The sequence below is a fragment of the Podarcis raffonei genome, chromosome 3 (assembly GCF_027172205.1).
Source record: "Podarcis raffonei isolate rPodRaf1 chromosome 3, rPodRaf1.pri, whole genome shotgun sequence".
NCBI lineage: Eukaryota > Metazoa > Chordata > Lepidosauria > Squamata > Lacertidae > Podarcis > Podarcis raffonei.
In genome coordinates this window covers 43,656,914-43,710,349 of record NC_070604.1, presented here as the reverse complement: position 1 = coordinate 43,710,349, position 53,436 = coordinate 43,656,914, and the positions used below count along the sequence as shown (strand labels likewise).

The 53,436-nt window shown below is 42.1% G+C and overlaps 2 protein-coding genes across 8 annotated transcripts; both read right to left on the bottom strand.

Annotated features, from left to right (window-relative positions):
• Positions 1-7,843: 7,843 nt before the first annotated feature.
• On the bottom strand, positions 7,844-42,703 carry LOC128410302 (cytochrome b5 reductase 4). Of its 7 annotated transcripts, none has more exons than XM_053381384.1 (17): positions 42,489-42,703; positions 39,902-40,055; positions 32,440-32,540; positions 31,747-31,831; positions 28,465-28,506; positions 21,535-21,589; positions 20,964-21,021; positions 19,939-20,032; positions 18,551-18,583; positions 15,581-15,703; positions 14,802-14,870; positions 14,175-14,252; positions 13,550-13,702; positions 12,749-12,899; positions 11,108-11,194; positions 9,712-9,876; positions 7,844-8,449 (listed from the first exon to the last, which is right to left on the bottom strand). In XM_053381384.1, exons 1-17 carry the CDS (start codon positions 42,561-42,563, stop codon positions 8,395-8,397), a joined length of 1,578 nt encoding a protein of 525 aa, XP_053237359.1. In that variant the 5' UTR covers positions 42,564-42,703; the 3' UTR covers positions 7,844-8,394. The 7 variants fall into 7 exon arrangements, with proteins under 7 accessions (XP_053237359.1, XP_053237356.1, XP_053237361.1 ...); XM_053381381.1 differs by having other exon boundaries at positions 14,802-14,942; positions 42,489-42,702; XM_053381386.1 differs by lacking the exon at positions 14,175-14,252 and having other exon boundaries at positions 42,489-42,702.
• Positions 42,704-44,953: 2,250 nt separating this feature from the next.
• On the bottom strand, positions 44,954-48,967 carry RIPPLY2 (ripply transcriptional repressor 2). The gene is made up of 4 exons (XM_053381392.1): positions 48,495-48,967; positions 48,253-48,328; positions 46,839-46,897; positions 44,954-45,482 (listed from the first exon to the last, which is right to left on the bottom strand). The coding sequence occupies exons 1-4, from the start codon at positions 48,572-48,574 to the stop codon at positions 45,317-45,319; spliced, it is 381 nt and encodes a 126-aa protein (XP_053237367.1). The 5' UTR covers positions 48,575-48,967; the 3' UTR covers positions 44,954-45,316.
• Positions 48,968-53,436: the final 4,469 nt, after the last annotated feature.

Below are 53,436 nucleotides of genomic sequence, written 5' to 3'. Positions count from 1 at the left end.
GCGTGTTGTTTGCAAAAGAGGCAGATTAAAGATCATTGGATAAAAGTTCAGTTATCCTTTGAGATCAACTAAACCATGATGTCCTTATTTCTTTTCGAAACTCGATGCCAAAGTTCCCTTTCAATTCCCAGCAGCAGTTTTTGGAGGGCTCTTAAGTACAGTGGGGCTATTGGGTTTCCTCACTACCATTACCTGATTGCTTGCTAGGAATGGAGGCTACTGGTGGGTGAGTGATCTAGCTGAGAGTGTTTGCCATACTTTGCTTTCTCTTGGCCAGAGGAAAAAGGCAGGCAAGCAAGCTGTTGGCAAGGAGGAGGAGGAGGAGGAGAAGGAACAATGGAGAAAAAGGAAGCCATCAAACCGTAGATCAATCAACCTCAGTAGAATACAAAACATTCCAAAGGGACATTTTAAAACTAACGTGTGGCAGCAAAAGTTATGAGGTTGTTGTTTTTCATATTATTAAAACTATTCGCATTGCTAAAGATACCAAACTAAAAAAGAATACAGAAAAAGTTTTAAGACATTACAAAAGTGTTCTAAAGAGATGATAAAAGGTATGTTGAAAAACACACAAGCATACGCTTATGCACACATTAAACAAACACAAATTATGTTCTGTTATAGAGGGATTCATAGATAGGCCCATCAATGACGGTTTGCGTTTGGATTTATTTGTTAGCAGCCATAAGATTCTCCACAGAGCTCCGTCCTGAATGTAGCTGCTCAAAATCCAACTAGTTGTCGTCGTCGTAGTTTTTCTAAATGTAAGTGTATAATGAATATATAATAATAATTACAAAGCAACACATTTCTTAGCTGGCAAGCAGTATTACAACACAAGACTCAAACAGCAAGAGAACAGGCTATGGGGGCATAGCTGTCAACTTTTCCCTTTTCTTGTGAGGAATCCTATTTGGAATAAGGGAATTTCCCTTAAAAAAAGGGAAATGTTGATAGCTATGTATGGGGGTCTCTTCCGCCCATTTCCCCTAAATCTAAGCTTTATACCAAGCCACATGAAGTGATTAGACATGGCTTGCCGAGATTTCAAAGCCTTTCCATGTATGTGGATAGGCCCTCTTTGTGAGGAGAACAAAAGCTTTGGAAGAGCTGTCTTGTTTAACACAATTACCCTGTGTAATCACGTAAGACTTAATTTCTCCATTGTTGGAACTCTCTTTTGTCAATTACCGTCAGATCACTAGACCAGCAGTATTAAAGTGAGATTGACACTCAAAAGCTCCCAAGTGTCTCAGATCCAGTTATAAGAAAAACCATTAGAAATAACCTAAAATGGAACACATCTAGCTATCATTTCTCATTTGCTGCAATCAATCCTCAAGCCAGACGTCAAACCAATTTGTTCTCTTTCTTTTTTGTCTCTCTGGAACCAAAAACTCAAGAAACAAATCATACAAGATAACATCATCAGAAAAAAGTCCCTGTTTGTGCTGGATGTTACCTGTGTTAAAGAACACTTAATGGCTTATTATTACATGCTGCTTCAGTGAAGCGTTCGGTCAAAAGTGCAAAATGGAGTGGGTGGATGTAGACAGCCCTGAGGGAGATCTTTGCCACCAGGCCCTATAAAGTCTTGGTGTTGGCTGGTGAGAAAGTGCTGGCTGCTTAAGTGACTATGTCCTGGCCTGAAGTGCTTCCCTGGCTGTTTTGGACTATGTAGCACCTGCTTCTGACACCCGAACCTAGCTACTTGGAGCCCATTCGTTGCTGAGGCCTAAAGATGTACAAAGGCAGAAAACCCAGCTTCTTGGAAGCTGTGTGTACATTTTGGATTAGTGCATTGTTCACTAAGGGATTTCTTTGAAGACTTCACATGCATTTTAGCTAGTATAAAATGCTGCCGCTGCTGCCGCTAGACTGGGCTCGACATTTTAAATCAAATTCTTGTCAGTTTTGAAGTAAGTCTATTGGCAACCAGTCCACTTCTAAACACAGTTTGAAGTGCTGTCCCCACTGCCTCCCAGCCCTGAGTAGGTCAAGACCAAATACCTTAAAGCGCCGTTGACTCCGCTTCAGCCTCTTGGATTGCCTGTGGGCAGCCTTCAGCTACTCTGTTGTTGAGATGAGAAAAGCCAAGGCAGAGATTTCTTAGTAGTGGGACCGTGTTTCTAGAATGCACTCCATAGAGATATTTGCTTTGATGTTGACTTCATATTTTCAGCACTCAGTAAAGATATCTGCATTTTTCCAGCGATGGGATGGAGAACCTGTGGCCCTTGAGATATTGCTAAACTACAGCTCCCATAGTCCTTTAGCATAATAGGCCATTCTGGCTAGGGCTGACTTGAGTTGCAGTTCAATATTTGGAGAGACACATGTTCCTTCTCTCTGGCTCTGGGTCTTTTCCTTTTAATGTCTGATGCATTGTGTGTTCTTTATATTCTGCTGGAAGCCACCCAGTGTGTCTGGAACAACCCAATCAGATGAGTGGGGTACTAGAAATTTATTTATTTATTTATTTTTATTATTCCTGCTGTTTGTTTCTAGTCTTACACAATTCTAAATCTACCCGTTATCTTCTGCTGTTTTTAATATTTTATTATGGGTTGACTGTTTTTAGGCTATTACTTTCAGTTGTTAGATGCTCTGATAACCCTTTGTGACTGAAGAAGGGAAATAAAAACAGGGTAGGGCTGTAGAATACATTTTGCATGTAGAACATCCCCCAACTTCGAACCCTGGCATCTCCAGGTAGGACGGGCGTGAACTCCAACCTGGAACCCTGATAGCCATTACAAACCAATTGAAAAACAGGAATGGGTTGCCGGAAGCTACAGGAATAGCCTCCTGGCAGCTGCCTCAGTGCTGCTTGAGATGAGAGTGAAGGGAGTGGGAAAGGTGATGGCAAGGTCTGAACTCTTTTACCTCACTGGTAAAGAAACTCTGGCATTATCACCAGTGGGCCCACCCAGTCCTGACCTCCCCACCCCTCATCCTCCCAGTAATGCTGCTGCTGGGATCCTGTTAAATATATGCATTAAATAAAGTAAGGTATTGGAGGCTGCCTCTCTGGATTTCTGTTCAGGTACAGCACATTAAAGCTTGCTAGGCACATTCATCCTCCCAAGTGATTTTGAGGTAGCCACCCCCATCCCCACATGAATGACAATAGTTCAAAGCTGATTCTTCTGAAAAGCCAGTCAGCGCCTTCCTATGCACCTAGAATTTTATTATTGGGCCTATGAAGCAAATAAATTCTACTCCGGCTCTCTGAAGTCTTTGTCCATGCCTAGGCATCTGCACCATTTCACACTGTGCAGGAATTATTCACAAGCAGAACTCAGCTGCTTGCGCAAGCAGAAAAATTCCCGAATATTAAAACACACCAGTAACCATTTCAAAAGGGAAATTGTCTTAGTCTATCAAAACCAAATCCAAAAACTGCTATATTTTCCCCAAAAGAGGAACTCTTTGCACCAGACACAATCCAATTTAATTCTACACAACTCCTGCTCCACTCCATCCCAAGACTCTTATCACCTGCTGCAAAAGGGCTTTTTTCATGATCCCTCACCTGTTTGTTTTGCGTAATATCCAGTATGATCACGAGTTCTGATTTTCTTAAAAGCTTGCACATTGCGTTCTGATGCTTTATTAGATGATTCTAATAAAGGCAGAACGCTCCTGTTCCCAGCTGAAAGAGGAGCACTTCTTGTAGAGGGTAACTGTATATGAGTGGAAAACAACAATGGCCTTTCCTTCATACATGCTTTAAGGTTTTTTACATTTGTAGAGAAGAGACACATTTGGAAACTGAGTAGATTATGCTCTAAGGCTGAACTCTCTTGGTAAAAAGAACTTGCGCTCCCAGCCAATAATAAACAAATCAGTGCACTGAACACAGAGGGGCTTTCTGACTTGTAGGATTGGACTTCGCTTTAGCTAGCTAAGCAGGCATACGGCTATTAAAAGACAACAGAAAATGATATTATGCCCTAACCTACCTCTACATGTCCTTCCATTTTTTAATTATTTTGCAAGCATTCATCCTCAGCCTTTTAAAGCATAAAGAAAAAAAATCATAGGGGGGAGAGAATGAAGACCGACTCCAGTGAACTGCGGAGGAAGGTTTACAGCTTGTGTACATCATCACAAATTACAAATGCCATTTCGCTAACCTTCCCACTGCATTTATTATGCTGTTGAGATCACTTGCTTCCAGACTGCAACAGAAATAGGAGCTGCCTTTGTTCAGGTTTTATTAAAGCTAGCGCAGCCCTCCAAAATTGCATGTGGTTTGGTCCCTGCAATTAATAATCATTTGCTTGAAGCATGTTGTCCTGGGCACTAGAGCTTGGGGGGGGGGCTGGGGAAAGGACCTGTTCTGTCCTGGATGCCAAGACCAAGCATATTTCTTCCTACAGGAGCAGAGTAGGATCTGTGCAGGTTGCTTAACTTAGAGCTGGCGTTTGGAGGGAGCTCAGATGGTCCACTAGGACAACATTTGTAGAGCTGCACTGGGGAGTGGGCTGATCTCTCCCCTTCTTCATTCCTCCACCCTCCCATGGCTTCTCAGGGACTCATCAACTTTCCCCATGTCATGGCACATGGGCTTTTCTGAGAGATCATCATTTGTGGGTGCTTTTTAAATGGTGTTGTAGCACTAGTGCGCAGAGTAAGGCTGTGTCAACATTACCATTTGCTCTCACCACTGATGTTCAAAGCTGTGTACACATGACGTCAACCACAATCCACAGGGATCCTGCAGTTCCTTGAGAAATATTCCTTTCCCTCAAACCAGCTTCCATCTAATTTGAAAACTCAACCTAGAGTTATGCTGAGGTGCATGAGCAGATGACAGTTTCCGTGAACTGGAGTTTAGGGTGATGCAACTTGAAATGCTAAGGTTGCCTAAGATTTGGGGTGGGTTTTTTAAAAGTCAGGTGAAACAAGTAAGGCTTTATCCTAAGTTTCACTGGTTGGCCAACAGACAGGAGGATAAAAGTCTGGAACAGGAAGGAGGCAAGAGAAACCAGGTGAGACAATAGCAATGCCCTTGTACCTTCTGCTCATAACTAATGAAAGACAGGCTGGTTTTTTGTGTTTTTAAACAGTTGCTCTTGAAAAAAATAATTTTCCATTTGTTGCCTTCTGTAATTGGGCAATCTCTTTACCAGAGTACTCTCTGCCAATTTTCTCCAACCTTTCTCTCCCAATTTTATTTTAAAAATAAAGAAATGTTTCTTGTGTTCACACTTCTAATACTTTAGGAAGGTTTCACCAGGGGAAACTTCTAAACCAGTCAATAAATTATGAACTTTCTACTAACATTTTCCGGTCTGTTGATTCTGTATCATGCAATTTTAAAAGGCCCTCAAATTCCCTCTTGCAGGAACAGAAAACCCCTTTAAAATGCTCTCTCAATTATTCAAGGGTGGGGAGGAAACAAATATCATCTTGGAAGCTGCTGGCATCTGAAAAATAAATGTTTTAGCATATTGCCTGTTTCTGACACGGCCCTGTGAACAAGTCTATTCTGATTCTGTTCTAAGCGATGCTCTCACATGAAGATCAACCTGGTGTTGCTTCATTCAGTGCCGTTATCTGGTTTTGCCTGTTCCCATGAAGAGGAAGTTCTGATCAACCTTGCTTTCCAAGTGCAGAACGAAAAAACAGAACAGAACATGATTATTTTCCAGCGGTTTGCTTTCCCTTGGTTTAAGTGTGCCCATGTTACTATGGCAACACTCTTAACAGGGGACGCCACAGCTAGATGTTTTGCTTGTAGTAATTACACACATACACACAAAGAGAGCATGATTCAGGATTTGGGACTGTCAGACATCGAGGATGGTAAGAAGAGATCTACTGGATCAGACAAAAGACCCATTCAGTGGCCAGGGAGATGCCTTCAGCAATCCCACAAGGAAAGCAAGCAGGCCCTTCTTAATCCTCTGCCTGTTTGCTCCTCAGCACTTGCTATTCAATGGTAGACTGCCTCTCACCCTGAAGGTTTCCCTTAGCTGTTCATTGCTGACCGCCCTTGCCAATAACCTATTCCCCATTAATTTACCTAATGCCCTGTTAAAGACATTTAAACCAGTGTTCTCCCCCTACTGTACAGCAGCAAACTTCACAGGTTCATTACAGAGGCAAAGATAAACCCATCTTCAGCATTGAGCTCAGAAAGGAAAAGCTGAAAGATGATCACGTACTTTCTACAATTCCTAAAAATATACAGAAATTGATATTAGGCATAGCAAGGCTGAGAATCCAAGCTTTCACTTTAAAAACAAACAAAACCAAGTTTATTACCTTTATGACAAGATGGAAAGCATGTAGGTAATGTCTCATGAAGTGTCACAGATGAGTGGAAAAAGTTTAGCAAGATTTCTAATGATTAGGAAGCTGTGCCCTAAATAGCTCCTTTTGCCTGCACCATGATTGTTAGCATAATTAAGCAAAATCCCTGGTGGGGAAAGTAATGGTATGTACTCCTCCTTGGGGCCGATAGGGCTGCCACTTCTGAACATCATACAATCCCAGCAAGAGATATTTTTTCCTCTGCATTTACTCCCATCCAGGTATTATTATCAGAATTGAATAAATATCTGTGATGATCCCTGGACTATCTGCTTTTTGTATCACTACAGCTAATCCGCTTATGTAGTTTACCAAGAGAAAGCAGTGATCATTTATTCTCTTTACATGAGCAGAGCTTTGTTCCAAGTGATCCGAGATTATATGTGCACGCTTAATCAAGCAAGTCTCTTATGGGCTAACACATCTTCCACCAGAGGTAAATCATCACTACATATACAAACACACACCCCTTTAAAAGACAAAAGTGAGCTAACCTTCCTTTTGATTTTCTATTATATGTGGTATGCTGTGTCTCCATATTTAGGGTGCAATTTCTTCAGCTCTAAAGCCAGATGCCATCACTTAAAATTCCCATGAAGGCATTTACCTTGGTGATTTTCAAGGTAGTGACTTTAAGTGATTGTTGCTTGTCTGAAAAGCAGAAAGAAGTTCATCTTGCAGACCTATGTTGAAAATTGCATATTGTATTAATACAGGTTGAGGCAGCAGTGTGACGCAGCAGCAAAAAAAGCTAATGCTATTATAGGCTGCATCAACAGAAGTATAATGGCCAGATCAAGGGAAATCATAGTGCTGCTCAATTCTGCCTTGGTCAGACCACACATGGAGTACTGTGTCCAATTGTGGGCACCACAGTTTATGGAGGATATTGACAAGCTGAGATGTGTGCAGAGGGGAGTGACCAAAATGAACAAGGTCGGGAACAGTTAAGGGAGTTGGATGTTTACCCTGGATAAGAGGATGTTGCGAGGAGATACAATAGCCATCTTCAAATATCTAAAGAGCTGTCACATGAAAGATGGAGCAAGCTTGGTTTCCCCTGCTCCGGAGGGTAGGATCTGAACCAATGGCTTCAAGTGACAAGAAAGGAGATTCCAACTAAACAGCAGGAAGAACTTTCTGGTGCTAAGAGTTCTTTGACAGTGGAAAGGACTTCTTCAAGAGGTGGTGGGCTCTCCCTCACTGGAGGCTTTTAAGCAGAGGTTGGATGGCCATCTGTCATGGATGCTTCAGCTGAGATTCCTGCACTGCAGGGGGTCGGAACTACAGGGCCGCTTCCAACTCCACAATTCTATGCTTCTAGGTTAATAGTAGTTATGAGCATGGATAGCCACTTGAACTATGTGCTGATGACATTAAACTACCTAGGGAACGAGTGGGTGGAGGGTCAGTGGAGGCTGGTGGGGAGGAGGCTGGTGTTTTTGAGTTCTGTACATTTTTGTGGTTGTTCTGAAATGCAATAAAATTATATTAAAAATAATAATAAACAAACTGATGTATTTAAACGCAACCATCTTGCTTTTATTATCATGATACAAAAAGTGATTTAGTATACAAAACCAATATTTTGCGTATAAATTATAAGAACACTCGTTATTTACAATACTACAGCGTTATGACACCTGTAAGATTGTTTTCCTGAGTTAACTGTATAACATATAACTTCATACTATATTGCCGAGACTTTGGAAAGTGGTGAAGTTATAATTTAAAATAAGGTCTCTAGTGCCTATATAGACATAGTAACCAGTGCAAAGGGATGCTACTAAATCGGACTTGATGGAGGACTAAGTTCATATCTGTGCAATACATACACGTGCTAGTTTACTTACCCCGTAAAATATTCTGGTTAAGTTTGATATAGTAACAAAAATAAATACAATTTCAAAACAGCAGAATATAAAAGAACCCACTCTCACCTAAATATGATAAGAGTTCAAGTAATCACATTAAAAAGAACAAGATATTCATGCATAATATTTTCTTGGGTTTTTAAAAAAACCAATGTTTTTGAAGTGCACAACCTAGGGTCTTAATGATGCATATTTAAGCTGTAAAACAGTGTATTTCTTTAGAGGAATACCCAAGATCTTGCAGAAACCTGGAATGAAACAAACACATATACACAAAATAATGTACAGAGGGAAAGCAAGAATATTAAAGTAGCATTACATATATATATTTTTGAAGTAGAGTATTCCTATTATAAAACTGGGATTTGTTTGTTGATGCTACAAAACCTATGACCAACCTTTCCCCCTAGCGCTGTTGGGCCCGCCCTCACTTAAATATAGTGCACCCACCTCACAGAACACCAGTTCCACGAATTCCTACAAACTACCCCAAATTATCTTGTAGGGTACTTGTGTGAGGGAAAACTTAATAATTTGGAGTCTCAGGCAGGATTTGATCCAATAAACAAGAAATATTTTATTAAACAAATGAAGTTTATGGCACAAAGTGGGTAAAACATAGGATACTTCAGATTATAATGCTATTTCACTTCAGTTCTTTCTCAGTTGTTGCACAGCTGTTGCCGCTCAATACTTTGGTTCTTAAATAAGGTGGTGCTTCCTGTCAGTTACACCCTCCTTAGACAACCCTACTCCTGAGGTACTCCAGGTAACAGACCCAAGGGATCACCACACCCCTCTTAACTGGTTTGGGAGACTTCTCTTTTGGTTGAAGAATCTCTCCCCTCCTGACTGGAATGAAACCTAAGTAGACTGTATCCTCACAGCTTCTACTTCTCCTGGCTCAGCCTCAGCCTCCCAGTTAATTCCTGGCCTCTTACTCTTACAGGACACCACACACTGTCCTTCACACTAAGCTCAGAGTCTCCTTTCTCTAGCTTGTGATATATTCCTTAAAGTGGATGTTTCTACCCAGAACCAACTCTCTCTATCCTCTCACTCCCTACCTCCCACCCTATTCTCCCAACCTACAAACTGTCTCTCAAAATCCTCTCCTTTTCAACTCCCTCTCCTGGAACCCTGGCCAATCAGAGGCTGCCATCCGTTTACCGTTTGCTGGCAGGGGAAAAGAAAAAGAGAACACTTGGGGACCCAACCTGCCCAGCAAAACAAACTTTTCAGTCACACCAACCCACCCTTAAAATTAGCCCACATAAAAAAGCAGTATTAAAACTAACAAGTGGTATCCAATTTTAGTCCGGGCAGATCCACTGAAAACAATGGATTATTCTACCCTAGGTGGCTCTCACCAAGTTTCCCACATATGTAAATTATTTACTGCTTTATATTTGGAAATTTTTAAATAAAATATCAATTATAAAAATTAAGGGCGAGGAGAGCATATGATGTATACAACATGTAACAGATCAATATTTCCTCTTTTACTTACTGTATTCCTTGCTCCATGAAAGGTGGTGGACCACAGATACATATGAGCACCTTAGAATCACATTTACTTCTCTTCACAAATTGGGAAAGAAGAGAGGAAGAAATTTTTCCTTCTTTGCCTTTCCAGCCTTTCTTTGGCTCCGAGAGGACAAACTGAACCTCAAATCTGAAAGACAGAATGATTAAGTCACAGAACATGCACAATTTATTCAGCCATAGAACAAACTGGAACGAGCAAAAAAATAAATAAAATTGGATATTATTTGTATGTCAGCATATCAGGTCTAGTATGGTTCTGCAACACGGAGTTTGATCTAGAGTGAAGGCTAAAATCTGTTCCCTTCTGGTCTTCATTGCATTTGGGAAGTATGAAAATTACAGTGACTTCAGGATTTCTCCTACTCTTATTTTAACAGTTCTCCTTTCTAACTGGCCTCTTTTATTGCATATTCATTAATAATGCTTTAATGTTCTGATTAAATTGTTATTGTGTATTTTAATTGTGCATGTATTTTATCATTGATTTCATAGCCATTTGGAAACCATTTTGGCATAAGTGGCATGCAATAATGATAACAGTGATGATATTGTTCTGGAATTTAGGGGACGAAAATATTATGAACTACAGCAGCAGCTCTGAACAATGAAAGGCATATTGAGATGATGGGAAATCACCACTATAGGCAGAAACAAGATTTCTATATTTTCCGTCAAAATCAATGTGAAAAACAATTTCCTTGTGATTTTCCCCCCATTAAAATAATAAAGGAAGCCGCTTCCCCCTACAGTGTGTAACTAACGTGGCAGATAAACAACTGAATAAAAGCTTTTTACATAGCCCCTTCTGTAACAAAAATAGTGAATGGTTTGGATTTCAAGCAGTGATCTGATGTTGGTCCCGCAGAGATGAGGAACTTTGCTTTAAGCAAGATGAATAATTATTCAACACAACCGCACCCACAGCCCAAAGCACTTCATTAATATTTCAAAGAGTAATTTGGATGACTAACAAATGAATGCCTTGTACGCTACACTACTGCAAATTCAAACCAAGCTTAAATGCAAGACAAGGGGTGCAAGCAATGAATGATGTAAACAGGGGAGATGAGTAACAGGAGGTTTGTGAACTTTAGATAATATGATCATCACCGCATTAAATTCCTTTCTGTGTACCTATCCCTACATAGGATATATATTGTTGAAAGCTAACCTGTACTGCCCAATAAAGGTGCATTTCTATCTATTTTGTGCTTGCAGGAATAACATACTTCTCTGCATTGCTAGAACTGAGCAGGCACCTACTGCAAGGGAGGTGGGGGGGAAGTCTCCATCCTCCTCAAGAACAATCAAGTTACCATCTTTCCCCCAATATCCAGTTCCAGGGTCTCCCCAGTTACCTTGCATCATTCAGGGCTAGTTGCTCCAGCTGATTTCTCCAAAGTATGTCATCTTCCGTCTTGTTGAAGAACATAAATTTTACTGCCCTTAAAAAGAAATTAGGGCTTCAATATTTAAAATCACAGCTGTTAGAAATATTGTACCCATGCAGGAGACACTGAATAATGCAACAAGTATTCCTCAGTAAGAACTCCCAACAGCTTTTAACAATGCCACTTTGTGTAATTTAATAGCAGTGAAAGACTCATGTAAGTTTACTTATGTATAGTGGGGTTGGAAGAGATGATTCTGGCCCCTCTGTAGCCCTAATTTGCTTTGCCCTCCTTATCAAACTCACTTCAAGCACGCCATAGCTGTACTAAGACCACTGCTCACCTTTGTATTTACATAACATATCTGCCCTTTGTCTGGATGGGTTAGAACAAGAAATACAACAATCAAATATTATAATCACTTAAAAAGCATCAGTTAACTACATTATGTGGTCCAGGCATATTATATACCAGGGGTGTCCAACTGGTCGACCATGATCGATAGGTCGATCCCTGGGTGATACTGGTCGATTGTGGTAGATCGCTTGCTCATTTCTGGCCCTGCCCCCTCGCTATGTTGTGCATTTGTGCAGGATCGCTAAAACGGAAGATGGAGTTATCGCCGCCCAGCTCCGTTTTTGGTGCACGTACTTTGGCATTCCCGAATTAAGGAGTGCAAATTCTGTGCCTCCCCTAAAAAAAAACTCAACAACTTTGAGCTCCCCCACCCCCGAAATGGGTAGATCACTACCATTTTTTCCCCCTGGGAGTAGATCGCAGTTTCTTGGGAGTTGGATGTCCCTGTTATATACAAGGGGTGTGACCAAAAAAATGCACATTTTTAGTTGGTGTTGTAAAGCAGGCCTACCCTAGGGCTACCTATCATTTTGAAATTGCCCAGTATCTCTTTTTCTCCATTGTCTTAGTGGAGAAATCACATTAGTGCAGAAATCACTGATCCTCAATACACAAATTAAAGAAGAGGTCCCATCTAGAAGGGTGATGGAAAAATTGGGATCCCTCGATTATACAGAAACTCCTACATTCTATGAGGGCGCTCTCATTTCAATGACATACTGGTAGTCACAGGAAATCCATGGTAGAAATGGAATCAGCTAGACCTCTGGCAGTTTAATTACCATGAAGAAATCAAACTTCATGAACCCTGACCCCACATGAAAACCTGCTTGTAGGAAACTGTGCACATGTGATTTGAGAAACTTGACAACCACAACCAGGGAAGCCACCACTCTTGCCAAGTAACATTAGCAGAAGCCTTACAGTACAATCCTATACATGCCTACTCAAAATTAAGTCTGATTTCAATACGGATTACTCCAGGGACAGTGGGTGTAAAACTGCACCTGCAGATATTGCTAAAACAAGGTAGTAAGAAATACTGCAACACAAACATTATGAGCAATTTGTATTGTTTTGTCAAAACCTTCCTTCACAGCAAAAGACTGTTTTGTTTCTCTCATCAAAGAATATCTGTGCAGTGTTTTGAAACGACCTTGCTGCTAAACACATAACCAGAGCAAGAACTGCTTAAAATGACTTTTCTTGTCATTTATAATGCTTGCACCTAGTCATAAGCAGAGAAGATACCTGAGGCTGTTGCTACTGGTCAGAGCATAGCTGAGCAGCTTAACCATTGGGGTGAATCCTGTGCCTCCTGCCAATAAAAACAGATCCTCTACATCTTCCATTTGCGATTTCATGAAGTTACCTTCAGGATTACTCACAGAAATATACTCCCCTGTAGAAGAAGAAGAAGAAAACATACAGTGCAATGAATCCTGGAGAGAAGGAAATAAGGGCGCTCTCAACACCCACCCATTAAAAGAAACCTAAGGGTGCATTAGCTCACATTTTATACAACTATAAAAACAGTGGGCAGGATTCAACTTATGAGTCCTGCCCATGGAAGCCCTACACAAAACCCTACCCTGTTTGCGCAACAGGATTCGGCTCAGGGCAGTTGGGAGAATCTCTGTAACAGCACCTTTGGGGGGAAGGAGAGGAAAGAGGGGGTTGTTTTGTTTGGTAAGCCAAAATGCTTGCCCTGATGGAAGGGTTGCCTTAGTGAGGCGTTGAATTCCTTCTAGTATAAAACAATCATTCGTCAGGAAAAGATTGAACAACAAAACACTTAAAAATAAATTATATTTTATTAATTTTTCAAGAAAACAAACTATATTTTTGAAATGAATGGTTTGCAGCCAGATTTTTGGACGGACCACCCTATGATGCTTAACAGCTTTCCCCCTTTTTTCCATTTTCTATTGAATATATTTTCATATCACTGAAAAATTTTTAAATAGAAACTTTCACAAGATTTGTAGCAACAAACACTGTTTTAGAATATCCCGAAAGAGCGCGAGAAAAAGAAAGAAAGCAAACACTTACCTATTTGTAGGGCATCAAGTACTGGTGTGAATAGTCCACTTGGGTAAATTTTGATTATGAAAAATATATGCAACTGATCATCATGACAGGGGTTTTTGAATGTAGACACCAAGAAAGATGGCACTGGTGTATATGGCTTCACTATCTCTGTGCCTGAGGAAAAGAAGTAGAAGAAAATTCAACATTCAGTATTCACAGAAACAATCCCTTTTAGTAGAGTCAACCGTCAATGTCAAATCACATATTCTTACAAATAATGCAATTACTTCCTGCTAAGTGTGGCAGTCATATGGGCCAGAAGCCTTTATCTCTTTTCTAGATAAACTGAATGTTCAACATACCTAACCATGTGTGCATAAATGGGCTAAACAAAGAAGTTTTGAATACCATCTGAGCGACTTTTTAAAAAGAAAAAGCATCTTACTGGTGTTTATGAAAAGAAGTCATGCTGTCAGCTGACTTAGTAATTATGAGCTGATGGGCTGAGTTTCAGCACTGATGTATTTTATCCTGGTACTTGTAACAAATGCAGCTTTTAAGGTTGGCTATTATCTTTGTCTAGTTGCTAAAACCTATTTTTTTAGACTGTGAAAAAGCACAACGCTCAACGAAAATAGAATATCACCTTTCTTCCCATTCAGAACTGCTTGCCATTTTCTCCTTGTAGCTTCTCCACTCGCATACTTCAATCCAGCGGGAGTCACTGATAACAGAGTTGGGGGAGCTATTTTTGTTGATTCCCCCTTCCCACAGCAATCCCTCCTGAACACCCCCAATGCATTCTGGAGGTTGGGGGACCCTCTCAGATAGTGTGGTAGGTGGCATGGGGGGATGTCTGTAGGAGAAATAAGGGATTTGCAAAAATGGCTTCTTTCCCTCTTCTGCATAATAAAGCCCTCTATGAGCAGAGGAACACAACTTGGTATTATCCTATTTTATGCAAGATTAACTGGCTGGACATTGCAAATTCTTTCTGGTGAGGTGTAAAGTAGTGGACATCTTCATACACAAAACACTGCTAAATGAACCTTTATAAAATAGAGTTTTAATTCCACAGTATATGGTTCCCTTTCAACATTTGAGACATCTGAGCGTTACCTATTTAATTAGGGTGGAACATGTTTTTCATTTAAGAAGGTAAATGATAAACTTGTGTGGTCATTTGTGTGCCTTTCCTTTTTTTAAAAAAACAACAATACAACAGAATTAGAATATATTCTAGAAAATAACAAATGATCTTTCATTACATTACCTGTAATAGTTTGTCTGAGGTAAACATGGTGCCCAACAGGGACCAGGAGATGAGTTCCCAGCGGTAATGCTAAACAGAAGAGTTGGGTGTCATGACTGACATTTGTCTTTGACAGCAATCTGCATTTTCTGTAATACAGACCTTAAAAATACAGAAACTGTAATTAATTCAATTCAGGCCACTCAAATGTTCACATTCAATGAATCTAAAGAGATACTTCTGTGTGCATAACTCTTCTTCCATGACTGGAACAAAATCCTCAGATCCTCAAACCAAAGTCATGCAAAATATCTACTCATGCCTTTATCACTTGAAAAGTCAACAACTTATGCTTCAACCGTTAGTAGTATTAAAATTAGTTATTAATACAGCAACAACAGATTCCTGCTAATATGAAAATTTCAACTATCATATCTGGTCCCATGTAAAGACTATGGCATTTTTGAATCATTGCATTTTTGGTTTCCAAATACATTATATAAGAATCTGAAACATAATTGAGATACTTTGCACTCTGCATAAAATTTTTAGGCAGCTGAGGAGAAGAGGGGATATAGAGAGGTTTTGTTATCATGGACAGTACATTTTGCAGGTATAATGAAAACACAAAGCCATCATATTATACACAGCTATACACAATGCTTTTGCTAAGACTATAATACACCCTTAAACATAGTCATTCTGACTATGCTGCGGACCTTGAACAGCAATCTGATTTTGTCTCCTAAAGTTTGGGTGTGCTGAAAATCAGTCATGAGTATGGCAGCAAAACTAATTACCTCTCTCTGTGCGTTTGACAAAGGAGTTATGACTTTCCAATGGCTGTCCAAGTTTTTTCCAAGACAGAATTTCTTTCTTCTTCAGGACAAATTCCACCTTTCCCACTTTTTCAGAGACCTGTACTAAAAATACAGAGTGTTGTTCTATACTAATACATACATGTCATTTTGTACAAAAAATGTAATTACAGCGTTCACAACCTGCCTCTGTTCAATTTATTATTAAAGAGAGAGGGAGGGAGTAAAGCCCTTGGGAGACCCACTGAAAGAAATGGTCATTTGTTTCAATGAGTCTTCTCCGCGTATGGTAGTTGGATATTCTCCAGAGAGAATAAAATTGCAGGGCAGCAGCTGAAAGAATGAAACACAGCTACTTTGCTGAAATTAAACAGATTTGGTCTAGTCAGTGCCTGAACTCCTTATGTACCAATATTGCCATGAGCTGCTTGATACAGAGAGATGGAACAGAAATGTAAGTAGTAATAGTCAGAATGTGAAAAGCATTTGATTAAATACCACACTTTGCAGTTTTTATTTGAATGAGAGGAGAGCAGATCCATGCTCAACAAGACATTTTTACATATGCCAAATAAATAAATAAATAAGGGACAAATTATATTCAAAGAACAACAGATCATTGTTAGGGAACCCAACACAGAGTAGCCTGAATCAAAAAGAACAGTAATATAAGGAAGCTTTTGGCTGGTTCCTTTTTACCAGCAGCCCTCATGCAGAATGACAGACTGTTTCTAAAGTACAGTGGTGCCCCGCAAGACGAACGCCTCGCAAAACGAAAAACTCGCAAGACGAAAGAGTTTTCCGTATTGGAGGTGCTTCGCAAAACGAATTTCCCTATGGGCTTGCTTCGCAAGAAGAAAGCCCATAGGGAAATCTCCGCCGGCCTTCAGAAGAGGTCCTGGACCTCTTCTGAAGGCCGGCGTGGGGCAAAAGTCTTTGCTCCCCCCCGCCTGCCTTCCCGGGATAGCGGAGAAGCGCAGCGCGTTTCTCCGCTATCCCGATGGCTTTTGAAGGCAGGCGGGGGGGAGCAAAGACTTTGGCCCACCGCCGGCCTTCAGAAGAGGTCCTGGACCTCTTCTGAAGGCCGGCGGTGGGCCAAAGTCTTTGCTCCCCCCCGCCTGCCTTCCCGGGACAGCGGAGACTTCTCCGCTGTCCCGGGCGATCTGAAAATGCTGGCGGGGAGCAGCGAAGGCTGCGCTGCCGCCCGCCAGCATTTTAAAAGCTCCCGGGACAGCGGAGACTTCTCCGCTGTCCTGGGGCGATCTGAAAATGCTGGCGGGCGGCAGCGAAGGCTGCGCTGCCGCCCTCCAGCATTTTAAAAGCCCCCGGACAGCGGAGAAGTCTCCGCTGTCCCGGGAGCTTTTAAAATGCTGGCGGGCGGCAGCGCAGCGTTCGCTGCCGCCCGCCAGCATTTTCAGATCGCCCCGGGACAGCGGAGAAGTCCTTGCCCCCCCCCCCCAGCCTTCAGAAGAGGTCGGGGGACAGACTGTCCCCGGACCTGGTCTGAAGGCGGTTTCCCTAGGAACGCATTGATTGATTTTCAATGCATTCCTATGGGAAACCGTGCTTCGCAAGACGAAAAACTCGCAAGAAGAAAAAACTTGCGGAACGAATTAATTTCGTCTTGCGAGGCACCACTGTAAAGTGAATTTCAAAAGTAGTTTGCAATATGGCACAGGAGTCTTTAACACGGCATTAAAGGGTTTTTTTAAAAAAAAATCAACAGAAAACACTTGTATGAGCAGAAAAGCATTTTTTTTCAAACCGTTTATCAGTAAAGAAAACTGTCAAGAGACTCAAAAGACATTAAGATACAGTCATTCAATAATCTTGACAGCTATGAAATCCATTACAATGAATAAGATAACTAACATAAAATCTAAGCTTTGCAAAGAAGCTGATGCAAGATGATATTCTCAGTTCTTAAGTTAACATGCTGCTACAGTAAGCTAAACCAGTTTAACTTCAATGGTGCACCATGTGCATCTTAAATTGTTTTCATATAGGCATGCATCAATGTGTGGTGAACCATACACAGCACACTAAGATTATAGTCCAATCATATGAATTGCTATGCCAACAAATACTTGCTAAGGCTCTGAAGTCTTGATTAGCACAAGAGTTAACATGATGTTAGAACAGGGAAGGTATTTCACATGGGGGCACTCTAATATAGATTAGCCGTATTTAAGTTTCTCAAACAGTCATCTGGAAGGTACGAGCAACTCTCAACTTATGCTTCTGTAAAGTCAAAAATTGCATATAGTCAAAACACACTGGGTTCAACAGCAGGTGGGATTCCAGATGCCAACCCCCTTTTTGCCCCCTTTTAAACTTTTTGGCCATGAGTAAAAAGCTTAATGCGCGTAAGTTAAATGTGCGCAAGTTGCGAGTTACCTGTACTTAATATAAAGGTAAAGGTACCCCTGCCCATACGGGCCAGTCTTGACAGACTCTAGGGTTGTGCGCCCATCTCACTCAAGAGGCCGGGGGCCAGCGCTGTCCGGAGACACTTCCGGGTCACGTGGCCAGCGTGACATCGCTGCTCTGGCGAGCCAGAGCCGCACACGGAAACGCTGTTTACCTTCCCGCTAGTAAGCGGTCCCTATTTATCTACTTGCACCCGGGGGTGCTTTCGAACTGCTAGGTTGGCAGGCGTGGGACCGAGCAGCGGGAGCGCACCCCGCCGCGGGGATTCGAACCGCCGACCTTTCGATCGGCAAGCCCTAGGCGCTGAGGCTTTTACCCACAGCGCCACCCGTGTACTTAATATACAGCACAATAAATCCACAGAAAAACAAGAAATATGCTACATTTCTTGCATGATGGAAGATTTTGGAGACAGCACTAGTAGTAATATTACTGAAAAAAGTAGTCAGATACTGAATATACTAACAAGTCAGAGCAAAAAAAGCACAAATGTTTTGACTGTAAGAGGATGTACTTGCTTACCTATCATATCCTCATGAACTGCATAACTCAGTTCTAAAACAGAAGTATATATTTTGATTTACTAAAAATCAAGTGTCTACATCAATTATTATGAGTAGCAATAACCATTAAATGTACAGGTGTCAGGAAAATGCAAAGCTTTAGAGCTTTGGATTTCATCATTTAAATAAAGTTATGAGGTGCTCTACAATGGAAAACCCAAATAATTAGCTATACCACAAAGTTCCATTGAATTAATATATAGGCATTGCTTGACAGTACATATTCAAGTCTTGGAAGTGCATGCTCCCTTCTCCCCCTTTCCTTGCCAGGTGCCTATGCACTAAGCATAGTTTGCTTTGAAACCAGAATTGGAAATACACAACAGCATCTTTTGGTTTGGTGGCGAACAGGAAGTGAGGGAAGAAACTGCAGCACCAGAGGGAAGGAGGAATTGTGCATTCGAACTAAAGGCTGTTTTCATGTAGTGCCAAATTATTGCTTGCTGTTATACTTCAACTGAGCCTCATATTGCAACTGGTTTACTAATCACCTTATAAACCACTGTCTCAGGGTGATTTACACATAAATTAAAAACAGAAAAACAGCTGATACATTTAAAACAAAACTAAAACTTTTACAAATGGAGACTCGTGATAAAACTAGTCATAAATCTAAGATCCACGTATCTGGTGTGCGCACACAGCTGGAGCTTCATTCTATTAAGAGGAAAGCTCAAAGCTCAATTTTAAAAAGTATGCATTACATGCACAGTGTCTCCAACATTTCCAGTAGAAGCTGGGGAAAGCTCCTGTTGGAAAGCTTGGAAAGCCCCTATCACTCAGTAGAGACGATTCTGAGCTAGATGGAGCATCCTAGACTTGCACTCAGTCGCTCTGTTTTACTAAGTTCAATATCTGACAATTTAATGGTGCCCTTTAATGGTGCCCAAACTCTATCACTTGAATTTTCTCTTCACTTTCCGCTGGAGAGGAAAGATGATTTTAAAAATGAACACTAGCTACTCTTAAGGAACAGAACAACTGCATGCAGGAATGAAACTCCAACTGAACGCACAAGACTCTCTCTCAACATATTTCACATCTTTGGAGTCTAGCCTTAACATAAGAGATATTGTTCCCCTAAATATGGCATACCAGCCTTTCCCTGTGCTCTCCAGGCATTGTTGGACTACAACTCCCATCAACCCTGACCTCTGGCTTTGCCTACCAAGTACAAAGCATTCATGGGATACCATGGCTTGAGTACAGTATACATTCCACTCTTATCACTGTGGGATTTTAATGCAGCTGAACTGCATTTATGTATGAGTGTATACGTGCATACATTACATGTATATAATTACATGTACACCTCTACAATAAAGAATTTGCCAGTAAAGTCCTTACCAAGATGTAGAAGATACGAGTAGTCTTTCACAATCAGCTCTCCTCTCAGTTTACGTTCTTGAAGATCAACTATCACCAATTCACTGTTCATATCCTTTCAGAGGAAGGAAAATGAAGGCTTTTCAAAGTGGTTGTTTAAAACTGAAGGGTTTTTTATTATAATAGTGCACCATCAATGCGCACAGCACTTTACAAAGTAACAAGAGTTCTCTACAGTGGAGAGTTTTCAATCTGAACCTATCAAGAGGAGCCAAGAAAGAAGACAGGAAGGAGGTGAGGGTAAATGGATGAAGAAGGGACTTCACTTCCACATACTTAAGCTTGGTTTTGGTACAGAAGGAGGGCAGAGGGAGGAGGGGGAGGAGGAGGAGGAGGAGGAGGAGGAGGAGGAGGAGGAGGAGGAGGAAGAAGAAGAAGAAGAAGAAGAAGAAGAAGAGGAGGAGGAGTAGTAGTAGTAGTAGTAGTAGTAGTAGTAGTAGTAGTTTGGATTTGATATCCCGCTTTATCACTACCCGAAGGAGTCTCAAAGCAGCTAACATTCTCCTTCCTCCCCCACAACAAACACTCTGTGAGGTGAGTGGGGCTGAGAGACTTCAGAGAAGTGTGACTAGCCCAAGGTCACCCAGCAGCTGCATGTGGAGGAGCAGGGAAGCGAACCCAGTTCACCAGATTACGAGTCTACCGCTCTTAACCACTACACCGCAGTGGCAAGTGAGACCACAGAGGTGTTCTTGGAGGCAGTTTCAAGCATATGGAGAGGCAAGAAACAACTCTGGACAGCTGTTAGTGAGGGAGCTGGAGGAGCAAAGCCAAGGTGACCAGAGTTCAGCCTTGATCTAGTCACTATTTCTCAGTCTATCCTACCTCACAGGGTTGTTATGAGGATGAAATGTGGGGGGAGAACAAGTATGTTGCTTTGAGCTCTTTGGGGCAAAGCTTGGATACAAATGGAGCTACTAAATGATATATTGGAAAAACAAGTATACAGTTTTCAAAATTCTTTAATATAAAAAGCAATTCTCTACCTTTTGTTTAGTGTATATGACCACGGTGATGGAACTATCTGTCTGGAACCAATCATAACTGAAATATTAGGAAAAAAACCTATTAATCTTTTTGAAACAATGCATGTATATATCTGCCTCCGTCTTCATTTGTTTGCTGAAGAAATATGCCTAAAAGCACTTGAAAACATTCCACTAACTAACGAAGCTTGTGAGCAAAACTCTGGCAGTCGCACCAAAAGATTGATATTAACTTAGTTTACTTTAATCTGAAAGGCACCATCACATAGAACAAACGTTGTGTTACTTTGTTTTGTTTATAATTTGAAATTACTGTAGTAGAATTTAGCTGCCCATTTCCCACTCCACCAAGTGGTGGAGTGGGAAATGTACCAAGAATCCCAGCCCCCTAGAAATTACTGAATTGTTATTCATGCCATTAAATAGTGTAACAATGGTCACCGTACTGCAGCTATTTCATGGAACTGTCTAGAGGGGTTCACCTAAGAGCTGCTAGTTGTTACTGAAGCTTATGTAAAATAGAGCTTTACAAAGATTTTATAAAAATGATAATGCTGTCTTAGAATAGTACCTGGGAATTACTTCTTTGGAATAATTATCTGGGACTTTCTTTTTAGAAAACAGACCTGCAAAAAAGAAAAAGAGAGAGAAAGAAATGATATACATATATAGGGACCTAAAAAGCAAATATTCATTAGGTAAACAAATTGACTTAGATCCACGGTTCCCATGGACAGAACTCCACGCATGGGCTGCTCCTGTGGAGGAATGGCAAAGGATATTTTCACTGACCCCTGCACAGCCGGAGGAAGTGATGGGGGGGTGGCCTGGGGAGAACAGACAATTGCTTCCATTCCTCCTTCTACAGTGGCAGCCTTCACTGGATCGGTCCCTTTAGAAAGTGGAAGGAGTTTATAGAAGGGATAATCTGCATCCACCCCCAAGTATGCAGATATAACCTTAGTTTCATGCCGTTTTATCAGCATGAGACATGTATCAGTCCAACCAACGTCTCAGCAGGTTACAATAATATATGAGGAGAACATGCATGTTGATCTGAGCTTCTTGGACAAAGGGCAATATAAAAACATAGTAATAATAACTTTTTCAACTAAAGAACACCGTCTACCTGGGACATATCAGGCACTTGCTGAAATTAGTTCAGAACGTTCAGTTCAGAGTTGATTGTCCTTAGGTACCTGGAAGCATTCAAGTTCAGGTTACAAGGTTCATGCCTCCACAAGTTTAAATTGTCGGAGGCACAGAAACACCCCGATCCAAGAGAAGGGAGGCGAAAGAGGCAACCACGTATCACTTGTCAAAGAGCAAAGCGTAACAGATCGGATCCTGATTTTAACTCATTTGTTTTGAGCTCAGAGGAGGTTTCTGTCAGGATGGCTAACATGCTAGTGTGATGAAATTTTAAAATTTTAAAATTTAGTAAATACAGCGCGCACGCGCGCGCGCGCACACACACTACCATATAAGACTGTGGAAGAGTTCCACAGCTGCTAGCAGCTGCACACACCTTTGAACATAGCCTGAACATGACATTGCTCAAGAGCAACTTTCGCAACGTCAAATTCTGCAGAACAGCATTTGGATGTGTTCCCGCTGTTTGCTTCAAATTCATTTGTTTAAGAATATTTATATACTGCTTCATATTTTAAAGTATCTAAAGCGGTATGCAGCGCTGATTATACCACATAATTAGAGCCATTATCCATCTGATCACACAAGGGCCCTGCCTTGAGTCTGCTGCATGTGAAAGCAAAACGAATCTAGACAGCTCTCAACTAAGTACAATTCAGAGTAATGTGAAAACAGCCTTTGAGTCTGTTTTTTGGTGGTGTGGGTGTGGGGGAAAGTGTCACGCAAATACTCAGCTTCACCCCATAGCCAGCAGCTTCTTGTTACAAGCATCTCACCTCCCTTCCAGAATACCTGCTGCCTTTGGGCCTGCCCCAGTCGCCAGTTAGGAAAGCGCTACTTTCCCCTTCATCCACACAAGACACTGCAGCGGAAGAGTATGCATATAACTTGAGTAATCCGTACTTTGATGAAACTTTATTTGGAAGTAGGGGGTGGATAACTCCCCCCCCCCAGTCCAATGACTGCAATTCAAAAATGGAAAACCATGAGGGACAAATGCCTGACTATGGCCAAAGTGGTATCTGAATGTGCAACTGCTGTTGCATGCAGGCACTGTACTCACCACAAACTCTTATTTCAAAACACACACACATAAATTGTTAATCCAGACATGCATCATCCACAAACTGCAACTTCCCCATCTCCACTTAGCCCAGCATGAAGATGGGAGAGATTTCCAACTCAGAGAAAGGACTATTTCCATCTAAAGCACAGCAGTCTTCTACTCTTGGTGGAAGCCAGCCTCATGAGGGGAAGTGGGCCACATTTAAAGGCTTGGCAAGTCAGATCCAACTCATAGGTTGTAGGGTTCACCACTCCCAGTGTAAAGGCTCAAAATGAATGCTGGATCCACTGCACATAGTTATATAGTGCAAGAGACAGTAATATTCCCAGCCATAAGAGTTTTGCAATGTTATGAGTACCAACAAAAGAACAGAGGCAACTAGTAACTCAAATCCAAAGAAAGTCACACAAAGTCCATAGACATAAATTTATGTCAATGTCCTGTTGCTTTTCATGGGTCTTCTCAGATTTCCCAAGGAAATCTTTTCCAAAAGGTTGGGAAACTCTCAAAAAGTGTGTGAGCTGGGGAGACATGGGGCATTTCAGGGAGGAGGGGAAACTGATGAGAATCTGCTAGTGGAAGCTACCACTAGATGGAACACACTTCTGTGAACAGAATGGACATGTAGGATTTAAGTCAAATACCATTAAAAGGTGAGGATAAAGGATCCAGATAGCCAGATGAAAATCCACACACCCCAATACCACTAGGCATTCTGTCTAAATTCTACCATCTAAATATAGCTCTTGTTATTTGAAAAGATGTCCTTCACTTGGTAATGGAAATGTCATTCAAGAATGCTGACCTTAAGGTTCCCAGGTGTCTAATACAAGTCTGAACAGAAAATGAGTCAAGCAAAGCCAATACCAGAAAGAAAGAAAGAAAGAAAGAAAGAAAGAAAGAAAGAAAGGACGGACGGACTGGAACACTGCTGATTTCGAACAGTGAAAGTTCCACTATGTGGTAGCAGTTTCTAAACCTTACCAATAACTATAATAAAATATTAAATGGTTAAAACTGGAATATTTTCCATTAACCATCTCTTCAGGATGAGGAAACTCGGTATTATTCAAGACCTATGACCCAAAATAAGTAGAATCAAAGTTTGCTATACCTATAGAAACACAACAGAAAAACAAAATCTGCCCTCTTAATGAATTGTCAATAACACACTATGAAGACTTCCCAGGGGAAGAGATTTTTAGAATGCCCTTTAGAAACTCTCTGTAAACAATGCTTAGCATTTATTTTATTGATTAAAATTGATCTTTTCCTGCTTGCCTACAGAAGCATATTTAGAATTATACTATAACTATGTTACAGGGTTGCTGTAGATTTTTAGTAATTCCTTCATTCATTTTTTCTCCTATATTTACATGTTATAGTGTTCTAAGAGTTCAGGAATATCATATTGCTTACGGGGACCACATATACTGAAACTGTCACTACTGGAAATTCACAGACTATCTTAAAGTTAACAACAACAACAAAAACAATTCAGTTTAATGCAGCAAGACTGAATTTTCAAGCCTTGACAATTTATTTCCCAACTTCTTAAATGCTGCAAGTGACCTTTATATTAAAGTCTAAACTAGATTCAACACAGGAAACATGGGACACAATAGAAAACTCAGTGAAAATATCAACTGTCTGCTATAGCACAGGGGGGAAAGTACTGTGTGACCACATTCTAATTGCATTTGAAAGATAATATTTCCGCTTAATAAGCCAAGGTACGATCAAGCATTTTGCCCAAGCCTTTTCCCTCTTATCTGGAAAAAGAAGAGAATAGGTGGCATCTAACTAATGTGTCCTGTCGGCGCAAGGATTTCCTATAGTGCAACATCCCACCCACCAGAGCAGATTTGGGGAGGGCATAGGGCATGTGCAGGGGGACAAGGGAGAAAGTTCTGTTCTCCAAGTGCAAATCCTTGTGCTGACCGGATGTATTAGTTAGCTACACAAGTAGGTCTTGCCCCACTGAAGGTCCCCGCCTTCCCCCCGCCCTATAAAGCTCCTCCTCTCCATGGTCTTTCCGAAGCAGTCGCAGACTGCATCTGCATACAACCACTTTCTGCTCTTCCCTTTTCATTTCTCTAGGAGAAATGGCCTCTGGGAGACCAGGAGAGAGGGCAGCAGGTTGCAGCAGGAGGGGGAGACTCCTTGGATTTTCACCAACCTGCCCCATCGCTGCCTCTTGGTCACCCTCTTTTCCAGCTCCACTTCTCCCACAGAGCTTGAACCGCTCTCTGACCGTGCCTCTTCCTGCTCACTAAACCCTGTTACCTCTTTTGCCTCCGACTGCTCTTCCTTCTTCTGACCACTAATCGTCACCCCACCACCAACCGCCTGGCTCTCAGCCTTCTTCCCCTGGGGGTTCCCTGGAGGGTTCTCTAGCTAGTGCCTCCCACCACTCCTCTGACTGCAGCCAGTCCATGACATGGTCACATATTCAGACCCCATTGGCGCAACTGCCTTGGCCCTCTACTTTTACATCTCAATACAGTGGTACCTCGAACACTTCGGGTTACAAACACTTTGGGTTACAGACTCCGCTAACGTGGAAGGAGTACCTTTGGTTAAGAACTTTACCTCAGGATGAGAACAGCAATCACGCCATTAGCTAAAGTGGTACCTCAGGTTAAGAACGGTTTCAGGTTAAGAACAGACCTCCGGAATGAATTAAGTTCGTAACCAGAGGTTGCACTGTACAGTATATACAACACAGAATATTATGCTCGATAAGCTTCCTATCACAATAAAGCTTTCCCCCCAGTTTCATCATAAACTTACACTGCCCTTTAGTGTTGCAATATTAGATTATTTCTTACATCCACCCTCACAAGGCAAATTCTCAACATTTCGCTTTCACAGATGGAGAGCACAGCCTGGGGAAAACTGATTTTCCCAAAGTCCCATAATAAAAAACGGTTCCAAGTCTAATGCAATATACAGGGAAAGATTTGGCCCTTGTGGATTTCTCTGCATACCAATTCTTCTCTGGTTCTGCCACTATGCTAATGAACTCAACGAACGGTGGCGACAGAAAATTGGTTTCATGGCAGGCTTTTTAATTATAGTTTTGTTCCTGTTCTATTCATAAATTACAAGCAGAGAATATACCTGCTTTTTAGGTGAAGGCATGGTAGATTATCTTTATAAAGAAAGACAGATGAGGGGGAGTTGAGTCAGAGGGCTTATTTACACAAGGTAGATGACTCAGTGTTGTTTTGCTGCTCTTCATATCTGCCCACGCTTATTTGCAATGAATTTCTGATTCAGTCCATTTTTACATGTCCAGTACAGTGACTCTAGTATTGTTCAGATATATTTATCGGCTAATGAAACATATTATTGAAGCAGACTTTGATGGTGACTTATTCAGCTCAGTCACCCATTAACCCTTTCAAACAAAAAACAAATGTGTTACTCCATGATAGCTACTGATAATATGGTATTAATTTTTAGCCAAATATAATTCCTGGTCCATATGTTCTACTGGTATTTCTCCAAAGCAACAATTTAACAGCCTTTCCTCCTTATTCTCAGCAGATACAATAAGCTGTTATTCCTTACTATAGCTCAGTGGATCGCTTTATATGATCAGCGTTATGCTGATACAGGAAGGGGTGGGGAGTAAGAGAGGGAGAGAAGAACCAGTTTACTGCCTTTTAATTCTTCTCCACAATACTCTTAAAAACTAGAATCCAGATTTTGGAAGAAGCATTTTACTCTTAACAACAAGAAGTGACATGAATTGTGGCAGGGCTAGCACTGTAGAGCCTCACTGGGGTGGGAGAGTGGGAAAGCTTCATCTCTAATTTTGCTTCTGAAATGTATTTTGATCAAAACTACAGACATCCTTTTGTTAGCAGCAGTCAACCCTGCAGGAAGCAAATCTAAAAACAGACTTAAAGAATAAAGAAATCTAAATTCTATTTCAATTAACAAACTCACTGCTCAGTTAATGCAACAGCATTAGAAACATATTAACTTTTTCATGATCTCTTCAGAATCATCTTTTAAATTGTTTGGCATGTGTCAAATCTAGATCAATCAACTGTAGCAAGAAGCAATGGGTAGGTGTTGTATGTTTCCTCTCCACTCTCTTCCTCTGGTGCAACCACAAGGAGATTAGAAGCTTGTGTTTCTGTTTCCAATTAACAGCAGTCTGTTGCTATGTCCATTCTCTGAGAAACAGTGATTAGTCTTAAGTATGGTTTAAACCAGGCATAGGCAAACTCGGCCCTCCAGATGTTTTGGGACTACAACTCCCATCATCCATAGCTAACAGGACCAGTGGTGAGGGATGATGGGAGTTGTAGTCTCAAAACATCTGGGGGGGCTGAGTTTGCCTATGCCTGGTTTAAACTAACTTCAAACCGTGGTTTGTAATCCCAATTTGCTAGTCTAAGCCAGGTATCCCCAAACTCGGCCCTCCATATGTTTTTGGGACTACAACTCCCATCATCCCTAGCTAACAGGACCAGTGGTCAGGGATGATGGGAACTGTAGTCTCAAAGCACCTGGAGGGCCGAGTTTGGGGATGCCTGGTCTAAGCCATAGGAAAGACTAACAACATTTTGAATTCAGACATAACACGCTACAATTAGTTGAAAACTGAAATTAAAGCTTCTAATACGCACCTCATGACGCTGGAAGAGCAAATGCATTAGCCCAATGCTTGAGCACTATGGTTTCATGTAACATATCAACTCAGCCAAAAGACTTCTGTAAACACAATTTCTTCAACACTATGAAAAATTTGACCCCATGTCTAAGCACCACATATATGCATAGCAATTTGCTCCAACTTGTTCTTCCCGAAACTCCTGCCACCATCTTTGAGCAGGCTTCAATATAAGACAATAATATGAAAGCAGAAAGCAAGAAGAACTCAAGACCTGTGCTGTTAATAAGGGCACACAGGAACAGAGATTTCATCAAGCTCCTGCAAGTTTTCCAACAACAAAAACTCCTGAACTATTATTGGCAACAGATCCGAGGAGCATTTTTCTTCCCCTACAGCTGTCTTCTAAAGTAGCCCAATGCTCCATCTTCTCTACTTCATTTTCTGCTGCGCCATATTATTTCTGACAGTAGCACATGACAGTACAGGCAACTTAGATAGAGAGTTGTTGGAGTGAAAGTGGGATGGTCCTTCGCTTAGTCAGAAAAAGATATCGATATGAAGTTCCACCAGTGATCTGCATGTCTCTGATTTGTATGTCTCTGTGTTGTTGTTTTTAAAATGCATGTGATACTGTTTGCACAAATACTTACCATTTAAGATTCTGTTTTCTTCAGATACAATGGGGCAAGATTCTGCAAGTATGCAAGAAGAATGCTGTGATCATGAGAGCAAAAAACTCCCACAAGTTATGCTACAATATGCAATCATTCTGGGCAAAACAAAACGAAACAAAAAAACTGAGGAAAAATAAAGACGGCTCATCAAAGCTGAAGAGAAGAAAAATAAAGCATGTAAAAGAATAAAGATCAGTAAACTGAAGAGAAGAATATATCCAACTGTAAATAAATGCAATTATTTGATGGGCTACTGGCATATATGATGAAAAAGTTAGTACAACCTTAGGAATTATATATTTAAAGCCACGGTTTCCCCCAGTCTGGATACATTAACTGCATAACATATAAAAGTGACAAATTGAAAACTGGATTTCTTAGAAATGCTGCAAACCATGTTTAGCATTATGCTCCCAACATGTAGAATGCTGTACTGCTAATGACACAACTATCTGCTATATTTTTGGATAATGAAAACCTCTATGAAAACCACATGGAACTGCCTCATTATGCTACATCATTTATGTGTAGAGACTAGAATGATTTTTTTCCCCTGCATGCCACTGTGCAATGTTTGTGGTAGTGTGAATAAAAGCCACCCAGCTGCTATGGCAAGCCACTGTATGCCACATGGCAGCACTTGCTGCAAGAAGCAGCTTAAAGCACATTTCATTTAGCGCCCATTTACGTGCCCTAGGACTTGCTGCACCAGTGCTGCTTCAAATGGAATGCATTATAACCCTCTCAGTGGCAGTACTCATGGCCTAGGACCCTCGTACTTACGGGAACACCTCTCCCGGTATGCCCCACGGAGAGCCTCAAGGTCCACAAATAGCAACACCCTAGTGGTCCCAGGCCCTAAGGAAGTTAGATTAGCTTCAACCAGAGCCAGGGCCTTTTCAACTCTGGCTCCGGCCTGGTGGAACGCTCTGCCTCATGAGACCAGGGCCCTGCAGGATCTGATTTCTTTCTGCAGGGCCTGTAAGACAGAGTTGTTCTGCCTGGCCTTTGGCTTGGAGCCAATTTGATTCCCTCCCCCTCTTTCTTTTTTCTTTTCCTTCTCCTGCGAAGAGGCTACATTTTAATATTTTAATGTTTCAATATTTTAATGTTCTATTTTAATTTTGTTTTTAAGTTGTATTCATTCAACTTGTTTTTATTATTGCTTGGCTGGGGAGGGCGGGGTATAAATAAAAATTATTATTATTATTATTATTACTACTACTCTGGACAAGTCATCTTTGCCCCTTTCACCTGCAAGCAAACTGCAGGAAACACTAGACTAAAGTTTACAACCATTTCTGTAACTAACAGTGGATTTTAATGTTGTCATTCCTAAGTCGGGCCTTTGAAAATGTATAGTACTTTGTATAGAGCTGATGTCTTATCAGCAGACATTTTTAGGAATGGAATGATCTCTATATGGAATACTGAAAGCTTGGGATACTTTGTCCTACTCCTTAAACTTTGGCTACAGCACATTCATTTACATGTTATTTTTTCATAAAGGAAAAAAATAGATACTTTTCAAATATAGTATCAGGTTCCAACAACTGGGGATAAATGAACTGTTTAACTGCTACTTTGTCCTCAAATAATTCAGATAGTCTTCACTCGAAATGTAAGTGTACCAAAAATGCCAACAAACAGCAAACTGTAGCCACAAACCAGATTGCTCGAGTCTCTAACTGTGCTTTAGACTTGTGGGTTTTTTGGTGTGGTTTTTTTTTTTTCAAATTGCGATCATTTCTGCCACATAAAGACCACCTCTGCTTTTTAATATTTTTAATGGGTTTCAAAAGCAGTGGTGAGTGGCAGGATCTCATTTTTTCAAGAAGCACCACAAGTCCCATGGGATGCATATGTAAGCCCCAGAGATTGCCTAATGAAGGACCTCTGGAGATTGTATCCAAAATTTCCCCCTTAAGATTATTGCTCCCTGTCGTTGTTAGTGTTTGTTCTTAGAGCTAGGAAAGACAAACAGCTAAATTACTGTACAATGAACTATCTTAAGTAGAAGAAATACTGTAACTATTAATTTAGCTTTGTATATGAAGCTGACTTTTGAAAGGCTGTATTGGAAGGTGATACTCAGTATAATTTAAAAGTGCCGAATAAAATGAAAGGATATTGATCTATGTCTATTACACTGAAAAGGAAATTTTCGTAGTTCTCCTTTATAAGACATTCTAAAGAGCCTCCATTTCCTCGCTGAATCCAGGAGTTCAATATCATTATAGAGTGTGCAACAGAAATTAGAGGAAGAAAACAAGCTTTCAGCATCACACAAGTCAGCAAGAAGTCATGAAGAAGCTACTACCCTGGAGCGAACAGAAGACGTAGAGCAAAAGCTAGCAGAGCTTATGGGAGGCGGGAGATAATGATCATTCACAACCTCAAAATTGCCTAGGATGCCCAATTCTTTAATGCTATTTTAATCACATAAAAGTTATAAACCTGCACCAAGACCATTTGTTTTAAAACCCTGTTCTTGTACTTAAAAGATGCCTTAGCCAATCTGGATTCTACAGATTCTGCTCAACTAGAAGACTACTCTTGGTTACGTTTATACACAGCAGCATCTTACTATAACTCAGTGTCAGCTACATAGCAACAATAAAACCCAGTCTCCTGAGCTCTCTGTTGTGTTGACACAGCAAGCAAATTAAAACAAGAAGCTAGAACATTGCCTTTTAAAGCTGAACCAACACTTGGCAAGCATTAAAAATAAATTTTAACAAAACTGTGCTACTCAGGAGTATGTATTGAGGGAAGGGAACCATGGCTCTGCAGAGGTAACACAATGAACTAGTTTTGCACATCCAAGAATTCAATCTAACAAACGCTACTTATCATAAGCAAGCCTCAGTTAAATGAATGGGTCTTTAATAACAGGCAGATCATGAGCGCACTAATTTGCCTATGGATTATCATTGCATCCAAACTCAGGTGCTTAACTGGTCAATGCTAAGGGCCTCAACAAAAGACAATTTAGGTGTGCACATACACTGTAAAGTGTAATGCAGCAATGTGTTTGAAAATTCAGGTATCACAGAGGAAGCCAGAATTGGCTACGTCTCTCTGTCAAGTTACACTAGCAAGGGAAATTGATTTTGGTATGGAATGTGTCAATGAACCTTACTCCAACATAAATGGGATTAGTATTGCACCTAGGGTTTTTTTTAAAAAAAACTTATTAAACAAATTATTATTAAACACACACACACACACACACACACACACACACACAGTGTATACCTTTCAAAGCAGCAAAAGGTTTGAGTGCCAGTCTTCCAACCATACACTCTTTCAGCATCGATTCATAATTAACCCAGCGATGAACCTGCATGTAGAAGAAACCAGGACTATTTTAGAGGATTCAGGCACTTATAATAACACTTGCTTCTAAGCAACTGTAAAGGTATAGTAAAAAAAATAATGAAAACTTGTTACATAGAACTTCTGAATGAAAACAAACAGAAGCAGAGGTAGGTCCTGATCCACCATGGAGACAGGTACTAAAGTGGCATAATATGCTTTTCATTTTTAAGAAATGTAAACTCAAAATAGGAACAATGCAACTAACACATGGAGTAGCACTTAAGCTTCTGATTTAGCTATTTAAGAGGGCACCTTGCTGAAGTTGTACCCAATCGCTCAACAAGTGCATTATATAAATTAATTTTCAGTTTATTTTTGGAGTGGGCTCTCTTTCCTTTCCTCTCACCTGGCCAAGAGGAACACAACGGAAACTTTTACTTCAAAATAACACATCTTACAACTCAAAACATCAAAAAGTTGTTGTTTATCACGATACACACATTATACACAATTCATTTTAAAATATAGTAAATTACAGAATAGTATCTTCTTCAGGCAGCAGAATACTTTATAGTGTGCAGCTTTCGGATTAAGTTTTGATGAACTGAATATGACCTGTAGTCTTTTTACCTGATCAAATAGCTCTGTGCCATCAGCTCCTGCTGCTTTCATCAACTCATCTTCGCCACCAGGGTGATATTCCATATACGGTGTGATATTATACACGAGACCTACAATTTTCGTAAAAAGAATTTTTTAAAATCCAATTAAAACATGCAGCATGCCCTCTATGAAAAAAATATATTAAAAATCTAATCTATCTATCTATCTATCTATCTATCTGCATTGCTCCTTTATTATTTTGGCAACACTGAAACAGGAAATTGTACAATGAAAGTGGTTATATTCACAAAAAGACAGGAATGCCATGCTAGGTAAACCTAAGGCACAATATTAAAGCACATGTGAGAGCTTATGTTCTGGTGACTAGGCATCTGAGAGTCCAGAATCCGGAGTCACATCTATCCTTGCTTCAGAGGAAGTGGTAGATCCAAGCATACATCCCTTTCCTATGTGCATGGTTACCCTTTCCCCTAATCAATGGAGATGTAGTCACATTGGGAAGAGCTCTGTGCATGCACTGCAACATGCAAGGAACCAGGAAAATACATATATTTACTTTTGCAACCAACTACTGAATCGAAATGATCACAGGTAAAATATTATATCCAGTGCTGTAAACTGTTCTACGGTTGTAGATGTTGTAAGAATTTTAAGGTCATATATATATATATTCATAAATGTATAAACCACATGTCTGAAACCCTACAGAACAAAGTCCAGAAACCATTTTGTCTCTCCCAAATGACCTCAAATATTTCTCTGCAAGGTGAAAGGAAAAGGGGAGCCTCCCCATTGTCTCTTTGCTCACAAATCCTGTCTCAAGGGCACATTTAAGATATGAATGAGGTGAGCCTGTGACCTGGATTCAGGGATTGAGTAGTTATTATAACAAAAAAGTGGCCAGGATGCCCAGGTAATCCAATCAGGTAACCTGGCAGACAGGATAAAAACAACTCACTCAGATTTCTGTTGTAGTTCGTCCCTTCTCTGATGTATGTATGATGTATTTGGGGTAGTGGTCTTGGGCTACACCCCTTCTGTGATGTATGTATGGTGTATGGAGTCGTGGTTTTGAGCTACAGAGTGGGCAGTTCAAAAGTCTATATAAGGGCTTGCACACCTTTGTCCTGGGTCGTCCTCCTCTCTCCTGCGTGTGGGGGGAGCACCCTGTTGCAACAGCTTTATTTTATTTTTTTAATGTTTATTAAAGTTTTACAAAACGTACATCACATATAACAAAACAAAAACAATTCAACAGACAAAAAATAACAAGAAAAAGAAGAAAAAGAAAGAAAATTCCACTTTTAAGTTTCAGAATTCCATATCCCTCTTTCCTGACCTCCTCGCATCTCCCTTTTTTGTGTTCCTCTTTACTCCGTCAGATTCAGCAAATTCTAACCCATTTCCAACCTCATTTATAATTATATATTTCCACTTATTATGTCTCTAATTTCCCTTATCTTGATCCTTTACTCCACCCTTATATACTTTGACATAATATTATTCTGGTCATACCCCCTCCTTATTAAAATTCTTCTTTTCATAACTCTTTTAACCATATCCCAAATGCCATGTTGCCTTCACATCCCACATCATTTTAACACTCAAACATTTTACAATGTTTTTGTAGGTAGTTCTTGAACTTTTTCCAATCCTCTTCCATCAATTCTTCTCCCTGGTCACGGATTCTGCCAGTCATTTCTGCCATCTCCATGTAGTCAATCACTTGCATCTGCCACTCTTCCACGGCAACAGCTTTAATAAAGATCAGGCTTACTAGCTGCTTTGCTTCTCAAGATTCTCTGGTTGGCCTCTGTTATTTTCTCCTACTGATGGAGAACCTACAAAGGACTCTATAAGGGCTCTTGTGGACCCCATAAGGGAAAGGGAGCAGTTTTTGTTTACAACATAGACAAGGGATCCACTCTAAGAAAAGTATTTGCTGATAAATGGGTTAATCAGAACTGTGGGGTTCTCTCTAATTACACAGACTTGCAAACTTGCAAAGCTAGAGAGCTACAACAAATCTACTAGGTTTCAAAAATGCCCCAAGACTGTGTGTGTATAACACTGTCTATTTAGCAGTAGCACAAGATAATAATAATAATAATAAATTTTATTTATATCCCGCCCTCCCCAGCCGAAGCCGGGCTCAGGGCGGCTAACAACAATAAAACAGTACAAAAGTACAGCACAAACAACACTCTAAAATCATTCATTATAAAATTTATTCAAATCAAGCCACCTGCAACCATTGGGCCAGAGCTCCGCGAAGATTGCTGAGGGAGTGAGTCAGGCTGTGCCCTGGCCAAAGGCCTGGTGGAACAGCTCTGTCTTGCAGGCCCTGCAGAAAGATGTCAGGTCCCGCAGGGCCCTAGTCTCTTGTGACAGAGCGTTCCACCAGATTGGAGCCGCAGCCGAGAAAGCCCTGGCTCTAGTTGAGGCCAGCCTAACCTCTCTGTGGCCTGGGACCTTCAAGATGTTTTTATTTGAAGACCGTAAGTTTCTCTGTGTGGCATACCAGGAGAGGCAGTCCCATAGGTACGAGGGTCCTAGGCCATATAGGGCTTTAAAGGTTAAAACCAGCACCTTAAACCTGATCCTGTACTCCACTGGGAGCCAGTGCAGCTGGTATAGCACCGGGTGAATGTGATCTCGCAGCGAAGACCCCGTAAGGAGTCTCCCTGCAGCATTCTGCACCCGCTGGAGTTTCTGGGTCAGTCTCAAGGGCAGCCCCAAGTAGAGCGAGTTACAATAATCCAGTCTGGAGGTGACCGTCGCGCGGATCACAGTGGCTAGGTCAGGGCAAGAGAGGTAAGGAGCCAACTGCTTGGCTTGGCGGAGATGGAAAAACGCCGCCTTTGTTATAGCTGCAATCTGCGCCTCCATGGAAAGGGAGGTGTCGAAGATTACACCCAAACTCTTAACGGACGGTGCTGGCACTAATTGCACCCCCGCAAGAGATGGGAGTTGCCCCCCCCCCAATCCCATATCGTCCCGTCCCAGCCACAGGACTTCTGTCTTCGAAGGATTTAGCTTCAACCGGCTCCCACGTAACCATCCAGCCACAGCTTCCAAACATCTGGTCAGTGTGTCTGGGTCCAAGTCAGGATGGCCATCCATCAACAGATAGAGTTGGGTGTCATCGGCATACTGATGGCAACCCAGCCCAAAACTCCGGACAAGCTGGGCGAGGGGGCGCATAAAGATGTTGAAAAGCATTGGGGAGAGTATCGCACCCTGAGGTACTCCACACACCAAGGAGTGGCGCGATGACAAATCCCCCCCAAGCGCCACACTCTGTCCCCGACCAGAGAGAAACGAGCGCAGCCATTGAAGGACTGTGCCCTGGATCCCCACGTCGGCAAGGCCATGTCGAAAGCTTCTGACAGATCTAGAAGAATCAGCAGCCCCGACCCGCCTCGATCCAGCTGTCTACGAAGATCATCTGTTAGGGCAACCAGAGCCGTCTCGGTCCCATGACCAGCGCGGAAGCCGGACTGGAATGGATCCAGAGCCGATGTTTCATCCAGAAACCCACCAAGCTGTTCAGCAACCGCTCTCTCAATCACCTTACCCAGGAACGGAAGATTCGAAACCGGGCGGTAATTGGATAGATCTACAGGATCTAATGATGTTTTCTTTAAGAGCGGGCGCACCACTGCTACCTTCAATTCCCCTGGGAATGTCCCCATGCCAAGATACAGAGAATAATGCTTTAGGGATTCATGGACCACTTGTCCAAACATCTTAGCTCAATACAGATGTCACATAACAAAGCCTTTCATCCAATATGCACTCAGAATGCCATCTAGTGTAAAGTGCTGAGCACTGCATATCAGAAAAGGTATGTTAACTCTGAAAGCAGATTCAGTCACTTTTTTGTTGATAGGTATCTTTGCAGAGTGTCCTGGGCAGACAGGTGAATTTATAACATCACTGATAAAAAATCAGAAGCGGGTATTTCACCACTCAGAATGGTGTGAGTGCCATTTTAAGGCTATCACAATGTAGCTGATGTCATAGAAAGGATCCAAATTTGTTCATAATGCATGGAAGTGCTTTTCTTTCTCAAATCATGCGACCCACAGAAAATGTAGGTGATGCCAGCAAGTCAATACATACAAATTTATATAAGGTGTGTGTAATGGTTCTGAAGAATATTTATTGCTCAGATAAGTCAGATAAGTAGCCAGGCAACTCAGTGATTATTTTGGTATATTAGATTCCTTATTCATGTTTCAACCAAGACCTACAACAAGCAATTTTGCCTTTGCATTTAGTGCTTTCCTAAAGCACAAAGCAATTATAGCTATTACCATGCATTACATCTGTGCAGCTTGGCAAAATACAATCTACTATAGATAAATGTTTCATATTTTCCGGAGCATTAAAACTACAGCTGAGAGAGGAATGAGTTCCAAGCTGGCCAATGCCAGCAATATACTCCACCTGGAGGTATTTTTTAAAATGAAAAGCAGCATTCAAGAGCACAAAAATAAACAGTGAAAATGGAACAAAGATGTTTACAATGTTTGCCAGACTCTGTTTGTCAAGTCCAAGGCCAACAAGGGGAAAAACACACTGGAAGAAAAGTAGAGGTTAGTACAAGGGAACGCATATAGTATTGTCTTCCAGAGAAATCTAACAGTGTATTACCTTGAATTCATGGACCATAGCTCTATCAACAGCAATTCACTATGATGACAAATATAATGTAGAGTCAACATGTACAAAAGCTCTATTTTCAGAGGCATCAAGCCTGTCTCTACTAGAAGCAGAATGCTGGCCCTTGGTTTTCTCCTGCAAGGCAATTAATTTGTCCCACAAACCTTGCAGAAGCATTCTGTAAGCACAGTGTGTGTGTCATTTGGCTCTCAGCCTATTAGTGTACTGGTCAGGACGCAACCAGGAATGAAAAGAACAGTCCAGGGAGTCAAATGATGTTACAGAGAAATACAGGAAGCTGCCTTATACCAAGTCAGTCCACTAGGTCCATCTAGCTCAGCATTGTCTACAGACTCTACAGTGATTGGCCATGACTCTCCAGGTTTTCAGACAAGGTTCTCTCCCTGATCTACCTAGAGATGCTGGGGAAATGAACTTGGGACGTTCTGCAGGCAAAGCAAATGCTCTTCCATTGAGCTATGGCCCTCTCCAAATATTATTCTTCCATTTGAGGAAAAACAGGTGTTTGGTGGTTCATATCATGTTTGTCTCTGTTTCTAGCATAAAAAAGCAAGGACTCAAACCTGAACCAAAACTTTTTTTTCCTGAACCTGAACAGAATTAAGTCCATTTGACTGCTGATCTCAGGATTCTTATAAGACAGGGCAGACAGTCCAACTTTTCATATCAAGAGGGCCACAAGAGCGCTTTGAGACGGAGCCTGCGAGCTGCACACTGCCTTGTTGTGTGGGGGAGCAAGGCCAAAAATTCACACACACCAGCCTTCATGCTGCCTTCCTGAAGCCAGCGAAGCAAGGTGCTAGACTTTGGAAAGGAGGCATAAGGCTCTGGAAGAGTCCTAGAGCCCCTCCCACAGCTGGGAAAATACTAGCTGGGCTTTGGGAAGGCGGCAGGAGGACTCTAGAATCCAGTCAGAGCCCCATGCCTCCTTCCCAAAGGCCAGCACCTCCTCTCCTGGCTTTGAGAAGGCAGTGTGAGGGCTGTGGAGGGTGTAATCAAATGTTGCCACAGTCACCAAAAGAGGCCTCGAGGGCCACATGCAGTCCTTGGGTTGTGTGCTGGACCACCTGTTATAGGAGAAAGAGAACCTAGGCCCTGGAGCACACATACCATCTGCTCCTGACAGAACGATCAATGGCCTGAGAAAACCGCTGCGGCAGATCCTGCCCCACCTTCCCTTGGACAACCCTGAGGGAGCCCAGGAAAGGAAGAACACATACCATCAGCTCACAGTTGGCCTGAAATGACTTTGTGACTCTTCATTTTAAATAACTTATTTGTTTTATTGCTTTAAAATAGTAAACTGCCTTGGGTGCTTTGGCAGAAAGGGAATTGCAGTCCAACAACCTCTGGTCTATTGTCTTTACTAAAGGGGCATCCATCCCCCACGTCCCCTAGTGGGCATTAAATTTCAAAAGCACTCTCTGCACCCCCATTGAGAATTCCACAAATCTGTTTCTACTTTGCTTATGACAAAGGATATACATTTGCAGTGTATTTCCAGTAAATGAAAGGCAAGGATAACTCTTTGGAAAGTGAGTGAGGGAAAAAAAGAATATGCTCAAAGCATGTTCACTTGCTGCTATCTAAATGCTAAATAGCATTGTTATTAACTAATCTCATTACCTAAGCTCTAATAAAACTTTTAAACCACTTACGCATATTTATTTTGTTATATTTCTTTCCTCTATATAAGAGTGGCTGGGGAAACCCAGCCAGATGGGCAGCATAGCTGTCAAGTTACAGATTTGAAAATAAGGGACCAGCAGCCAAAATAAGGGATTTTAGACAACTAGCTGAGATACGAAGTTAAAAGGGACCAGATAATTTCGGAGAGCAGTGCCGGTTTTTAGCTCTTCGTTTCCAGAGATTGCTGCTCAAGACACCAGCTGATGAAACACTGCAATTAAATAACTACAGGCAGCAACCACTTTTCACGCAAAACGAAGTCCAAGCTACGAAGATGCTGCTGCAGTTCTGTATCTTTTCTCTCGTGCTCCATCTGCAGCTCTCAATTCCATCAGGTGGGGCGGGAGGAATGGGGGGGGGGAAATAGCGCCCGAAGTAAACCCGCAGATCAGACCATCTATGCTAGTCTACCACTACAAATCTATGGGAGAAGCGCTTGCGGTCCTTCCCTTGTAGCCCTTGGAAAACCTGCCCGCGCCTCCACCTCCACCTCTTCCTCCTCTCTCTGAGCTGCTTTCTCTATGGTTGCCCTCGCTCTCCTCTCAAGGCACCTCAGCAATTCATAGGCCATGCCAGGCTGCCCATCTCATCCGGATCCTTCGGCGGCACAGCCGCAGTACGGCCTAGCAGGAGCGGCGGCAACGGGCAGAGGGGAGGCCCCAGGCAGAGACGCTCAGTTTGGCGGCCGCGAGAAGGATGGTGGCGGAAGGGCCCAAGGCTCCCGCCAGTCCCGGCAGGGAGGGGCTCCCAGGAGCTGAGGCTGGTGAGAGGAGGCTGGAGGGGGGCAGCCAGGCAGCCAAGCAACAGTTGGAGCCTCCCTCCTCCCTGGCTGGCAGGGAGGGAGGGAGAAGGGAGGCTTCCTTTGAAACCCGGGAAATTTAAGGGACATCCATCAATAAGGGACAGCAGCGGGACATGGCGCTGGGATAAGGGACTGTCCCTCCAAATAAGGGACGCTTGACAGCTATGATGGGCAGGATATAAATAAATTATTATTATTATTATTATTATTATTATTATTGCATAAAAACTTTGGGGGGAAATAAGTAGCAACAGCACATTCATAAAAAATGTCAACAGAGTAGCCTACCTCTTATGCATATCCAACAGTCAGTCCTCTTATTATGCTTAGCAAGCTCTTCTTCAGTCACCTCTATTAATCTTCCTTTTAGACCAGTTAGATCTTTCCCACTTTTAGATAATCGAATCCAGTCCATAAGACTTCGGCCTGGTTTCAAAGGTACCTAGAAAGGAAGATAAGTTTGTGGAGGAAGATAAGTTTATTAAATAATTAGCAACAAAAAGCAGTAGTAGATTGGTTTATTGCCATCCTTTATGGTGAACAGCAAAAAACCTCATTTAATTCTAGCACACAAAGACAAAGCTATGCAAAGCAGAAGAAAATAACCTTCAAACAGAGACATAGCAGACAATGGTGAGGAAAGTTAGCATGCAGGACTGCTTCTGTGGTAAATACGAATATGTAATCTAATAATCAGAAAAACTGGGGGAGGGGGAGGGAAGTTCAATTTATTCCAGCCAAGTTCTCCTATCCAAACACATTTCCCTGAACAGACTCTTGGAATGGGGTATAGTTTAAGGTTTTTTCAGGCTGTGTGTGTTGCTGTTATTAATATTCACTTTCTGTATCTTTATTTTAGATCTTATAATTTATGTGGAAATTGTTTAACTTGGTTGTGTAATTTTGATATTTTAGTTAGTATTTATGGCTATTTTTGTTATGTTCGTAATTAGGGATTTTTTTCATATTGTTAGCTGTCTTGAACATGACTTGAACTATGGAAATGTGGCATAAAAATAAATGTATGTAACCAAGCCCCACGAACATCATTATAGCTAATGGTCTAGGCTCTTGAATTAATTTTTTTATCACAATTTCATATCCTGGCCTGTCTGTAAGCCAGTAACTATAGTTTTCTTGTTCTGATGTAGTGGGAAGTTACGGTTACCGTAACTGTGGCTTTGTGCCATATTTCACCACTCATGGGAAGGGAGGAGTAAAGTAACTACTTAATAAGCCAATATTATATAACATAAATGCAGTCATTGTGCATTTAAGTGCTCTAAGTGCACAATTTAGGCTTGGTCTTTACTTCTATATGAAATTAAATCAGAGACAACATTGGGCCAGGCAGTGGGAGGAGAGAGAGAAGATATACAAACTAGAAAGACAAGCATACAGCAAATCTCTTGGTCACGGAGGCTATGCTTTAAATGCAATTGAGAACATGTAACATACGGGATTTTGAGGGAGGTTATTGTTTCCCCAACAGAATTTCTATCTCCCTATAACAGGGAGATACTTATGCTGGAAAACATGCAACTTGTGTATGCATGAGGAACACAACATTGCATCAGTTCCTGCTTTTCCTGCATCTTTAGTCACTCTAAATTTCTATTAAACTTCTCCTTAGATCTTGAATATGGGCAGAGCTTCACTCCAATTACTACTGTTATTTGTGTCACATTTAACAGCTGCATGGTTTTTAAAGTGCACATTCTTCTCTAAAGCTCAAGCAGCACTGCCGGCAAAAGAGCTGTACCATGAAAAATTCATTGACTCTACTTGTTGAGGACTCTGAAATTTCCACAGCCCATCACATTACTCAACAGGAATCAGCTGACATACCAACACTGTTGCCACATGGCTTCAGCCTTATACTACCACATGACAGCCCACTAGTTTCATAATAACAGCAATCAGCTTGAAGACACTTCGAAACGAATCTTCCTTTATGCAAATGTTCCCCATACCCTGCCACTATTATAGTTTTAACCAAACACCACACTGGACTTAAGTTGAGTCCCAAACACATGAAAAGAATAGGATGCACAGAAGCATCTACAGTGGTACCTCAGGTTAAGTACTTAATTTGTTCCGGAGGTCTGTTCTTAACCTGAAACTGTTCTTAACCTGAAGCACCACTTTAGCTAATGGGCCCTCCCGCTGCCGCCGTGCTGCCGGAGCACAATTTCTGTTCTCATCCTGAAGCAAAGTTCTTAACCTGAAGCACTATTTCTGGGTTAGCGGAGTCTGTAACCTGAAGCATATGTAACCTGAGGTACCACTGTATAGTCTTTCCACAGCCCTAAAGAACAAAAAAGTCAGACACCGCCCGGCAGCTATTAGGGCTTCCAGGATAATGAGCGTTTTCTGAAAGCAAGCTTAAACCCTGGAGCTCCCTTCTCTTTTAGAAACTACGTGCCCCATAATTACACAACTGTCCTCAGAAAAGAGGAAACAGCCAGATGCATCTGTGTTGCCTGCCAAACACACACACACACACCACACAAGAAAAGGCAGCACGAACGCTCTTAACCTAAAAGCACCTCTGAACCTCATTCCCTTAAGGACTGACACCATCCTCTCGCCGGGCAGAACTTTAGGAGCTGCGCAACAGACAGAAACCAAACAGTTACAGCTTTTCTCACTTCCTTCATCTCCGGGCCAGGAAAGGCTTCACCTGCCGAGTTTCCGCCTGTAACACCCATCTGGGTTCCAGATCTCTACCCTCAACGAGCAAATGAAGCGTTAACCCCCATTCCGCCTCTGCAGGTGCCAATGCGCAAGGCGACCCCTCTCACACCGCCAGCTTGCCCTGGGACCCAGTGGCAAGGAGTACCACAGACCCCCCCGGCCCCAGTTCCCGCCGCACCTTGCTGCGCCCTCCCGCGGCCACCCGCTGCTGGGAGCCTGGGGCAGGGAAAGCTTGAGAGGGGACGTTGAGCATCCTGCCGGCCGCAGGACAGCAGCCCCAGCCGCCGCCGCCTCCTCTTCTTCAGAAACTGCAAGCGGACGGAAAGAGCCGCTTCCGGGTCCGGCCCGGCGCCGAAGCAGCCAGTAGCGTAGCTGAAAGGCAGGCGGGGACTTAAAAGGCCGTACTGCGCAGGCGTGAGGTTGTACCGGGGCGGGGCGGGTGGTTGGAGCTCTCTCCACCGACGAGAGCGCGTACCTAGGCCCCACCCACCAGAGTTGACTGACGGCGGCACCGCAAAAACCCACGGCGGGGGCGGGATCTTCCGCCCACGTGGTCCAGAGACGTTCCTAGCTTGCCGCTTTAACCGCTTGGTTGTGTTTTGTTTCGCGCACTTGCTGCGCGGGGATTTGTTCCTTTAAAATGCTTGCATCCTGCTTTTCGAGTGGCGCTTGCTCCAAGTGGCGGCAGAGGATCGTACAACCAAAACATCAATAACAATAACAACAATAATAATTCGAAGTATTATTATTATTATTATTATTATTATTATTACCATAGCTGTCAACTTTCCCCCTTTTTAAAGGGAAATTCCCTTATTCCGAATAGGATTCCTCATAAGAAAAGGGAAAAGTTGACAGCTATGATTATTACTAATAATAGTAATGCGAAGTATTAAAATAGACGTCAGTTTTGCATGCCTGGGTATTCCTGCCTCAACAAAAAAGTATTCAGTACAGTAAAGGTCGCCTGCCTAATCTCTCAGCCTAACCTACCTCACAGGGTTGTTGTGAGGTTGAAATGGAAAGTACCACTTACACCACCTCACCCGTCCCACCCCCATTCCTGCATTAAGCAGGAAGTTCCAATGAGGGCTTCTACTCGTGTATAGCAACCCTACTCACGTTTGCATTGCCTATAAAGGCATAATGCCTGAACACAGTTACTGTGGATCTCCATATCTCCATGAGCGTAGCCAGGATTTTTTTTGGGGGGGGTGCAGAACCAAAGTTTTCTATGTATGCTATGCCCATGTTGATCTCGCTACTTGATAGAGTACAGTTCTGAACTGTTTAGCCCACAGCAGTCCTTTCGAAGTCAATGGAGTTACTTCAGTGGATGAGTAAGCAATTTATGCTGTAGAAAAGTGCTCAGAATTCAGTACATATTATGCTGTTTAGAAAATCTATGTGCACCAATGATTTAGGACTTTTTAATAAAACCCACTTTTCTTATCTGGAAAGTGTCTGTGTTTGGAGATCATACCATGCAACAACATGTTACTACTGCCTGTAAACACACTATTTATTTTGTAGATTTATATTCCACTTTTCAGAGAAACTTTCTTACAAGGCAGCTCACAATAATGTATAAAAACAATCATAACAACGAAATGAAAAAATACAAAAAGAAAGCCTAACTAAAAAAATTGTTTTCACACATCAGGATACACAAATAAACTAATAAGAAGTGTTCCTGAGTAAAAATGTCTTCAGAGTTCACTTAAAGGAGAAGGATTTCCATTACTAAAGCTGAAATTCTATGCAGCTTACTACAAACACACAAGAGCAGTATATGTGCTTGTGCGATTTTCATATACAATGTCCTACAGATGGATCTCACTTTGTTTCCCTATAGGAGCAATTTCTATAGATGAACTACTGTATATTCTGAGTGGTTCCAGTTTCACACACATGGAACATTGTTTGAGTTTATGAAGTGTAAATCAGCATTGAGTTAATCCAGTTTATCAAGTCAGATACATTTTGTACTCCAGTTGAGTCTGGTTTTAACTCTTTATGGAGATTTCAGTAATCAAAAAAGGCAATGTTTACTCAAAAGCAAGCCCCATTGTATTCAGTGAGGCATGATATCAGGTAGGATAACTAGATGCAAAAGAGGACGGGGTTTTCCCCACCTTTGATAGTTGTGCAGAATAGGAAATTCAGCAGGGAGTGCACCTTGCACAACAAGGTACATCTGAAATTCTCTATTCTACACAACTATTGAAGGTGATGGAGCTCCATCCAAGTAAATGTACATAGGATTACAGCCCTACAGTGCAATCCTATACTTGTCTATTCAGAAGTAGGTCTCACTGAGTTCAGTGGGACTTCCAGGTTAGTGTAGTATTGCAGGCTTAGATCCTTTGTTGACTTAAGAATGGAATAATTTAAGAATGAGCTGCCTCTTTCATTTTCTAAGGGCAGCTTCCAGAATGACAATATTTTCATATGTGATGTGTGACATGCAACACGGAAAACACAAATTCACATTTCTCCCTCATGCCGGTTTGTATGCTTCTCTTTTCAAACCTTGAAAAACAATGCAAGGCTGAAATTCTTACATGAACATCAGTTCCACTGAAATCAATAGGGCTTCTTCTGAATGAACATGTTCAGAATCAGGGTATGAGGCATAAAAAAAAGTTTCTTTTTAAGGGATATATATCTGGATATATATCCAGATTCCAATATGCAAGCTCACCCCTTCTTATTTCTGTCCCCTGCCACAATGCATCCAACCACCTATGCAGCTGTAATTCTAATTAATTCTGCTGCCCTATGGTACTACCAGCATAAAAGAGTTGCTATTTTCAGAGGAACAGAGGAGTGTAGCAGGCATAAAATGAAACAAAACTCAATATTGTTTCTATAAAAATGTAAAATGCTTGATTTTTAATGAAAAATAACTTACATATAAATTAGTTTAAAATACTATGATAGCATGTTGATATCAATATTAAATTAAGGAATGAATATGAACAGTGGTATTAACATTCATTATAATTAAGAATCCAATTCTGCTCCAGAATCATGTTCCGAGTCATCACTATCTTCCTCATTCTCTGAATCTTCATAGAAGGAAATTGTGGCTTGGACAGGAAAGTTCTTCAGAAGTGCTTCAGCTTCTTGATACAAGTAGTCAAAGCACCTTGATTTGGGCCAGAATAACCTAAAATCACACAGAGACAACCTGTTCTGTTAATTTAATATTTAAGGGATTCATTTCAGTCTAGTTGACCTAGGGTTAATGTGAAATAACTTTTGCTGAAAATTACTTCTTTAGGTTTTAGAGTACATGCGTAAGAGGTAATTGGTGGAGATTGGATACTTCACCTTAAGCAAGTGGATCTTCTTTCGGCTTACATGGTGGGTACCATTGGATGCAAACCAGAGTTAGGAGCTATAATATGTGGCTGCACTCTGATACTCCATTTACTAGAGCTACAAAAGTCCAGCAGGAAATGGAAGTTTAATGAGAAAACAGGCCCTACTTATGCCTAAATGTAATTAGTGGCATTTCACACCTAAAGTTTCCCTACAATTAAATATTAAATGATGCTGCAAACCTTTCTGAATGGTCTGATACTGGTAATAGCTCTGCTCTTGTACTGCAAAAGGCGTAAATGTACTACATTCTTAGTGATGACACAGAACTTTGGTTCTGCAGCAGCTGCTTAGTGGGCCCATCACTTCAGTCTGCAACCTAGTTCCCCACCCTTGTGAAAATTTCTTGTCCTTGGCCAGAATACTTAAACATACATTCTGCAAAACTCTAGAATTAGTAAAACAGAAGCTATGTAAGCCCTCAAACACAATTATTGTTGTACAAGGTCAAACAGATACCTCTGACAACTCAAACACCAGATATGGTTTGATAGCATCTGATGGGAAATTTAACAATGCAGGTCTGAATTGCTCCTGGGCACATATAGTGAGTAGGACATACACACATACAAGAAAGGTTAGCTTTGCACTGGAACCTTTGCCATGATGCTTGATACTGACAACTCTGCATAGTACATTTTCCCGTTCCCCTGGGTGAAAAAGCCAGAAACAGTTATACAACTGAGGGGGTGGGGATGTACAATCTGGTAGAGAGTTTTTCAAACTCATCTCATCCTGCCACACAAACTATGTAGTCCACAGTTCTCTGGTACAGCGAATGAACTCACCCAGGACTGCAGGGTTGGGAGAGAGAAGAACATCTTTCATGTGGAATTGTAATATACACCATAGGAATCATGGTCTTCAATAGGTGGGCCACATGCTATTCTATGACCACCAGGAGAGGCAGGTGTGCAATACAGGCAGCAACCTCATAAAGCCTTGTGGGTCAGAGGGACAGTGCAATGATGTAGCTGCTGCCTGAAATTAACAAAAAGTGTCCACTGTTCTGCACCATAACCATTTCCACCTGTTGGTATTCTTCTCACTAGGCAGCTGTTAATGATTCCCTGCTAGGAAAAAATAGTGAAAATGGACCTAACAGAAACTGTAAATAATAATATTAATGCTTACACCTTACCTGACTGGATGTATATACTGTGTGAGTTTTGCTGAGTCTGTCTCCGAAGAGCTGCACAACTAGGAGTAATAAACAGGAGACACTGATCAAAAACAGAATGATTAACAGTATCCAGAAAGGGCAGTTTCAAAAGTAATATAAAAACTATTCCTGAGCATGGAAAAATTGTGGAATGTAAGGAAGCTGATTTCATTTTAGCCATCTGCGGTCCACCAGATGCTGCTGAACTACAACTCCCATCATATCTGACCAGTGGCCAGGCTAGCTGAGGGTGGATGAGAGTTGGGAATTCAACAACATCCGAAAGGACCACAGGTTCCCCAGCCCTGCCTGACAGATAGGACATGCATATTCAGGTATCACTTGTGAAAGAAACGTAAAGCAACATTCCAGATATCAAAAAAGAGTGTCATCCTGTTTAATTATTGACTTGGCATTTTTAAATGACCAAAGCTTTATAATGCCTTTATAATGGATTCTTATTTGTATTACTTGGTTGTATTTGCTGTATTTCAATTTTACAGTTTCTGTAACCTGCTTAAAGTAAAGGTAAAGAGGCCCCTGACCATTAGGTCCAGTCGTGGCCGACTCTGGGGTTGCGGTGCTCATCTCGCTTTATTGGCCGAGGGAGCCGGTGTACAGCTTCCGGGTCATGTGGCCAGCATGACTAAGCCGCTTCTGGCAAACCAGGGCAGCACACGGAAACACCGTTTACCTTCCCACCGGAGCGGTACCTATTTATCTACTTGCACTTTGACGTGCTTTCGAACTGCTAGGTTGGCAAGAGCAGGGACCAAGTAACGGGAGCTCACCCTGTCGCAGGGATTAGAACCGCCGACCTTCTGATCGGCAAGTCCTAGACTCTGTGGTTTAACCCACAGCACTACCCACGTCCCTGTCTGTAACCTGCTTAGGGATTTTTATTTTTGCCAAAAACATATATAACTTTTCTAATTAATTAATTAATTAATTAATTAAAGCATGCCATCAAAATAAGCATGATGTTGCCCTCACTATTGCCAACTCAGGCTCTTTGGGAAGAAGGGTGGGATATAAATCGAAGCAGCAGCAGCATCAAGGACATAAAAATAATGTCAAATCCCAATATGACTTCCTTGGAGGTTTTTGAGCAGAAGTTGCCTGGCCCTCTGTAATGGTTGCGTTGGCTGAGATTCCTGCATTGCAGGGGGTTGAACTAGATGACCCTCGGAATCCCTTCCGTCTCTACAAATCTATGATTTTTCCCGAATTGTGTTTAACTGACAGCCTGAAAAGGAAAGGACGACTTTCCCATTCTCGCTCCTGCACACCCACAAAGTTAACGATCCAAGGACCAGCTTAGGAGAACACAACTCCCCACTCCAGCCACCCCACGTGGGATTGTTGCCGCTTTAATCAGAATGGACACACTCACCGCCCTGTAGTTTCGCCTGCGCTGCCTTTCTGCATCTTTGGGGTTGGGAATCCAAGGTCTCCAGAATCCTCCGGACCTGTAGAATCAATAGAACGGATTACAGCTTTGCGTTAACTGGGCGACACAAAAAAGCGGTCGGTTGTTGGAAAGGAGGGTGGTGGAAAGGAAAGGAAAACACTTGAAGCCTATGATTTCTGGAGCTGGCTGGCCGGCTAGCGGGTCTGGAGGAAAGCGCGGGTTACCTCGCTTGTCCTCCGCAGCAGATCCGGGCGTTGTGCGCGCCAGGTGGAGAAGCACAGAGGCGCAGCCGAGAGCTGTCCATGCTGCGTCGCTGGCAGCAGTCGAGGCAGCCCAAGTGGCGCAGACGCCGCTGGCGCACCGCTTCCTCTTCCTCCTCTCCTTGTCGTTGTGTCTCCCCTTCGGGGGTTTAGCCTGGCCTGGGTTCTGGTGCGGCTGCCGCCCGAGGGGTTTTTATAGCTCTCGCCGCGCAGGGTCCCAGCCGCTTTCTCTCATTTGCCGGAGAGGTAAACAAAAAGGCTGCGCGTGAAAGGCGCGTCAGGGTAAACAAGGAGCGTGGACGCGTGCGAGCTCCAAATGGCCCAGGGAGAGGTTTGGCGAGGGAGTGTGAATCGCACTTGAGCAGACACATGGCTGTGTTGTCCTTCAGAGGGGAGAGCCCACGCTTGGGCTCGGGCTGCGAAGTGTCCAGCGTGAGAAAGCCAGCGTGTGTGTATCTGTGTCCGAGTGTGCTCAGTTTTGCTGGGAGAAATGCCGCTTCCCTTGTTGGAAAATTCCTGCAACTGTATTTTTAGTTCATTCGAATATTTAGTCCTCCCTTTCCCAAAAATCGTGTCCAAAACAACTTGTAATGATGAAACAATCAGATCCAACGCAGGGAAAAAACAATAGAATTGAACAATAAAAACAAATATATAAATTTCATCTCTCTCTCTCTCTCTCTCTCACACACACACACACACACACATGGGCGTAGCCAGGATTTTTGTGGGGTGGGGGGCAGGACTTTTGTTAGGGGGCAGAACCAACCAATTTGTCAGTTAAGTATTTCTATTTTTTTACTTTATGGGGGGCATCTGTCCCTTCCTGCCCCCCTTGGCTACACACTGACACATGTATGTATATAACAATTTTATATACAAATATATATATAACAATTTAAAATACAACAGCAAGAACAATGAGCTGAAACAAAACACCTGAAATACCTAAAGGCATCCATAGAACACCATAGAAGAAATAACCGAAAGTTTCAATGGAGCACTATCTAGTTTATACATGTTTTCCAGAAATTGCCCACTCCATGTTTATTTTTCACAAAGAAGGCCTCCCCACACAGTGGCGTAGCGTGGGTTGTCAGCACCTGGTGCAAGGCAAGTAATTTGCGCTCCCTAACCCGTGGATTTGCGCCCCCTAACCCGTGGATTTGCCCTAACCCCAGATGTTGCGCCCGGTGCGGCCGGCCCCCCCTGCACCCCCACGCTACGCCACTGTCCCCACATGGCCTCCGCATGGTTGCAGGAAGGAGCACTTGGATCCTGGCCACATTGCATGGGAAGTACATGTGCCAGCACCACAAGCTTTGTGCCACGTACAAAATCATGGATGTTGCTTTAGCTCCTAAAGCTGGTCTGTGGTGTTGCGATAGAAGGCTAGAGTCAAAAGCTTACAGATTTGAAAGCGCATTCTGTGGGAGTCAAGTGTTTTCCATAAGGGTGCCAATTACATAGACCTAGTTTGTGTTGTTTATGATGCATTTGGCTCCAATTTTCCACATTTATTGGGTCACTAGGAATATTTCATCAGTTCGGGGGTGGCTTATGTTACCTTTGAATTGGAGCTGTTGATTAGCTGCAGGAGGGTTTATGAGCTAAGCACACAGTAAAACAAAATACCACTCAAGGCAAGAGCAGGGGTGATCTATACTGAGGGAAAAGAGTGTTAAAGGTTTGAATAGTGGACTGGGAAACTGGTATTGCATGATAATATGCAGAGGAACTTTAGGAATATTTTATTCATAAGAAAAGTAATACTATTTGAAGTGGTAGTTGTCACTTCAATTATTTAAAGCAGGCTGAATGGTGCACACAATGTGTGCACACCTATAGAATGCCTATAGGTGTCATGGGAGAAAGTAAGAATGCACAGTGAAAAGCTGTGTACCAGTTATTAGTACAGTCATAAGCCAAGCAAATAGCAACTCTCCCACTGCCAAGGTAGAACAATAAAGGTAAAGGTAAAGGTACCCCTGCCCGTACGGGCCAGTCGTGACCGACTCTAGGGTTGTGCGCTCATCTCACTCTAGAGGCCGGGAGCCGGCGCCGTCTGAAGACACTTCCGGGTCACGTGGCCAGCGTGAAGAAGCTGCTCTGGCGAGCCTGCACCAGTGCAGCACACGGAACGCCATTTACCTTCCCGCTATAAAGCGGTACCTATTTATCTACTTGCACTTAAGGGTGCTTTTGAACTGCTAGGTGGGCAGGAGCTGGGACCGAATGACGGGAGCTCACCCCGCCATGGGGATTCGAACCGCCAACCATACGATCGGCAAGTCCTAGGCACTGAGGTTTTACCCACAGCGCCACCCGCGTCCCTAAGGTAGAACAATATCATATAGTTAATGTACAGTGTTTTTTATGGTCTTAAAATGATCATTATTATGACTGGTAGGGCATATGTGAAGGAAGGGCTTGTATATTACAGGGTCCCCTCTGCAAGTTTAGTGTATGTGTGGTTACTGTTCCATGTGCAGAATGTACAGAGACACATCTGCCAAGATAGGCTTGTCCATGTAATAGATTTCCATAGGAAGTCTAGCCTCCTGGTGAAGTGATAACCTGGGTGATGAGCCATTGAGTAGTCCACATTGTTGCATGTCACTCCAATCTCTGAGCGATGCAAAATTCCAGGGTTTCCAGGAATGCTTACCCAGGGTTTGTGTTTCCTTCAGGAATGCAGCACAGTGGAGACTGTGGTGTCTATATGGTTTATTTACATACATATGTACAATGTGAGACTACACTGGAGGGTTCATCAACACCCCAAGAGGGTTTTGCTTCCCCCATCATCAGAGCCTTGGATTCAAACAGAAATCATACATTGCTCTCAAATGTTGCTCTGACTCTCTCTCTCCACTTTGCTGCTTTAGTTCTGGTCCACAGCACTGCAAAAAACTCTATTCTGGCTTTGTCTGTTGAGGAAGAGGCTCCACCCATTTGCTTTCTCACACTGAGCTCCTTAATCCCCTAATAGCTCATCACCCAGGTTATCACCTCACCAGGAGGCTAGCCTGGCTATTCCAAGAATTAGAAGCCTTGATTAAATTCTAACACTTGCTGGATCCAGGGATTAGAGGGGTCTGCCATATACATAGCTTAGCACCCCAAACTCTTAGAGTGCACATGCAGCAGCAGAACTTCAGTTAAATGAATCTTTGCTTGGAGCACACATTGGGTTGTAAAGTATTCAGACTGAGACTTGGTATAAAATAAAAAGTTTATATTTATTAAAGGAAGTACATTTTTGATATACCTAACTATCTAGTTGGAGAAACAAAGATGTTCTACTTGCCTTTTTGTTCTTAGAAGGTAGATCAAGATGGCCATTCACTTTTAGGTCCTGTAAAAGTGTGAGGAGGAACAAGTTGTAAACAGGATGCAACCTAAGATGTATCAGTCTAAACTGAGCATCAAGTCTGCATAGAGATAAAGGTAGAGGGATAGTCTAGGAATCCTGAAGTTAATCAAGCTATCCATGCAAACTCCATGCAAACTTCCCTCATTAAGCTGAGTTGCACCCGAACTTCCAACAGGAAAGTCATTACTGACAGCAATTTCCACTTTGATGACATAGAAGATGCATAGTTTGGTGTGGGTAGACAGCAGGTGCAGTTGGCATACGTCTGCTCCAGCCGTTTTCCAAAATGGCCTGCAACCATCCTCTTGCAGCACTTATCCCACCAAACATGACTCCTCCATTCATAAAAAATACATCAAACTACAAGTTTGTGGGTGTTTTAATACCAGCCCATTCCATTCTACTCCATTCAATTCCATTCACTTTATTGCATTGCTATATTGCCAATAAAAACCAAATAAGGAAGGAAATAAGACTTGAGCTACCGCAAATGACATACATGCACCTCCCAGAGAGTGTCCTCCCTGAGATGGCCCCAAATCACATCTGTCCCAGTGCTTTGTTTACGCACAAACACTGCCAAGGATTGTGCCCTAAAGCCATTAATAGGCAACAGTTATAGAGATAGTGGAGTTGTGCACTCCAAAATAATCTTGGGGTCACTACAAATGACACACCCACTCCTGCAGGACAGTATCCTCTGGAAGTTGATGTTGAATCACATCTAACACAGTGCTTAGCTTAGGTGCAGGTCATGTGCCTCCAATGCAATAATAGTTAAAACTATTTACTATGAGTAAGATGAGTAACTTGGGATGCACATCCCAAAATAAGCTTCGTACCATTACAGATCATACAGTCATATCTTGGAGAATGTTGTCTACAAGGTGGCAGTGAATTGTGACCTGTCCAACACTTTGGGTGCAAGACACTGACAAAATGTGCTTAAAGGTAGAAGAAATAAATGAGGATGTGCAGCTCACAGTAACCTTTGTGGTACCTCAAATGATGCACCCAAATGTTGAAGAGAGTATGGCCTATGAGAAGCCATACAATCATGTCTGACCCAATGCAGGGTAGGTGCACATGATGCTGACAGGTGTGTGTGCCCCAGCCAATATTAAGACAAGATTTCTATAAATGAATAATGAACTGGGGGTAAACTTTGGACCACCCCAAATTTTATCTCTAAGAATGAATTCATATATATAGGCAATTGTTGCAACAATCAATAGAGTTGGGGCTATCCAATATCAAACTAAAGGGCAGATTATTTAAGACCTCACTGCCACTGTATTCCCAGGTGTAACACTTTCCTTTCTCCCTTAAGAGTAAATGGCATCCATAAACTTATATAGAAGAAACAAAAGGGGTGAATGTAGGGTTGTGGTTGACTATTTAAAGTGGTATATTACTGCTTTCAACGCCTGGTGCAGATGAAGCCAAGGCCACTCTGCAGTTTGACAAAATGTTGGGAATTATATACCGTAGATTCCAGCGTATAAGACAACTTTTTAACCCCGGAAAATC

Coding starts and splice junctions, on each gene's coding strand:
- LOC128410302 (XM_053381381.1), bottom strand. CDS start 42,563: ATGCTCAACGTCCCCTCTCAAGCTTTCCCTGCCCCAGGCTCCCAGCAG. Junction 20,033..20,963: donor TCATATACACTAAACAAAAG/GTAGAGAATTGC, acceptor TTCCTCTGAAAG/GATATGAACAGTGAATTGGT. Junction 12,900..13,549: donor ACTTGATGCCCTACAAATAG/GTAAGTGTTTGC, acceptor CTTCTTCTACAG/GGGAGTATATTTCTGTGAGT.
- RIPPLY2 (XM_053381392.1), bottom strand. CDS start 48,574: ATGGACAGCTCTCGGCTGCGCCTCTGTGCTTCTCCACCTGGCGCGCAC. Junction 46,898..48,252: donor GCAGGCGAAACTACAGGGCG/GTGAGTGTGTCC, acceptor TATTACTCCTAG/TTGTGCAGCTCTTCGGAGAC. Junction 45,483..46,838: donor CAGTATATACATCCAGTCAG/GTAAGGTGTAAG, acceptor GTGTGATTTTAG/GTTATTCTGGCCCAAATCAA.